Below are 72,089 nucleotides of genomic sequence, written 5' to 3' on the forward strand. Positions count from 1 at the left end.
TTCTTCGATTTGAAAGGTTTTTCTCATTATTTGTGTGAGTTGTGGTTTTGTATTTGAGTTTACTCATACAAGCTTTCAAAAGCTTACTGGGTTTGTTGTGTGGCAACCCGGTGCACCATTCGATGGTGTAGAAGTTAATCCTACAGGTCAGGGTAATCGCGGGTGAAGCAGAGTTCTAGTAGAAGTTGTACAAGTAGGAAGCTATTTTTGTGACTTTACTGTTGTTAAGACTTCCGTTGTGTAGTGAGCTCTGAGGATCATTTACTTATTATTTTTTTGTTGCAACTTAATTCGTAAACTTATGTAATGTGATATATGACTCTTCAGTACGAGTCTGTATTAACATTGTAATTGGGGCGTGACAGTTTCGTATCAGAGCATAAAGTACATATTTTGTGATAACCAATACTACTCGAGTGATGACCCATCTGCAGCGGATCCCCATCTGATGCTCTTAAATATTGATATAGTCATTGGGTATGTAGGAGTGTTAGATGTGGATTAGAGTGTTGAATCGTCAGAGCATTGGTCTACTCTATAAGTGAAGTGTGGGGAATGTTGGTGTAGCTCCCTTGAGTTATAGTCTGTTGTGGAATTGTATCCTCTTGAGAAATAGAATTTAAAATAAAGTCCGGAAGATGGATTACCGAACTTATTCCCCACACCCCATTGTCCCGTCACCAATGCACAGTACTTGCATCCACACTGTTGTAGGGGTGAGCTTTCGCCCTAGCTGTTCAATAAGAACTCTAACTCGACTAGATTTGAAACCAATAAATTCATTTTTGGAGCCCCAGTATGAAAACATGCTTAAACCAAATATTTCAAGGAACGATAAGCTTTTTCAAATCGCTTTCTGACTTGAAATCGATGCAAATTACTCAAATAAACACGCGTGCTGAATCTTACCCGATGGCCGTTCTGGTGGACCCACTACATGACTTTACCTCAATTTGTTTGTAAACCAGGTAAGCGTAGCGAGAGCGTCCGCTACCTAGTTACACACACAGAATCAGGTCGTCATTGTGATTGCTCACTGTCCGGCCAGTGTAGCTAACCCTTCGGAGGTTAAGGGGATCGAACCTAAGGAATTCAGTGCCACCCTTCGCTCTCAAGCCATCAACATCTCTCAGGGTTTGGATAGTATGCATCGCATTTAACATAACCAAGCCATAACATGCATTATTTTATAAACAACATATATAAGAAAATTCTACTTGAGCAGAGTTCTGAATCCCTACCTGGATTCTGATGCCGTTTCTCACGTATTCCAAGAGTTGCGAACATTCCGTTCCTCGGGTAACTGGAGTCCCAAGTTTCGACATTTCGACCGTTAATAATCTATTGAACAAATATCTGAAATCGTCCAACCAACTTTTTCTAGTCTGACCAGGAGTTGACTGACCTTTCCTGGTTTGACCAGGATATGACCGCTTTGACCAATGTTTGACCGATAGCGACAAGTTAGATAATTATCCCAATTATCGAACATTTTACTTGAAATTGAAATATCGACTACTTTTCACGCATTCTAAACATTTACTTCTAATCTTCTTCAAAATTATGTCGCATAATAATGGAATTACTATGGACACCCAATGCAATTCCTACTCAAATAGGGTGTGTCCGAAATACTAAGGACACCCAACATCACAACTTTACCACTTTTTCAAATTTTCACAATCATTTCAAACAACCTGCCTTAGCAAACCTTAGCAAAACCTTAACTTGCAAAACCAGAAACAATCTCAAATCACCATTTCCAACTACAATTTACGATCAAAATACGAACACAAGCTAGCAACTCCAATTGAAAATTGACTCCAACTTTCTAACTAGAACAACGTGCTAAGCTCAACTTGAATTCACTGTAAGCATATGAGCATGGCAACTCATTTCCAGAAGTTGACTAAACGAAGCAAACTCCAGAACATTCAAACAGAATCCAACTCACCTTGTAATCAAATTTGATCAAGATTAGAACCCAAAATTTTGCAGGTCTGCGTCCGTCGAAGAATAAGCAAGTCCGAACCAGTTCAACAAATTCCCAATTCTATATTCAACACAACTAAGCCTCAATACATACCCTAATACTAAAATCGAGTCGAAAAACAAACCAAAAAAGTCGCCGGAATAGAACCTCAGTGGAGGCCGAGTGCACCCAAACACAGCTTCTCCAAACTTGATCGAACTCAAAGATCATGCACACCAGCGTGTAGCGTATGAAGAAGAGACCATCTTTCATGTAGCGAGCAAGCCCAGAAGTGCCGAAAAAGTCGCCAGTGTCGAAGAACACGGCGGAGTCGAAACCAACTCAGAAACGAAAATCAGTTAAAGTTGATCGAATTGAAAAACTAATTAGACTAACGTGTAGAGCGTGATGAGAGGAGTGATTTTCATACCACATGCAGCTTAATCAGTGGCCGGAGCCGTCAGAATTTGCTGAAATTCGCCGAAGAAAATTCAGAGCTTCCAGTGGTCGATTCTTCTCCTTCGTTCAATGCATGGATGATCTAAGGCCACAGGGTTTATGGCGCTAAGGAGAGGAAGCTATCACCAGTGGTCCGACGCATAGAGGTGGCCAGAGGATCGATTTCGGATCAGACCTAGTCGCGGGTTGTCGGGTCTGCTATTCGGGTCAGAGAACTCTTATCCTTTCTCGATCCTTCTGGGTCATTGATTAGAGGTGGCCGTCACTTAATGTTCGACGGATATGATGAAATACTGCAAGTTTCGAAACTTCCGAAAATAATTATAAATAGCTCGGGATTCAGAAAAATCTCTCAAAAATTCCTACAAACTCTTCATGTCGTGTGCTTTATTATCCAATCCTTAAATCGAGGATTTCACCTTTTGAAAATTTCTGAAAATATTCTCGAGCACCTTTTATAAATACCGAGATCGATAAGTAATTATCAAACGATCTCAATTAAGCTCGATAAATTTTTCCGGGGCTCACACTTTTAGATTATGTTTGTACCAGTTCTCTATATTTTAGCTAGTTTTGAATTTATATTATTTGTTGAATGAACAAAAAATAGTTTAAATACATTTTTATTATATTAGATAACTGTTAGTGACGAAAAATTACGAAGAGGATTTTGATTCACCAATGAATGCGGATTGGAGCGGAAGATGACCAGGAATGACCGACAAGTTTCCTTTGAGCTTTGACTTGGAGTTTGACCGGCGGCTGGAAGAGAAGGGGGATATCTGCAGAAAACCCTCAGATGCCTAAGTCAGTATATTTGTTAGTAGAGTATAGTGGAATAAGTCAGAATGAGCTGCATTATCTGGATGTCGGGCCTCCTTTATATAAGTGATAACATACTTGAGTGATAAGTCGTCATTACTACTGCTTTTATGGCTGAATTTACTCATGCACTTATGATGGCAATCATTGTTGTACTTATGACGGTTAATCACTGCGCACTTATGACAGTTAATCATTGTGCTCTAATAATTGTAATCATTGTGCACACTTATTACCGTACATATGGCTATAATTATTGTCACTCTCATGACCGACATTTACCGCCGTATCAATGACCGAGTTAATTTTCCTATTTATGGGTCTAGAATAATTGGTCACCCCCACAATGCCCTCAAATTTTCTCTTTGGACGCTCGTCCTTAAAGAAAATTTCCAGATCCCTGGCTACTCGTATCTTGGTAGAATATTTCCTCGAGCCCTGGCCGCCTCGATTCTTTCCTTGAGGTGAAGAGTCATTTTCAGCATGAGACATGGAATTGCCCCTATTTCCCTTTGAATCCAGACTCTAGCCTTTTCGGGGCTTGTATTCTATCACTCACAGTCCTTAGTGACAAAAATGAGATTTCCAGAGGTGCAGCTCTCTCCATCACTTTTTAGCGAAAAGTGGTTCCCATAGACGACCCCCATTGTTGGTGACGAAAAATTTTGAAGAGGATTTTAACTCACCAAAAAATGCGAGCTGGAGCGGAAGCAAGCTGACTATGAATGATCGAGAAGCTTCCTTTAAGCGTTAACTTGGAGTTTGACCGTTGGCTGGAAAAGAAAGGGAATACTTATAAAAAACTCTCTGATGCTTAAGTCAATATATTTCTTAGTAGAGTATATTAGAATAATTTGGAATAAACTGCATTACCTGGATGTCGAGCTTCCTTTATATAGGCGATAACATACTTGGGCAACAAGTCGTCATTACCACTGCTTTTATGGCTGAATTTACTCATGCACTTATGATGGCAATTAATGCTGCACTTATGATGGTTAATACTGCGCACTTATGACAATTAATCATTGCGTGCTAATAATTGTAATCATTGTGCACACTTATTATGGTACTTATGACCGTAATCATTGTTGCTTTCATGACCGATATTTACTGCCGTATTAATGACTGAGTTAATCCTCCTAGTTATGGGTCTAAAATAATTCACCACCCCCATAACAGTTATAAGGAATCTCCTAATTATGGGTCTAGAATAATTCACCACCCTCATAAAAGTTATAAGGAATGTTTTAAATTTATAAAAATAATGGAGACCCTTATCTCACTCTTATTTAGGAGTGAGATACCCAAAAGTTAAAATAAAAAGACATTTAGAAGTCTGGTGCAACTGCTAAAATTAATAAAAAAACTAAACATATTCTCCAAAATAGTTAATGAGCCAAGATAGATAGTATGCTAAAGATGTTTTGAATTATTCTAAATATCTATTACCATAAAGACTACGAATTCAAATTCTAAGTCATAAAAGTAATCAATTTCTCAAAGTTAAGCCTTAGTATATAAAAGCCTTTGCATAAGAGTTACATTGAACTTCTATATTTAACGGGAAAATTTCAAGAACAGTACATGAAGTATTGGTCATTCTAACCTTTCGTGAATCAACTTTTGTTAAAATCAAAACGGTACATCAAATTCAAATTTCTACCCAATTTAAGTACATGCCGTTACAGATTCCGTTAGTGAGTGTACCTTCTGTCAAATTTTTAGGGGCAAATCAGTCACACCCTACTTTCCCTCTCTCCCTCAGTCTCTCCTTCAATCCAAAATCCAGCCTTTCTCTTATTGACCGCAGTCTACCATCGTACTTTGACCACCGCAGTCAACCACCACACTTTCCAAGTCTGTGGTTGCAGCATGGAGGAAGAGAAAGGGTTGGTTCTGTGGTAGCATCGAGCAAATTCCGATCAGTCAACTCTCCAACAACAATAGTCAAACTCAATTAACACTACAATTCGCTCCCCTGATCATCTACAATCCCTAATCAAACCCCAATTTCCACAAAATTAGCAACTAGAAGTTGAACCAAACCCCTAAAATCATGCTCATACAATCCAATTCAGTCCACCAAAACTCGTTGAACTCTAAAACCATAGAAATTTCAACCAAACTCACCCAATAGTGCCTGGACAAAGTTCCGCGGCGGCTGCCTCCACCTCATCCCTTGTCTAATCAACCCCATCGTTGCTGCCCAAGCTCAGCATCGTCGCCGCACGGACCTGATCCTTCTCCGACTCCAAACTCACCCCCACACCTACGTTCGCCAGTACCTGAAACTTTTTGACCCTATTAACGAATCCATCTTCGGCGGCCCTCTTTTTCCTCTCCACCGCTCGCTGGCCGGAGCACAGCCGATGACTCGCCGATACCCTCATCCCCACTTCCATTGTCAACTTTAAGATTTCATATAAAGGGAAAAAAAAAAAAAAACAAACCCTTTTCAGATCAGAACAAGGCCCCCAAAACCCAGATTGTGAGATGATCCAACTTTGACTTTGGGGTTGAAATTGTAAGAGAAGATGACATATAATGTCTCTTGGGAGCAAGCAAAGGGGAAAGAGAGGGTTGGGTACTTGGGTATATGGGAGAGAGAGAGAGAAAGCCAGAGTCAGAGAGTCGAGAGAGAGATAGAGAGAAGAAATTGTAAAAATACCATATTACCCTTCAACAAATGAATAATTACATAAGGTTAACGATATTATTGACGGCATACACCAAAATTGGGTCGAGATTTAAAAGTCATGTACCGTTTTGATTTTAACAAAAGTTGATTCACGAAAGGTTAGAACGGATCATACTTCATGTACTGTTCTTGAAATTTTCCCATATTTAAACTCTCTTTCTCTGGATTAAGTGTTGGTTTTTTTAATGAATTTTTCTTTGTCAAAAAAAAAAAAAAACTCTTTGTTTTACTTTTATAGAAAAACAATATTTTGAACCGACCCACTTTGATTTTGGTGATGATGACGATGGTAATAGGTTAATTGTTTAGATTAAAATCATTGCAATTTCTAGACATCTGTTTTTTGCTCTTTTTTTTAAGAAGTCGTCCACTTTCCTAGAACAAGTGATGTTTAAAATTGATATTTATAATGCTTAGTGGTTTGACATGCATTGTTCTTGTTGTTTTCTGTTTGCTTTGTTTGATAATTTGTCAGTATCCATAGTACAACTCACTGTCAGTCAATACGTTAAGATCCTCTACATGGTCTCCACCAGTACATGATTTGCACCACTCATCACTAGCTGTTGGTCTTCCATAGGAAAACAATTTTGACTTTTCATTTTTGATCTCCATGCCGCTGGGCTTCCATGTTGACTTGGCTTGAGCAAGGAAAAACCAAGTTAGGTTGTTGTGTACATAATATAATATTGTCCTAAACCAGAGACTTCCCCTGTTAATAAACACTGAACTTTTATCGGCCACTCTTGGAGAAATTCTCTACCTGTAATGCTCTTTTATTTGACAATTTAGAAATGGGTTGTACTAAAGGTCGTACCTTATAATTTGTTTTTTTATAAAATAAAATAAAACACGGAACTTTTTAATAATGGATTCATTCATCTCTCCTGAAGCTAAAAGCTTTTTTTAGGATTTTGTTCAAAAAACCCACCATGGCGATGAAATCTCATATTAGACTCCATGTACGCAACATTTTGAGGCTTGTGTTGATTCTTTTTCAACACAAGATCATCTTATTAAGCTTGTCATGCTTGGTTCTTGTCCAAAATTGTTCGCACATCTTAACTCTAAGTTTTCTCGATATAGGTTTGTGGGAATCTTATGGTGCGCATTCATTGTCAACATCGTGGTTTAGGCGGCGATGGAGGTCTCTTGTCTTACGATTGCTTGTAGGTGGTGACAGGGATCTCCTGTCTTACGTCATTGTCACATGTATCTATTCACTGCTCGTCGGCGAAATATTGGATACTTATTTCGCCATTTGTAGGCAAGACGTCGTTGACGACCTCTGCTCGAGGCTCCCTCATAAGTTTCTGTCGATCTAGGTCGAATGAGGTAGTGATGTTCTGCTGGAAATCCAAGCCGCCGGATCCTTCTGGTTGGTCATAGATGATTTGTGGCACCTCATAGAAGGGGGTCCCAAAGCACCGCGACCTGAGCTAACGAGAAACCAACATGTCACATGATATTCTGATAACCCGTCAACTCGAAATCAAAAGGCATTTAGGGTTTAAGTTGTTGGTTTGTAAAATGTTTTCTGGAACAAATCATTCAAGCAACCCAAAGAAATAAGCGGAAGTAAAAATAGACAACGGGCCTTGGGCTCACAATTGGAGCCCAATTTAAAATGAGGCATACTCAGTTTTAATAAACACGAGAAACACTTGCCAGAGCTATGGGTCTCTCGAATTAAAATACACAAGCGTTGAATAAATATGTTTAAAAACTTCAAAATTCTACAAACCTTGATTTAATAATGTTAAAGAAAATATGCCAAGCCGAACTGTGTGCCTCCTTTGTACACTCCACCACAAGCTCGAAAATCTGCACATTGTTGTTGGGATGAGCTTTCATCCTCGCTTGCCCAATAAGGGCCGACCCTACTATGTTAGGTTTGAAAATAATAATAATAAAAAATATTTACTAAATTGTGCACGTTTTTCAAAAACATTTTTAAATATGTAGCGACCACAAATATTTATTTCCTTTTGTAAAATATATGCAGTATACTTATTCAACCTGAGCTCAGAGATACGCACCTATGACCAAAACCCTGATTTTTGGTACTCAGTAAACCAGGCCAAATGTCGATCATAGCCAAAATCTACAAATATTTATCATTCACTTTCCTCACCGGTTATGGGCAGCGTGAGTGTCCATATTCTGGCCCATACCATAAGAACTCACTGTCGATTCCCTACATACAATACTAAGTTTACACAAGCTCGACACAAGATATGGTCATATCGCTCATCCAAAGGTTCATGGTTTCGACACCGTGGGAAGCATTATCACTCTCAGGTTACTAAATAAACATATCTCATCATAACACACAATGCCTAGCCTCAGTTTTCATTCGATTTGGATAATCAACATTTATGCATATAAATCTTTGAGGCATCGGCTATGGCATCCACAAACAACTTTGCAGGCAATATAATATATAAGCATATACATACACAAGGAAACCACTAACAAGATAGTGACGGCTCACTCTACCTGAATATTGAGTGCTCATCCACTATTAAGTTTAGTACTTTTATTGGAGGTAATTTTTTTTATTGGGGGGGGGGGGGGGTCAAAAAACCTACTAATTTTTTTTTGAAATAGGACGTCAATCCTTTCATATAACCAAATGCAAGTAATTACACAACATGACTTATCCTCGGGAGGGCCACATCAATATCAAGCCATGCATGCAGGCTACCCTAAAGCAACCTAATGAAATCACCTAAGTAAGAGCACTAGAAGTAACCAATCTAGATAATGTTAGTGATAGAAAGAAATAGAAAACCCTAACTTATTCAACAAACTCGGGACCACCCTAAGCAGAGGGGGCTTCCCCGGGTTCAAGTAAAAAATAATCTAGACTATTGAAAAAAAGGGCCCAAAGCTTAAGGACATGCCCAAGAGCCTAAAGTTAATTGGCATCCTCCACTTCATGGTTCGGTAAAGATTAATACTGATGGTGCTTGGCGTAGCTCTTCTAGACATACAGGTTATGGTGGCATCTTTAGAGATTTTAGAGGTGGTATTATGGGTGCCTTTTGCTCTAATCTTAATATTCCGAGCTCTGTGGCAGCGGAGGTTATGGTAGTCATCAAGGCTATTTAGTTTTTTTTTTTTTTTTTAAAAAACCCTTAGCTCACCCCACCCTTACATATATCAGTGAGAATCGAACCCATGACCTTTATAATATTGGAATTATAACTTACTAACAAGTCACAGCTCACTGACATATAGAAGTCATCAAGGCTATTCAGTTAGCTTAGGTCCGAGACTGGAAACATAAATGGTTAGAAGTGGACTCGGCTCTCTTGTTCTTTCATTTCTTCATTCCCCTAACTTGGTACCTTGGCAGCTACGAATTGAGTGACATAATTGTTTGCATCATATCTCTCAGATGCATTTCCGTTCTTCACACATCTGTTGCCTTCTCCAGAATGCTCTTGCTAACATGGGTCTCTCTATTAAGATGGTTTAACGTGGTGGGACATGCCTCCAGATCTTATTCGCTCTTATTGTTGGAAGGACTACTTAGGGTTGCCCAATTTTCGATTTCGTTAGTTTCACTTTCTTCTTGTATTTATCATTTGTTTTCTTTTCTGATTATTTTCTTTGGATGAGTTTTGGTTTTATGTCCCTTCCTCTCTCTTATACTTTTTTATTTTCTTTTCTTCAGAATAAAATTCAATAGGGGATGAGCCGTCTAGGCTACTCCTCTGTTTATTGAAAAAAAAAATGCCCAAGAGCCTGAGGAAAAGACCTCACGCCCAAAAACCAGAAACCCTAGCCCCTTTCCTTTGCCATGCTCGACTTCTAAAAGCCCCGCCAAACTCCGTCCACCATCCCGGCTAACCGACACAGCCCTCAGATGGCCAGAGCGGACCAACACCATTGGGCCACTACCACCGCAGTGTACCAACGCTGCAACAGTATTGCCGTGAAAGAGGAGGCCGTCTACAGTCAAGCCACCATAACCGGCAACAGTGCTGCTGTCGTAGCTGGAATATCGAACACACCAAGCAAAGTTTCAGCAACCAAAAGTCCAAGCAAAGCCTTGCAACCGAACTTGATAGCCCGACCGGTAGCTGGAATATCGAACACACCACTTCCATAGAAAGCGGTACAGAGAAGAAAAAGTAAGCTGAAGCCTACCCCTGCATTGGAGCGCCGAAGCAAGCGGCCACCCCCTCACTTGCAGAGACACTGCCTAGAAACCCTAGAGAGCACATGTCTTATTGGCAAACCTCCTAAAGCTTTGAAAATCAAGAATATATATCTTTATTTTCACTGATTATTGACCATAAAAAAACTTTTATTGAAGAGCAATAAAACTTAATAACAGTTTTATTGGGGGTCAATAAACCTCCTAAACTTGTATGAGATCTCCAATGACCTCTCCGTATACCTCCAGCGACATCTCTGATGACCTTCGACAACTAGCGAGTTCTTCGACGAGGTTCTGGAAAACTCTCCGGTGATCTCTCTCTCGCTTCCACTTTATCTCTATGTGACAAAGGGAAAGATGGTAAAATAGTCATAAAAGAAATAACAAATAAAAAAATTAATTGGTAATTGGGAAACAAAATCAATTATCGTATAGGTAATAGGGAAACTCATACATTTGGTGGAGTAAAGGGGATTAATTTCCTTAAAATTAGTGTTTGGACATTTCCCCTAAAAAAAAAAAAACAAACTTTATTCTGTGGAAAGCCTTGGGAAGATAACACACTAAGGCTTAGTTTGAGATTGATTTTGGAGGTGCTTTTGGACCTGCTTCTGCTTTTGGGCTTATGCTATGTTGTTTGGTAAATTGTCTAGAAGTGGCTTTTGGTCCAACATGCTTCTCCTAGAATCTGAAATTGAGAAGCAACCAAGTACCAGCTTTGGGAGGCTGCTTCTGTGGAAACACGGAGTGAACAGGGATTGATTAAATGAAATTTACTCTTGTTTCCTATTATGTCCTCATCTTTTCTAACACTTTACCTTGACCCAGAAAGCTGTTGCTGCTGCTCATTTTGCTTCTTCAATGTCAAATGGGCATTGAAGCTTTTGAAATGAGTCTTGTATTGGTGCTCTTGACGATCCTTACATTCTCAGCAACATCTTCAGCCACTGATCATATCTACAATGTAGGAGACAATGTCCCCCTGTTCGTCAACAAAATTGGTCCTTTGAACAACCCCAGGTAGGATATCATCTTCCTCCCACATTCCAATTTGTTTATTTCTATCTTCTCTGTAACTTTTTTATTCTATAAGAAAAGGATACCTCTTCTGGGTCCTTCTCGATATTGGTTCTCAAGTAAACAGATAGATTGTTCTTCCTACTTTCCTTCAAACTGGAATTATATAGATGGAGTGCAAACCCATTTTGAATCCTGCTAAAGAACTGCTTTTTAAACTTGTTCTGATAATGTTTCCAGGAAATTGTGTAGGTACAAGTTTTGATCAACTTGGTGTGTTGGCATTCCCATACAAAACGGGAAAATATCTTTGAGGTTTAACTTTCTATTGTGTAATTGATTCCCTAGGGTTTTTAGGATTTGTCTACTCCTAATTGATTTCCTTTAAGATTTATTGTATTTCTTATATGGAAAGTCTCTTTTTCAATTAAAGAGGAATTAGGTCAGAATCTTGGGATAGAGGTTTTGTCGTTGGTGCTTGATATATATTCAGAAAATATGCACGGCAAAAAGGGGGATTCAGAAACGCAAGAATTGGTGATAGGGTCTTGCATATTTGTTTGAGTTTGTGTCTTCACAAAGGGTCAAAACACTTGGTCCATGTATAAGTGTTTGTTATCATAGTTTCATATGCATAATACTCTCTCGAGATCAGTAGAGAGACTGTGAAGAAAGAAGAACAAGAATTGAAGATCATTCAAGCGAAGGAGTTCTAGAAGGAAGACAAACTTAGAGTTAGCTTTTGTCTAAATCTTATAGCCGAACAAGTGCTATACAAGTTTGTACAAGAACAAATCCTTTTGAATAAGATCATTATTATTTTGGGTTCTCAAGAGTAAGAGCCCCGCAGTGTTTTTAATCTCATATTTGAGATTTTCACTGCGTAACCAAAAATCTGGAGTTTGGTTCGTTATTTCTGATTTCTGCCCAGTAGGGATTGATCCATATACTGCAATCCCCATTCTCCAGAAAATCACATTCTGTCCTTGTATTTTCACTTGGCATCAGAGCGGGTTCTAAAGTTTTTTTAGTTGATCTGTGGTCAAGGATGGAACATGAATATAACAGAGCCTCTAGTTCTATAAATTGCCCGCCTTTGTTTGATGGTGAAGACTATTCACAATGGAAGATTATGATGAGGGCTTTTCTCTACTCTCAGGATGAAAACATGTGGAATGTTGTTGAGAATGGATGGGAACACCCAACAAAGGCAGAAGAATCAAAGAAAGTGGAAGGGTCATCTGCAAGAATTCTTAAACCTAGGAAGCAGTGGACTGAAGTGGAAGTTCGTGACCGAAATTGTGATTTTAAGGCTAAAAATTCATTATACACAGCTTTATCCAAGAAAGAAAGGGTGAGAATCAGCCATTGTGACACCACTAAACAAGCATGGGATCTTCTTCAGGTCACTTATGAAGGAAATAAAAAGGTTAGAGGTCAGAAGTTTCAGAGACTTATCTTGGAGTTTGAGAACATGCAAATGGAGGAGGATGAATCAATAGATGACTTTCATGCTCGTCTTATGAACGTGACAAGTCAGGAATTGTCGTGGTTTGTCCCCACTCTGTCTCATTTTGATCCCCGCACTTCACAATGTGAAAGTGAAGTGAAAAGAATAATCGATCTTCATAACGTAGCAGATTCGATGCCTAATGCGTTCACTGATATTGCAAAAGTGACGATCGAGATCACATATACCAGCTGCAAATGTGCCTGCAAGGTTAGAAGTCCCCAACAAAGGGCACGGTGCTGTAGATAGAGGCACTGCAACCACACTTAGTGGAGGTGTGGTTGAGGCCGTGGCTTCCCAAAGGAAGAGGGGGAGGCCACTTGGTTCGATTGACACTCACCCAAGGAAGAAGAGGGCGAGTAAGGCACAAACCAATCATCAATGTATAGAATCCCTCTCATGAGATTGTCTCTGATTATACAAATATCAAAATGAATCAATACTGGAGGACGCTCCGATGTTTAAAATGATTCCAGAGAACAAAGAAATCTTAAAGGATTATGAGAGTGCATATGAGTTGATAGAAAGATCTTCCATACACATTGATGATATATACTGTTGCTCAAGGAATCATAGAGCACGATGATATCGAACCACGCTCTGTTGCAAAATGTCAACAAAGAGCAGATTGGCCTAAATGGAAAGAAACAATCCAGGCAGAATTAGATTCTCTGACAAAGAGACAGGTATTTGGTCCGGTAGTGCTAACCCCACCAAGTGTAAAGCCTGTAGGACACAAATGGGTCTTTGTCAGAAAGCGTAATGAGAAGAATGAAGTCCTGAGGTACAAGGCTCGCCTTGTGGCGCAAGGTTTCTCACAACGCCCTAGAATTGACTACGAGGAGACATACTCTCCCGTAATGGACGTTATAACGTTCCGCTACTTAGTTAGCTTAGTAATTTCCGAAGGACTGGAAATGCAGCTCATGAATGTGGTTACTATATATCTCTATGGGGATCTAGATATAGAGATATATATGAAAGTGCCTGATGGCCTTACATTACCCAAGTCAAGTGACTCTAAACCACGGAGTGCGTTTGCAATTAAGTTGAAACACTCATTTTACGGAATGAAATAATCCGGGCGGATGTGGTATACCCGTCTAAGTGACTACTTGATTGGGAATGGATATAAGAACGATAAAGTATGCCCCTGCGTATTCATAAAGAAAACAAGTTCCGGATTTGCAATTGTAGCTGTATATGTCAATGATATGAACATAATAGGTACTCTTGATGAAATAAGAGAAACGGCGAGCTACTTGAAATCCGAATTTGAGATGAAGGATCTTGGGAAAACTCGATTCTATGTAGGCCTTGAACTAGAACACCGAGTTTGTGGAATATTAATCCACCAGTCTGCGTATGTCCAAAAGTCAGGCGATATAACATGGACAAAGCGCATCCTGCTAGCACTCCCATGATCGGTCGAAGCTTGGATGCAAGGAAAGATTCATTTCATCCAAAGGAAGATCACGAAGAGGTGTTGGGAGCTGAAATTCCCTATCTAAGTGCAATAGGCGCATTATTGTACCTAGCCTAATGTACTCGACCAGACATTGCATTCTCAGTGAACTTGTTAGCTAGATTTAGCTCAGCGCCAACGCAACGTCACTAGAATGGTATCAAGAACATTTTCCGATACCTAAAAGGAACCATTGACTTGGGACTGTTCTTTCCCTACAGAGAGACAAGAGGGACCGCAAATGGAATTGCAATCCCTAGAGGAAATGATGATGGCGAAAGCGCCACTCACTACACCAAAACGCCAAATGACGTTTTGGTTGGTTTTGCTAATGTTGGGTACCTCTCTGACCCACATAAAGGTCGTTCCCAAACTGGTTATGTATTTACCATTAGGAACACGACAATATCTTGGAGATCAACCAAGCAAACTCTTGTGGCTATCTCCTCGAACCACTCAGAGATCATTGCTCTACATGAGGCGGTTCGTGAGTGTGTATGGTTAAGAGCTATCATCACACATATTCGAGGGACTAGTGGTTTGAGTTCTACCACTGAAGAGCCTACTTGCATTTATGAAGATAATACAGCTTGCATCGAACAGATGAAGCTAGGATATATCAAGGGTGATAATACAAAACACATATCGCCAAAGTTTTTCTACAATCAGCAACAACAGGCCCTCCTCAAGATTCAAGTGAATCAAGTAAGGTCTGAGGAGAATGTGGCAGATTTGTTCACCAAATCATTGCCTAAGGCCACATTTGAGAAACATGTGAAAAGCATAGGAATGCAAAGACTTTCCAAGCTCCCTTGATTAATGTAAGGATCAGGGGGAGGTGTAGATGTCAGGGGGAGTCTAACACACACATGTCATCCTTAAATGTAAAAGGTGCGTTGTGCTCTTTTCCTTCGACCAAGGTGTATTTTTTGTCCCACAGAGTTTTTATTGTTACTTGGCAAGGTTTTTAGTGAGGCAACAACTCATGCACCATTTCATCTTTGACTTGGCACAAGGGGGAGTGTTAAAGGAAAAACACATTATGTGCCTTCGTCAAAGTGATTGACGGAGAGGGAATCAAGTAATTAGCAATCACCATCAATCAGCATGGATCAAGGACCAATCAGTAGTTAATGTCATCATTGTAATTGATATTTCCGTTGTAATTCTCTCCCTATATAAAGGGGCTATGAAATGAAATGAGTAGACCAATTCCAATTGTCATTTTACTTTAACAAAACCTAAATTTAACTTGAGATTTAGATATTCTGCTGGAGCATAACTCAGTAACTAACAGGGTGGCTTAAGGCAAATTTGGATGGAGCATTTGATAGCAGTACTAACACGGGAGGTATCGGTGTTGTAGTACGTGATTCTGAAGGGCTGATTGTGGGTGGCTCTTGTTGTAAAGTTTCATCAGTTAGTGCTCCTGTTGTTGTTGAGGCTCTTGCTGGGAGGGCTGCATGTGCTTGGGCTGTGGAGTTCAACCAAGCACCTATTATTTTTGAAAGTGATTGTCTTCAGTTGGTCAATTCTTTGAAGTCTGAAGAAGAAGATCATTCCATGATTGGGAGGGTGGTTGATGACATTTTGGTCCACTTAGCTTCTATTCCTAGTTCTTTCTTTCAACATGTTTACAAAGAGTCCAATTTGGAAGCACACAAGCTTGCAAAGCTTGCGTTGTATTCTAATGTGTTTGCTAATTGGAAGGGTTCTATACCTTCCACCATTCGAAGCCTTGTTGCTTCCTATTGTAATACTTCTTCTCATTGAGTAAAATCAAAGTTGGAGTAAGCGCGAAGCACAAACTAGAGACAGATAGTGAGGGCGGGAGATCGACCGGACAGTTCAATTGAAGCACTGTTGTACGACGCGGAGGAGGAAAAGCAAAGCGTCGTCGTTTTTGCCTTCAAGTCCGAGTCTTTTTCTATTTTCAATTTCTAATTTTCGAAATTTAGCAGCAGAAATACTCCAACAGATCAGATAATTGATTTGTAAAAATGAAGATGCCTAGTTGGAAATATAAAGCATGAAAAGGCACAAACTTTAGAAGAGAACTGACACAGAGAATAGAAACCGTAAACATTCTAATCATTTATAAGTCTATGATGCCATTAAGCTATCATTCATTTCAGCTGGACCGATGATATTAAAAATGAACACAAACAAATATCAAAATGGATAATCTGCAAACGAAATTAACATAGAAATGAACAGCTTCAAAAGTAAAGAGATACTAGAATACTTACATATGTATTAAGCTGCCTGACAAAACTCGAAAAGTTGTTGTGCTTGAAATACATGGGAAGCAAATCCTTGGCAAACTCTGTGGGATCCCAAACTACAAAACTACAACCAGTTTCACTCCAAGACACCACATGGTTGGTTGAAGGATCATCCACCAAGTCATATGTTTTCGAAAGAAAAGGAGCCCAAAATTTGTAGGCCCGCTTATAGGCCCAAAATTTGCCATTTGTGAAGCAAATTTTTTCAAGTAGGTAACTATATCTGCTACTGACCCTCTGAGTGGAATCCATGAGGCAGTGATCCTGGCTAAATGCCCTCTAATTGAGAAGAGCACGCGACATGATGACATGCAGAGTAAGTTACTTTGATATATTTTTGCATTTGTATGAGTGCGTGTGAGCAGAAGAGTTCACTACAGTAGTTGTATTGATTTGTCATCAAGTTTCTGAATGGGGCATTTTGCTCTAGATTCTACCTTTGACAGAAATACAAATTTACTTAAATGCAAAGTTTAGCTTTTGGTGGTGCAAGCAACCACAGACATCTACCATTGAGAAGGTGACCTTGTATCTAGGAATATAAGTGAATTTGTAAAACTTATTCGGCTTCATATTCTTGAGGATCCTCTCTCTAGAAATGTGTTGTATACCTGGTAAAGTTATCAAAATAATATGTTGGCCTGGCCACATTGGTATAACATTCTAGATTGAACTTAACTATCATTTAAAATAATTTTATTATTTTGTTCTTCGGGCGCATTAATTTTCATACTAATATATTTGAGTTTCTACTTTTGATTATTCAACAACCCAAATTTTTATTTTTCAGGATGGGAAATGGCTCCATACATCGAGGCAATTGATTCTCAGCTATCATCATATTTTATTGTAAGTATTGATTTCCTTGAATATATTTTAATGTATGTATAATATTTAAATTTCCCTATATTTTGTCAATTTTAGATTCTTTCCGATGACGGTAATAAATGTTGGTTCATATTGTGAAAGTTTGAATCTGGATAGGAAGGAACTTTTGTGGTGGGTAGGACAATGGAGCTGTTACAAAAATGTATCTATGTTCTTTTATGAACTGTTCATGCATTTAAGTTAGTTCCGATATGTTTTATCATTCTCAGATCAATAAGTGTAGCTAAGGTTTTAAACTTGAAATAACTAGTTATAGTAGGTATGAAAAGACTATTTGGAATGTCTGCTAAGCTGTATCTTGCTAAAACATAATGCATTGAGTGGTAGCATTGGTTGCCAAACAGAGTTTCTGACAAAGTGACTTTAAGTTCCACTCTGATTTGTTGGACATAGATTTAGTCGCTTACTCACGATGGAGTTTAGATCATGTAAGTTGTAGTGTTTTAGAAGTACACGCACAGAAACATGGATAATCGATCTGAAATGAGCATTTACCCTATGTATGCATATGTTTAATGACTCATGCTGAAATATGGTTGCTTCGTGATATCTTTAATCATGAACTGCAAGTTGTGTGCCTAGAACTTATCCTTAATTGGTTTATTGCTGTTGTTAAATTTTTATCAATTTTAATTCACATAATTTTTTTCTCTTCATCAGATACGACGATGCTGTGATGTCCTACGTATTCGGTGGGAGTCGACACGTAGTCACACAAAGGAACGTGCATTGATGATGATGGAAACATTGGTATGATCTGGCATCTTTATTGAAGATATGAAGCTGTATCATGGATATTTTCTGCTTTTCATTCAGTGCTTATCTTTCTTGTTTTCTAAATTCATCCAGCTTGGGTGAATTATTTAAGTCTAAGAATCCCATTTTAATTAGTAGCTTAGAAATGTTAGAAGGCAACAACACAGGGTTTGAGGCAAGCTCTCTTAAGTACTTAAGATGCTCTTTCTTATTGGCAAATGTCAGGCAAACTTGAATCTATATTTCCTGAATTATTCATACTCACCTACTTGATTTACATTATTTTTAGTATGGCTTATATATGCTAAATCATAATCACCAGCTGTGCAGTTAGCTAAGCACTGTATTCATATACATAAAACACACAGAAATTAAGTACTATTTAAAGAAATGTACTTTTAAGTTGTTTGATGGATCGAACACTCTTCTGATATCTGCTTCTCTTAATGCATATGACTTTGAACTATCAGTGCTTGGGGTGATATTGTTCCAGCTCTAGTGGTTCAAAATTCTCAGTTAGTTGTTGGAAGTTTATTTTATAGTAGAAACTCAGAATAAATCGTAATTTCAGGTTCAGGGTATCAAGGAGCCCTCTCCAGGAGTGGCAGACAGGATTCCTTTCTGCTATGGGATTTATATCCCTACAGTTTCAGCCTTGCGGAAGTACATCTTCATCTTTTGTTGACTTTTGATTTTTATAGTGGGTTTGTTTTGCTCTACAAGTGTTTTTTTTTTTTTTTTATTCTTTTGTTGTTTCTTATTATTGACAGTGTTTGTTGTTATTTTTTCTCGTTCCATTTTAGGGAATACGGTGAACTTTGTGTCCGCTGTGGTCTGATAGGAGAGGCAGTCAAAATTTTTGAGGACTTGGAATTATGGGATAATCTGATATTCTGCTATAGGTATGAAGCAACATATTGAAAACTCAATTTCTCTTTTATGTATTATTTTGTTATTTTCATGCTTCCCTTCTAGATTGAGTCATGTGAGATATCATATTAAAAACAGCCTATTGGAGAAAAAAGCAGCAGCTGTTGAACTGATCAAGACACGGCTTTCTGAAACACCTAATGACCCCAGGTTATGGTAGGTATTGGGCTTCCTTTCAACTTTTGTACGCAAAAGAATTATTTGTGCTTGAAAAAGTTTTGATTTTCTTTAATCTCTAATTTAGTATGGGTTGCTATTTTATTTACATCCACCATTCTTGTGTCTATTGACGCATCACTGCGTATAAATCTCTTTTCTAGGCTCATTCACATACAAATCTATAATATGTGCATGAAAGAATTTAGAGCAAACCATATTGCTTACTTGAAAAAGTTTTGTAGGTGTTCATTGGGTGACGTTACTAATGATGATGCCTGCTTTAAAAAAGCCCTAGAAGTTTCAAACGATAAGTCGGCTCGGGCTAAGGTGATCCCATCCTACTATTTCCTCCTGAATCTTTCTCACTTCACTTCTATATAGTTTTCTTAATATTGCTTGTTCTACGTGATAGCGGTCTCTTGCACGCAGTGCATACAACAGGGGGGAATATAGAACATCAAAACTTCTGTGGTATTTTATCTTTGAAGCCTTCCTCATCCTCCCTACTTCCTAGATAGGAATTTTCACAACTCTTGTTTTAATAGTCTTGTTCACGTTTTCTTTTTTCTTTTAAAAATGAAACTTTATAACTCATTAACGATATTGATGGACGATGATATTCTGTATGTCATATTCAGGCAGTCTGCAATGGCCTTGAATTCTCTGTATCCTGATGGCTGGTTTGCCCTAGGGGCTGCTGCATTAAAGGTAACTTATCTGATCCATCAAATGTTATATTATTAGGTTCAGTTATTTTATTTATTTATTATATATGTATATATGCTATCATGTATCGCAATGGTAGAGGGATATTGCATCATGCGCCTCTTTACATTTGTCTTATCTTGCAAGTTTTGAACTTTTTGCTGACTGGCTACGCAATATTACAGGATGGGGATATTGAGAAGGCACTAGATGGCTTCACTCGGGCTGTTCAGCTTGATCCTGAAAATGGGGAGGCATGGAATAATATTGCTTGTTTGTATGTGTTCTTCCCCTTGTGCTGTCTTGCTCGTCCATTTTACACATTATTTTTTATTTGGTCTGGTTATTGTTAATATTTTAACAATATTTATATGCTTTTACATACATTCTTTATGTGAAATTAGACGTTTGATACTTAATGGGGCCACCAGCTATGTCTAGAAATAGAAAGTATTGGTGGAACTTTTTGTTGTATTCTTTTAGCAGGGAGATTATCTCGCTTTATTTTTTATTTTTTCCTTTTCAGAATATATTTGATAAATTTGGATCTACCACTGTCCACTAGACTCACATTTTTACTTGTTCAAATTTTAAACTTTAAGGGATTTGGTGGGGTGGTAAGGCTTTGGTCTCATATATAAGAGGTCAAGAGTTCGAGCCCATCAAAAAAAAAAAAAAAAACTTTAAGGGATTTGAACCCAGAAAGACCTCTTTGTTAAGGAGTTAACCACCACTTTGTAATAAGCATGTTTACTTAAATAGTAATAAAAAGTAATAATAGAACTGGAGTTAGGTTATTCTGGTAGTCCATGCATTGTAATTTGTAAGTGATTAAGAAGAATGGGTTGCATGTCATTTTGATTCTGTTTATTATCTGATTATACAGGATGATACACTATAGTTATTTCCGGCCGCTCATTTCAATTTTTTTTTTTTTTTAACTCTTGCTGTACCAATTGTGCAGGCATATGATAAAAGGGAAGAGTAAAGAAGCTTTTATGGCATTTAGAGAAGCACTGAAGTTCAAGTTCGTTCCTTCTCCATTAGTGACTGTCACTCACTCACTCTCTCTCTCTCTCTCTCTCCCCATATGTGCATCCCCAATTGTGCAAGTTCGTTTCTTTCATTACTTACATTTTATTTATTGACATTTTGTATGCCAGGTGACAGACGAAACAACTACCAACTGTGGGAGAACTACAGCCATGTTGCTTTAGATGTTGGCAATGTTGCTCAGGCAAGTGCTTTCCTCCGAAGTAGTGGCATATATTTTTTCACATGAGATGTATGCTTGGTGGTGTGTGCAAGTCTTAGCTTTTCTGGATGATCGCATAGGACACTGTATGAACTGCAAAGGAAAAAAAAAATTAAAAAGATAAAAGAAATATGAAAAAGTGATAGTTAACTATTGTATGCCTGGTGGTGTCCACAAGTCTTAGCTTTTCTGGATCGCAGAGGACACTGTATATACTGCAAAAGTTTCAAATAAATATGAAAAAGTTGTAGTCAGAAAGTAATCAGGCAAATCTTCATGTATAAGGTCCATAATGTCTAGATGCTGTTCACTGCTGAAGATGCTCAAGATCATCCTAGGCAGTCCATGTTATTCTTTCATTATTTCTAAGCTTTTTTATTGTCGGTTATTTCTTATAGGCTCTAGAAGCTACGCGGAAGGTGTTGGATCTTACTAATAATAAGAGAATTGATGCTGAGTTGTTGGAAAGAATTATGACAGAGGTGGAAAGCATGGCTTCACCTACTACTAATTCAGCAATGACTGATGATGGAGATAACTTTCCCGTCAGTGGGACCACAAATGCAGAATCTGATGTGGGAAAATCTCGGGAAGCTGAGCACTTAGTAGAGTTTCTTGGAAAAGTTCTACAACAGGTGCATTTCACTTCTACTTGTGCTTCCCTAACTCAAATATGTGTATACTTTGTAGTAAATATGCACCTTTCACCCATAACCTTGTTTCTCTTTATAGACTTATGACTGCAAACAGTAATAGGATGATGATGCAAAATATCATAGCAAGAAAAAACCACAGCACACGAACGCAGAATTTTATAGAGGTTTGACAAAAAACTTTGCCTATGTCCTCTGTGTGATCTCTCTTGAGAATCACTAGCAATATGGAGATTAACAACTTGATTACAAGTACTTATTGAAATCCCTATGCTAATCCCCAACCCCTTTGCTAGATCTCTCTATCACCCTTGGCTCTCCCTGCCCCTGTGTTTATATGTAGCTGAGAACTCTATGAGATCTCTCTTTGATCTCTTCTCTGATCTGAGGACACATTATGTGACCTCCCTGCAGACCTATTTATAGATTATAGGTGTTGGTTACAAACATGTCACATTAGGATTCCTAAAACTATTAGAACAAGGAAAGAGAGCTAGCTTTCCTATTCCTAACTAGAATAGAACTTACTTTCCAGGTCTAAATCAATAGGAATAGCTCTTCCTATTCCAAAACCCATTAGGATACTAGAAGAATTCCTGTGCGCACTAATCTTCATTTACCCATCTGGTTTTGCCTTGAATCCTAATCAATTTAGGCATATCAACGAGCCAAATTCAAAACAATCTCCACCTTGGTGAGTTGATACCAAACTGATTGCTGCAACCTCCAGGATATCTTGTACTTCTTGAAGTAATCCTGAAACCTTCAAGAACCTTCACCTTGGCAAGACTCTTCTTGCCTCAACACACCTCAAGTGGGGAGGTGCTCCACCTCAATCTCAACATGTTGTAAGATCGAGCAGGTTCAAGTAACACTTGAACTCCTCCATGGCAATGGTCCTGGCCAAACAATCTGAGACATTCTCCCTTGAATGAACTTTCTCAATTGTTATCTTCCTTAAGTTGACCCAACCTTCGCTGCGATGACCACGAACATCATCATGTTTTGTCTTTGCTTGAAACACTTGATTCATTGTCAAATTGATGACCCCATTCTTCACCACAACAACTTGTTGAATTCCAAACTCACTCAATAACCCATTAAGCCATAATGCTTCTGCGGAAGCTTCTGTTAGTGCCATGCAATCTACTTCAGTGGTAGACAACGTCATAGCCGATTCCATAGTTGCTCTACAGCTCACTAAACCTTCACCACAAGTAAAAACATAACTTGTTGCAGGTCTTGTCTTGTCTATGTCTCCTGCCAAATCTGAACCCTTAGGACCCGCAATGCATGCTTGTTCTTGTTGTCTTTCAAACACAAATTCATGCTCCTTCGTGTCTCTCAAGTAATATAGAATCCACTTCACTGCTTGCCAGTGCCGTCTACCCGGATTCACCATATACTTTGACACAATGCTCAATGCTTGAGCTAAACCTGGTCTTGTGTAGATTCTAGCGTATATAAGACATCCCACTACTCTTGCATAAGGCACATTCATCATCTCATCTAACTCCTTCGTAGATGATCTCTGCACACTCAACTGGAAGTGTGCTACTGGTGGAGTAGACATGGGTTCATATAACAGCCATATTTTTCCCGCTTCTCTGTCCCTCCTTATCTTCACTCCTAGGATCTGTTGTGCAGCTTCTAGATCCTTTATGTCGAACTCCTTCCCTAGTTGTGCCTTTAACTTTGAAATTCTAGACATATCCCGACATGTAGTCAACACGTCACCTAAATAAAGTAGCAATAGTAAACCCATACTATCCTTGAACACATGATGATAAACGCAGCTATCCGCTGGTGAGATTTGGTCATAATCGACCTTTACTTTCTGCGAATACTCCTTGGCCAATACCCGAGCTTTGAATCTCATGGCTTCCTCATCATGCATTCCTTCCATTTTCCTATAAACCCACTTACAGCCAACTTGATTTCTTTCTTTGGGCTTAGGAACCGACTCCTGAACCAAGTTCTTCTGTATGGACTTCTTCATCTGTTCTAACATAGCTCCCATCCAACTTTCTTGTACATCATTTGCTATAGCTTCCTCATACGTGGTTGGATCTCCTGGACTGAAACTTAGAGCATACTTGTCCAATGCTATGCTTCTCTGAAACTCCTGCCCAAGTGACTGACGAACTGAGTCGTAGGTTCGTAGTGCTAATTGCTCCACCTGAGCTTGTATTAATAACTGTTGTTGTTGCTCTAAGACTTCATCCTCGATAACCCCTTTATCATGCTCCACATGCTCAATTTGCTCCACCTGAGCTGGAGTTTCTTCCATGATCCCTTTGGTTAGAGGAACTTCGGTTGCTTTCTCTACAACATCAGTCTTCTTCTTCACCTCACTTGTCTTGACTTCATCGAACGGCATTGTCTCCTCATCAAAAAGACATGTCTACTTAGAACCCTTTTCTTGCTGATAATATCCCATAACTTGTAGCCCTTTACTCCTTTCTCAACACCGAGAAATATGCACTTGTGTTTTATATTCAATTTCTGTGAAAATCTTTACAAGTCTTATGTGGGCTGGGTTTGTTCGATCCTAGTCGGTCGCAACGTAATTTAGCTCTGCGTGTTTCTCTCCATTCAGAAATGTATGAACAAATGCATTGCGAGATGTTTGTCACCAATAAAATCTGGTTGCTTCAGTCTTGAGGTGTAAAGTGAGTATTTTACCATCAAAATAAGGACATTTCCATAGCTCTTTTTTTTTTTGTTGCTTTTTTCTTTTTTTTTGGGTTTAGTAAAATAAGAAATTACAACAAAAAACATCTACTACAGCAAAGACCTAATTTATAAATTAAAAGCATTAGAGGTAGAAAGAGGAAGAGAATCGTTCCAAACTTGAGTATTTGAACTGTGTCTGCAATTGCTTCTGCCAAGAAGTTAGTCTCCCTATATGCTTAAAATCGACATTGTGGAGCTTATTTGCAAGAAATGTAATATCCTTGATGATTAGCTCGATTCAAGCTATCTGAAGCCATGAAGAATAGCAGCATGTAAACCCTGAGAGCTAGTGCCTCTGTTGTACGTAAGAGCATTTGACTGACTTGGATTTTTAGGAAGTAGCCAATATAAGATCTCCATTTCCATTTCGGAAAAATAAAAGCTCATGCACTCTGTTGATTCATTTTGACTAAGCCATCAAAGTTAAATTTAATATAACCTTGTCTAGGAGTATTTCATCTAATCTACTCAATGTATCGATATATTAATGTACATTTCACAATTCTGTCATTCAACTTGATATATAAACATTAGAGGTTTATTAAAAAAAAAAAAAAAACATTAGAGGTGTAATTAAAAAAAAAAAAAACTAAAAGTGATAGGTGAAATTGACAGTTAAAGGAAACGTTAGGGGGCAATATGCTATATTTCCCAAGGGGGGTATATAATAATTACCATGAACGATCCAGTAGAGTAGTACCCAAAAGCCGAATAGAAACGAAGAACCGACTCTCAAGATTACATAAATTTTACTCTCAGAAGTTACAGAGCTCTCTCTCTCAGAAACCCAAATTTTCCTAAACCCTAACCCCCGTCGCTCCCCAAAATCGTAGCTTCCCTACAAAACCCGCATTGCGAAACCCTAATTCGTCGTTCTCGTTGGCAATGACGAAGGTGTACGGAACAGGCGCGTACGATTTCAAGCGCCACCATGTTACCGAGTACCGGGTGGAGCTGAGCCACCAGCTCGGAGAGAAGCCTCCACCGAAGCCGGTGGAGGCTAAACCCGGTGCGGCGCTGCCGAGCTCGATAACGCTGTCGGAGATTGAGAGGGACCAGCTCACTATGATTGCCGCTGCCAATTGGTCCAAAGCCGGCGGGCAGGTGAAGAAGGCGTTCGACGCGGAGCTGGTGAAGAAGATTTACGAGACAATTACTGTGGAATAATGGAATATGTTGAGATTTATACCTATTGGAAGTCTTATGATTTTTCTTTGTTATAAAAGCTGGACCTTTCAGAATTTGTGTCATATTTCTTTTTTTCCTTTGTTTCTACATAAACATTGCTGTTGTTGCAGGTACTTGAGGCCACTTGTTGCTGATGTTGCTGTTGTTCCGAAATGCCACTTGAGTGCTTTGTATATACATGAAAAGGGGAAGCTCTTTACCCAACTCGTTGACTTGCTGCAGTTTTATGAAGGATTTGAGATTAATGATGATGTGGGGAAACAATTGACGGATGATGATGTGCTCCAATCTCATTATGATCGCGTACAATCTTTTCAGCTGCTTGCTTTTAAAAAGATTCCTAAGGTGTGTATATAAGCAGTCATAGAAAGAGACTCAATTTAAAAGAGTTCCTAAATTCGTAGAGGACATAGTTCCATGTTTTCTTTTATAGTATATTGTGCTTATGTCCTGAAGTTTCTTTCCCTTTGTTCTTGCAGTTGCAACAGCTTGCATTGGTTCAATTGACAACCGAAATGATCTCTGTGAAAGATTGTCTGTACTTTCCCCTGAAGAATTGAAGGATTTGGTTTGTTCCAAGGTATGTGGAAAATATTGATTCACCTTTTTAAGGTGCTGTTGTTTGAAACCTCTGTTTTTTTTTCCTTTCTTCTTTTTGTTTTTCTTTGTAGAACTGTATTCACTATCCAGCATTGGTACATATTTTGTGTTCTTAGCTTCTAATGAAAGTCAAGAAAGCAAACTTTAACTAATGAATTGAAGAAAACATTGAATAAAATACAGAGCATTGTATGAAAGTAAAACTGAGAACAGAGAGACGGGTGAGAGAAAAGGTGAAGCGGAAGTGATATGGTGGACCATGGACGTGGACGCGACTTAAGGGGTGGAGAAAAAGAGATAAAAACAAGGAGAGGAAGAGAGGGGTAGTTTGAGACACTGAGTTTGGTGAGATAGCTGAGTACCTAATACAATTAGCTGTCTTGCACGTCCATTCTAAGCATTATTTTTTTATTCGGTCTGCTTTTTGTTAATAATTAACAATATTTATATGCTTTAACATACATTCTTTATCTGAAATTAGATGTTTGATAATTAATGGGGCCATCAGCTATGTCTAGATATAGAAAGTATTGATTGAAAGTATTTGTTGGAGTATCTCGCTTTATTTTATTTTTTTTCAGAATATATTTGATAAATTTGGGTCTACACTATGTCGTCCACTCTCCACTAGACTCACATTTTTCCTTGTTAAAATTTCAGACTTAAGGTTTAAGGGATTTGAACCCAGAAATATCTCTTCTTTGTTAAGGAGTTAATCACCACTTTGTAATAAGCATGTTCAATTATATAAAAAGTAACAATAGAACTGGAGTTAGATTATTCTCTGTAGTCCATGCATTACAAGTGAGTAATTAATTCTATAAGAAAAGTAATAATAGAACTGGAGTTAGGTTGTTCTGTGTAGTCCATGCATTGTAAGTGATTAAGAAGAATGGTTCCATGTCATTTTGATTGTGTTTATTATCTGATTATACATGATGATACACTGTAGTTAATAGTTTATATTCTAGCAGCTCATTTCAACATTTTTTTTAACTCTTGCTGTACCAATTATGCAGGCATATGATAAAAGGGAAGAGTCAAGAAGCTTTCATTGCATTTAGAGAAGCATTGGAGTTCAAGTTTGTTCCTTCTCCATTAATAAAACTGTCAATCCTCTTTCTCCCCATATGCACGTCGCTCCGTCATTACTTCATTTTATTTATTGACATTTTCTATCCCTGGTGACAGATGAAACAGCTATCAACTGTGGGGAAACTACAGCCATGTTGCTTTAGATGTTGGCAATGTTGCTCAGGCAAGTGCTTTCTTCCAAAGAAGTGGCATATATATTTTCACATGTGATGCATGCTTGGTGGTCTGTGCAAGTCTTAGCTTTTCTGGGTGATCGCAATGGACACTGTATGAACTGCAAAAGAAAAAAGGCAAAAAAAAAAAACTTAAAAAAGATACAAGAAATATGAAAACGTGGTAGGTAGAAAGTAATCAAGCAAATCTTCATGTATAAGGTCCATAATGTCTAGATGCTGTTCACTGCTCAAGATCATCCTAAGCAGTCCATGCTATTCTTTCATCATTTCTAAGCTTTTTTTATTGTCGATTATTTCTTATAGGCTCTAGAAGCTCTAGGAAGGTGTTGGATCTTACTAATAATAAGAAATTGATGCTGAGTTATTGGAAAGAATTATGACAGAGGTGAAAAGCATGGCTTCACCTACTAATTCAGCAATGACTGATGATGAAGATAACTTCCTCGTTAGTGGGACGACTAATGCAGCATCTGAGGTGGGAAAATTTCGGGAAGCTGAGCACTTGGTAGAGTTCCTTGGAAAAGTTCTACAACAGGTGCATTTCACTTTTACTTATGCTTCTGTAACTCAAATATGTGTATACTTTTCTACTAAAAACAACGCAAACTATCTGGTATCAAGCAGTTGTAACAGTTGCACTAATTTATCATTTCCCAGCCTCTGTACACTGCTGCTTCTGTTCATTTATATTTTTTTAAATTTTATTTACAACTACTTTAGAAGCTTAGTTGTTAGGATTTCGGCAATTACTATTTTATATTCTGATTGATCCTGTTAGAGAAACTAAATCTTCTCCTAAGCTCTGTTGTGAATTTGGCTCGTTGATATGTCCAAGTTGATTAGGATTATCCTAATGGGTTTTGGAATAGGAACAGTTATTCCTATTGATTTAGACCTGGAAAGTAAGTTCTATTCTAGTTAGGAATAGAAAAGCTAGCTCTCTTTCCTTGTTCTAATAGTTTTAGGAATCCTAATGTGATATGTTTGTAACCAGCACCTATAATCTATAAATAGGGCTGCAGGGAGGTCACATAAGGTGTCCTCAGATCAGAGAAGAGATCAAAGAGAGATCTCAGAGAGTTCTCAGCTACATATAAACACAGGGGCAGGTAGAGCCAAGGGTGATAGAGAGATCTAGCAAAGGGGTTGGGGATTAGCATAGGGATTTCAATAAGTACTTGTAATCAAGTTGTTATTCTCCATAGTGCTAGTGATTCTCAAGAGAGATCACACAGAGAACGTAGGCAAAGTTTTTGTCGAACCTCTATAAAATTCTGTGTTCGTGTGTGCTGTGGTTTCCTTATGTTCTGACTGTGATATTTTGCATCATCATCCTATTATTGTTTGCACAGTCATAAGCCTATAAAGAGAAACAAGGTTCTGGGTAAAAGGTGCATATTTACTACAAAGTGGTATCAGAGCTTAGGCTCAAGGTGTTTTTGAGATGGCAGATGACAAGGCAGACACAGGCAGCAATGTGATGCCCATTATGTTGAATGGGAAGGATAACTTCACATTATGGCAGAGGAAGATGAAAAGTGTCCTGATTCTACAAGGTCTGTACGAGGCTATTCTCGGGATAGAGAATAAGGCAGCTGATATGGCAGACAAGGTTTGGCAGAAGATGGACAAGAAGGCAAAGAGCTTTATAGTGCTACATCTTGCTGATCATGTGTTGGTTCATGTATTGGCTAGTGCCGGTGAGAATATGAACAGCAAAGAGACCTGGGATTATCTCAAGAAGGTTTACGCGGGTAAGGTCCATATTGGTGAGAATATGGACAGCAGTAAGACATTGGACAATGTCAAAGAGGTTGACGCGGATAAACTCTTCTTGAAAGACGAACTCTATAGTCTTCGGATGGAAGAAGGCAGGGATCTGCAGGATCATCTGAATAAATTTCAGATTTGTGTTGCCAATTTATCAAAGGTGGATGTGAGGTATAAAGATGAGGAGAAAGCACTTATGCTGCTAAGATCTTTACCAGCTTCATTCGAGCACTTCATCACCAGACTCGTTTCCGGTAAGGATTCTCTCAAGTACGGTGAGATTACCGAAGCTATTCAATCTTATTTTAAGATGAGTAGGGAGACCGAAAGCTCTCAAGAAGGAGGCATTCATGTCAAGGGCAAGGAGACAGGTCAGTTGACGAGTAAGAAGGATAAATCTGGTAACAAGGGTACATCAAAATCCAAGGAAAAATACAAGAAAGGTTGCTTCAAATGTGGTGGTACCGACCACTTGAAAAGAAACTGCAGAGAAGGGAAGATGAGAGCAGAGGCGATGGCAGGGAGTTCAAACACAGCCAATGTAGTCATCAAACAAGATAAAGATGACGGTGAACTCCTTGTGGTAGCAGCCAGCTCCAATGCTTTCAGAAATTGGATTTTGGATACCGGTTGTACATTCCACATGTGTGCAATCCAAGAATGGTTTGACACATTTGAGGACAGTAGCAGTGGAGAGGTTTTTAGGGGAGATGACTCATCGTGTAGGATCCTAGGTATTGGATCAGTGAAAATCAGAATGCATGATGGAGTTGTTAGAACGCTGGAGAATGTCAGATATATTCCTAAGTTAAGGAAGAACTTGATATCTTTGGGTACTTTGGACAAGGCCGGATATAGGTATCGCTCTGAAGAGGGAAGACTCAAAGTTCTCAAGGGATCACTTGTTGTGATGAAGGGCGACATTCAACCTAACAACTTATACAAGCTTCAAGGGACTATAATAATAGGTGGAGTTGCAATGTCTACTGAGGTAAAAGACAAGACTGAGCTATGGCATCATCGCCTTGGGCACATGAGTCAAAGAGGAATGCAGGAACTCCACAAGAAAGGTGTGCTAGAAGGTATCAGTGTTTGCAAACTGAACTTTTGCAAGGATTGTATTCTTGGGAAGCAGAAGGTGGCATTCAAGTTAGCAAATTGTGAGAACAAAAGCAAAGGATTGCTGGATTATATTCACTTAGATGTATGGGGCCCGGCACTAGTAAGGTCTATGGGAGGCTTCAAGTACTTTGTCACTTTTCTAGATGATTTTTCGAGGAAGATTTGGGTCTACTTTATGAGGGAGAAATCCGAGGTTTTCACCAAGTTTAAGGAGTGGAAAACAGAAGTAGAAAATCTAACAGGCAGAAAAATCAAGTATTTGAGAAGTAACGGTGGCAGTGAATATAGAATGAAAAGGTTCTTACAATTTTGCAAGGATGAAGGAATCACGAGACACTTCACGGTGAAAGAGAATCTCCAACAAAACGGAGCTGCTAGAAGGATGAATAAAACTCTCTTGGAGAGAGAAAGAAGCATGCGGTTGCATGCAGGATTACCGGACACGTTTTGGACAGATGCAGTTAACCATGCGTGTTACTTGGTTAATCGGTCACCATCAAAAGTCTTGGACTTCAAGTGTGCAGAGGAGGTATGGTCTGGAGAACCAGTTGACTATTCTAACTTAAGGGTGTTTGGTAGCAGTGCATATGCTCATATTTCCAACAATGAGCAAACCAAACTCAGGCCAAAGTCACGCAAGTGCATATTTCTCGGTATCGAGAAAGGAGTAGAGGGCTACAAGTTATGGGATATTGTCAGCAAGAAAAGGGTTCTAAGTAGACATGTCATTTTTGATGAGGAGACAATGCCGTTCAATGAAGTCAAGACAAGTGAGGTGAAAAAGAAGACTGATGTTGTAGAGAAAGCAACCGAAGTTTAGACCGAAGTTCCTCTAACCAAAGGGATCATGGAAGAAACTCCAGCTCAGGTGGAGCAAATTGAGCAAGTGGAGTATGATAAAGGGGTTATCGAGGATGAAGTCTTAGAGCAACAACAACAGTCATTAATACAAGCTTAGGTGGAGCAATTAGCACTGCGAACCAACGACTCAGTTCGTCAGTCACTTGGGCAGGAGTTCCAAAGAAGCATAGCATTGGACGAGTATGCTCTAAGTTTGAGTCCAGGAGATCCAACCACGTATCAGGAAGCTATAGCAAATAATGTACGGGAAAGTTGGATAGAGCTATGTTAGAACAGATGAAGAAGTCCATACAAAAAGACTTGGTTCAGGAGTCGGTTCCTAAGCCCAAAGAAAGAAATCAGGTTGGCTGTAAGTGGGTTTATAGGAAAAAGGAAGGAATGCATGATAAGGAAGCCATGAGATTCAAAGCTCGGGTATTGGCCAAGGAGTACTCGCAGAAAGTAAAGGTCGGTTATGACCAAATCTCACCAGCGGATAGCTGCGTTTATTATCATGTGTTCAAGGATAGTATGGTTTTACTATTGCTATTTTATTTAGGTGACGTGTTGACTACATGTCAGGATATGTCTAGAATTTCGAAGTTAAAGGCACAACTAGGGAAGGAATTCGACATAGAGGATCTAAAAGCTGCACAACAGATCCTAGGAGTGAAGATACGGAGGGACAGAGAAGCGGGAAAAATATGGCTGTTATATGAACCCGTGTCTACTCCACCGGTAGCACACTTTGAGTTCAGTGTGCAAAGATCATCTACGAAGGAGTTAGATGAGATGATGAATGTATCTAATGCAAGAGTAGTGGGATGTCTTATATACGCTAGAATCTGCACAAGACCAGGTTTAGCTCAAGCATTGAGCATTGTGTCAAAGTATATGGTGAATCCGGGTAGACGGCACTGGCAAGCAGTGAAGTGGATTCTGTATTACTTGAGAGACACGAAGGAGCATGAATCGGTGTTTGAAAAACAACAAGAACAAACATGCATTGCTGGTCCTAAGGGTTCAGATTTGGCAGGAGACTTAGACAAGAGAAGACCTGCAACAAGTTATGTCTTTACTTGTGGTGAAGGTTTAGTGAGTTGTAGAGCAACTAAAGAATCAGCTACGACGTTGTCTACCACTGAAGTAGATTGCATGGCACTAACAGAAGCTTCCGCAGAAGCATTATGGCTTAATGGGTTATTGAGTGAGTTTGGAATTCAACAAGTTGTTGTGGTGAAGAATGGGGTCATCAATTTGACAAGGAATCAAGTGTTTCAAGCAGAGACGAAACACGTTGATGTTCGTAGTCATCGCAGCGAAGGTTGGGTCAACTCAAGGAAGATAACAATTGAGAAAGTTCATTCAAGGGAGAATGTCTCAGATTGTTTGACCAGGACCATTGCCATGGAGGAGTTCAAGTGTTACTTGAACCTGCTCATTCTTACAGCATGTTGAGATTGAGGTGGAGCACCTCCTCACTAGAGGTGTGTTGAGGCAAGAAGAGTCTTGCCAAGGTGAAGGTTCTTGAAGGTTTCAGGATTACTTCGAGAAGTACAAGATATCCTGGAGGTTGCAGCAATCAGTTTGGTATCAACTCACCAAGGTGGAGATTGTTGTGAATTTGGCTCGTTGATATGTCCAAGTTGATTAGGATTATCCTAATGGGTTTTGGAATAGGAACAGTTATTCCTATTGATTTAGACCTGGAAAGTAAGTTCTATTCTAGTTAGAAATAGAAAAGCTAGCTCTCTTTCCTTGTTCTAATAGTTTTAGGAATCCTAATGTGATATGTTTGTAACCAGCACCTATAATCTATAAATAGGGCTGCAGGGAGGTCACATAAGGTGTCCTCAGATCAGAGAAGAGATCAAAGAGAGATCTCAGAGAGTTCTCAGCTACATATAAACACAGGGGCAGGTAGAGCCAAGGGTGATAGAGAGATCTAGCAAAGGGGTTGGGGATTAGCATAGGGATTTCAATAAGTACTTGTAATCAAGTTGTTATTCTCCATAGTGCTAGTGATTCTCAAGAGAGATCACACAGAGGACGTAGGCAAAGTTTTTGTCGAACCTCTATAAAATTCTGTGTTCGTGTGTGCTGTGGTTTCCTTATGTTCTGACTGTGATATTTTGCATCATCATCCTATTATTGTTTGCACAGTCATAAGCCTATAAAGAGAAACAAGGTTCTGGGTAAAAGGTGCATATTTACTACAAGCTCCAGCCATATGGTTCTCCTCCATTGAATACATGGGCTGTTTGATACTGCTATAATTGCATATCAGTTTTGATTATAGCTGTAAATAGAGTTTAATGGTTGCATTGTAACTGCAGTACCTTACTGCTATACATGTGTGTTTGTAAACATCAATACATGAAAATATTACTTTCTACATGGTATCAGTAGTTTAGGTTCTCACCTTATTGATCCTCTTTCATCTGTTATCTGTCCTTGTCTGCCCCCCTCCTCTTCCATGGCTTCCATGGCTGCCACCAACTCTTCCTCCAATCCTTCACCAAACACCTCCAATTTTATCAAACTTACAGAATCCAACTACTTGGTTTCCCCTGATATATGGGTTCTCTGCATAACTAAAGGGTCGAACGTGAAGATTCAACTAGGAGGTTTCAATTAATGAGATTTCATCTCAAGATCTGCTCGGATTTCAAGACAATCTTGTTCATTTACTACTATTAAGTTCAACTTTTTTTCTTTTGTTAAAATGAAAAGCGACTATGGTATTATTTCTTGTATATGAATCCTAAATATCTGGTGTGTGTGTGTGTGTGTATCACCATTTCTTATCACACAGTGTCTATTGTGTTTTTTTTTTTTTTTTTCTCTTCCTTTGTTGAATGAGATGGGGCAATCAAATAGTTTTGAACATTTGTGCAAGATCTATTTTCACAGCTTTTTCAATGAGCTTTTGTACAATAGAAAAAAGTAGTGGTTGGCTAGTTGCATGTTGTCAAAATAAACTTAAAAGGGAAGAATACGTATTTTGATTTCGAAGCAAACGGGTGCAAATATTAAAGCACTACCACAAGTTTTCCAACTTTTCCCTCAAATATGTCCTAACACACGGGGCCCTAAATTTAAGCTAATCTGGAGTTATAAATGATGGTCTCGTAGTTTTAGCTATTTCGAAATCTGGAGTTATAAATGATGTCCTAACACACCGGGCCCTATGTTTAAGCTAATCTGATATTTATCTAATGTGACTTTTATTGTCATTGCTAGGGAGTCGCTTGAACAAAATGTTGAAGTTCAAACTTTGGTGTACAAGCAACTATATGACGCTTAGCCATATGATGGCAGGAAAGCTGAAGCCAACTGTTATGCAACAATCAGTATTTGGGGGCCTTCTTCTGGATATATCACAAGTTCTGAAGTTCATAGTGGTATGGACAATATAAGCTTCTTCTTCCCAAATGTGAAAAAACTATTTCACTCACTGCAGCGAACCAGTACCAATTTAATTTCTTTATATCTCGCATGTAGAGCTAATGAACTTTAATATTTCCATATTATGCTGGACATAAATGATCTTTCTGTTAGTTACTAATAAAAAATCACAGTTTTTTCACTGAAGAAGTTCTGTTAAATCACCAGATCAAATTGGATAATTCATTTCTGACTTATTATAATATGTTGCTATGGTTGATTTCCTGTCATACAATGATCTTTACAAAATTCTATGAAATTTAAAAGACATGTATGGAATATGACAAATGAAGGGGATTTTAGTAGATCAAAATGGCTGGTGTTCATGTTCTGAGCTGTCTCTTCTCCGAGAACTGATATGTGAACGCTTCCATATTTCATATTTAATTACTTTTCACTAAGAAGAAACATGGTCTGACTCTGCTTGATAGCTTGTTCAGGAGGATCTAGTTAAGGTCAATGCGAAAGATTCTATTCCATTTCCCCATTTCAAGTCGATGCAAAGTTTTTTCTTTACAGAAAAAAAAAGTAATAATTTCAGTTTCATTAGTCTTTTCACTATTGTCGATGATAGCCCATCCTTCCTTTTACCTGCTTCCAGCATTCGCTGACTATAGATTTGACACTATATGTAGTCATAAGTTTGAAAATTGATCATAGAGAACCTACAATATTTATTTAGTTATTAATTTTCTTTTTACATGTTCTGTTGCATAATAGACTACGACACTGCATCTTTCCAGGTTACTTTGCTGTAAAGCAGGTTGACCAGTTATAGGCTGATATAATGCAGTTATAATAGATTTACTGATTTCATGATGATTTAGTAATTTCAATAGGATTGAATATGAATATGAGTTATATAAGCTTTCGGAACACGTACATGTATGGAATAAGAGGGAGGAGGATAGATGGTATTCCTGGTAAAAAAGAAAAAGAAAAAAAGAAGGGCTAATGCATTTGCATAGACCTAACATTTGATGTCCTGAATTACATTTTCAATAGTTGGTATGCATACTTGTTCCCATTTCTATCTATCCAAATCTTGAAAGAAACCTGAAAGGTATTTTTCCTTTGCATGAAGTGTATGCAGTCTACAATATGCTGCCCGTACGTATGTAATTCATTACACAAAGCTGGCACTTTCTTGTCTGAACCTTTTGAAGCAAGCAATCGTTCCTAATTTTTTTTGCACTTAGTCACATCTGGCACCTCCTATGGAGTGCATTTCTCATGTCTTTTACCTTTACTTGATGGCCGGGCAGTCAATTTTTTTTGTTGGTCAGGATTTGCATGCATTCTCCATTAGCTGTTTTTTTTATTTTTTTATTTTCTTGACAGATAATAGGGGCAACAACTACTAGTACACGTTTTGGAAAGCTGTTAGGAATGGAAAGCTCAAGAATATTTGTCTTCCCTTCTCGTTCTGGTTTGATTTCAAGGTACTGTTCACTTATTCTAATTCTGCTGTACTCAGTGTACTTGAAATGGATTCCCTTATTAATCATAACAGATGAATGTGATTCAATATTGTGATTTATTCTTTTCTACTTTTTTGATCCTTTTGCAGTTGATTAGAGTAGTGCCTGAACAGAAGATTGTCACTATTTTCAGAATATGGTGGCGTTTTGCTTGATCTTGATACAAAGTTCATCTTCATGTATCATTTAATCTTTTTATTTCTGTTGTAAAGAAATATTACTTGGTTCATGTAGAAACATATATCCGGTATTGAGACTTGATCTGGACTCCAACCGGTCTCTGTCCCCTTGGGGCTTGGGCTACAGATAAGATAGAATTAATCTGCACGCCCTTATTAATAAAAAAGAAAAACCTGATTTCAGAATTCCCTTATCTTCAAACTCATCGAATTTAGGTGGATGGGTTTTGTGTCGGGTGTCATTTTCCATTCCATTGAATTGTGCATATATTGGCCAAAAAGAAAAGAGTGGAAAGGTCGCAAGGGACATGCTGAAGCTGAAGCTTCACCGAAGAAACTTGGACGTTGCCTTGCGCTGTCGAACATATGTGGCCCACATGCTTCTTATCCCCAGCTAATCACTTTCACTTTGTCCTTCAACTTCATAATAATTCTGCAAAGATTTCTCTTTGCTTCATTGGCTTTGCTGCTTTCTTCTCTATTCTCTTTCCTCCTCTTTACAACTAAAGTTGTACTTCCTTTCAACAAAAGCATGGCAGTGGGAGAGATCTTTCTTGCGGCATTCCTTCAGTTGCTGCTGGAGAGGTTAACGCCTCAGGAGATCCTGGGCTACTTTGGAAGCTTGGGAGGAGCTGGCAAAAAGCTGCAGAAATGGAGAGAGACACTTTCCGCAGTTGCAGCCGTGCTTTACGATGCGGAGGAGAAGCAGCTGACGAACAAGGCAGTGGATTTGTGGCTGAATGACCTCAAACACTTGGCCTCTGATATGGACGATCTACTCGACACCTTTTCCACTGAGATGTTAGCACGCAAGCAGCTCAAGCTTCACCAAACTGGCACAAGCAAGGTACGAGGCTTCTTTACCAAAGTTCCTCACAAAGTTAAATTCAACTTCAATATGAACTCTGAAATAGACGACATTGCTAAACGCTTGCAAGACATATTTGACCGGAAAGAGAAACTCGGTTTGAAATATATTGAGCATACCCCTACTTCAACATCATCATCGCACAGGACACCAAGTTCATATGTGTTGGATGGATCTGTGGTTGGGAGAGATGAAGACGCAGGAAAGATTGTGGAATTGTTGTCCAGAAATGCTGATCCTTCTTCTCCCACAAATTATCAAGTTGTTGCCATTGTTGGTATGGGTGGACTCGGCAAAACAACGCTTGCGGGACGAGTCTTCAATGATGTAGTTGCAATGAAACAGTTTGATCCCAAGGTCTGGGTTTCAGTATCCGATAACTTTGATCTTCAAACGGTGACGAGAGCTATTTTTAAGGAAGTTACATCTCGGTCTTGTGATATGGATGAGTTCAGTCGACTTCAAGATAATCTGAGCAAGGCGATCGATGGTAAAAGGTTTTTGATTGTTTTAGATGATGTCTGGAGCACATGTGATTATGATTCATGGACAAAACTGCAAGCTCCCCTCCGTGGCGGAGCCAAGGGAAGTAAGGTAATGGTCACAACACGTGACGAAAAAGTTGCAATATTGATGGGAGCCCCAGCCGGTGATGTTTATCATTTAAAGACTCTATCAGATGAAAGTTGTTTGCCAAGTATTTGAGCAGCATGTTGGCAATGACAGGCCACCGAATTTTGAGTTGCTTAAGGAGAAAATTGTTACGAATTGCAATGGATTGCCATTGGCTGCAAAAACTCTTGGTGGTGTTTTACGTTGTGAAGAAACTGGCAAGTGGGAGGAAATACTGAATGACAAATTATGGAGTATGTCAGATAGGAGTAAGATACTCCCAGTACTGAGATTGAGTTATCATTATCTCCCTTCACCTTTGAAGAGGTGCTTTGCCTATTGCTCAATACTTCCCAATGACTATGAATTTGGGAAAACCCAATTAATCCTTCTGTGGATGGCAGAGGGTTTTCTTGAGCAACCAAAAGGGACTAAAGCAATGGAAGATATCGGTGACGAATATTTTGGGGAGCTATTGTCTCGGTCATTATTTCAAAACTCGGGCAAAAACAGTTTGTGCTTTGTAATGCATGACCTTGTTGGTGATTTGGCACGATGGGCTGCTGGAGACACATTTTGCAGATTGGAGGATAAACCGCATGGTAGATGTTCTCCAAACACTCGTCATCTGAGTTACATTTCTGCTAAGTTTGATGGGGAAAAAAGATTTGAGACATTTTCTGAAGCAAAAGGCTTGCGGACTTTCCTACCACTTCCCGTTTCCGGTGGTTATGAAAATTATCTGACTCGTTATGCTACTTCTGATTTATTGCCACAATTGAAATACTTGCGGGTGCTCTCCTTCAATGGCTATAAACTGACCGAGGTGCCAAATTCCGTAGGTAAGTTGAGACATCTACGGTACCTTGATCTTTCTCACACATTAATAACGTGTTTGCCTGAGTCAACATGCATGCTTTACAACTTACAGACGTTAATATTAGAGAATTGTTCAAAATTGAAGACACTACCTTCAAACATGAGCAATTTATCTAATTTACGTCATCTCAACAATTCAAACATGCCTTCATTGGAAGAAATGCCTCCCAAAGTAAGTCGGTTGACTCATCTGCGAACTTTGCCTAATTTTGTGGTGGGGAAAGGTAGTGCATCAGGGATTGGAGAGATACAGTCATTGCATCTTCGTGGGACCTTGAGTGTTGGAAGATTGGAAAATGTGATTGATGTTGGGGATGCGAAGACGGCTCAAATAATGAACAAGGAAGGGCTGGAAATCTTGCAATTGGAATGGAGCGGCACAAGCGAGAAGGAGTTGGAGGTGCTGTGCAGTTTAGAACCTCATAAAAAGCTTAAGGAGCTGACCATCAAGGGCTACAATGGTTTCGAATTTTCAAAATGGATTGGACATCCTTCATTCTCTGATATGACGTCTGTGAAATTGGAGAATTGTAAAAACTGTCGATTCTTACCTCCTCTTGGCCAATTACCTTTTCTGAAAAATCTTCAGATACAAGGACTGGTCAATGTTGAAAGTGTGGGTGCTGAGTTTTATGGAGAGTGCAGCTTGCCTTTTCCAGTGTTGGAATGCATGACGTTCATGGATATGCAAAATTGGAAGGAGTGGCTTCCTTGCAAAAGAGATGAAGAAATTCGAGTTTTCCCATGCATGGAAAAGCTTTCCATCCTTGGTTGCCCCAAATTGAAAGATTTGTTGCCCAAGAGCATGGATTCATTATCAGAGCTGTATATTGCTGCATGTGAAGAGTTAGTGGTTTCAATTGCCAATTATAAACATCTTCGTGGGCTGTACATCTGCGGTTGTAAAAGGGTGGTGCACAGAAGTGGAGTTAAGTTTGAGTCACTGGAGGATATGAGGCTTTATAATATTTCAGAGTTCAGACTCGAAATAGACGGGTTCATCAGAGGATTGCCAAAGCTTCAAAAATTGTGGATTACTGATTGTGAAGAGTTGACATGTTTATGGGAGAATGAGGATAGATGGCTGCAACGTGGGATTTCTAATATTATTGGAGGCAACATGTCTGACCCCCCCTCTCACTTTATTCAAGAGCTAAGAGCACTCAAGGAACTTGTGCTAACTGGATGCTCAAATCTAATTTCTTTTCCAGAAGCTAGTTGGCCACCTTGTCTTGAAAATGTAAAGATGGAGTCGTGTAATTCTTTGACATATTTCGTAAGGTATCAAGTACCGCCAAGCATAAGAAGAATAGAGATAGAAAAATGTCAAAATTTGAAACTACTAGTGAAGGATATTGCTGGGGAGCTAGAGGGTTGTAATATGGAGTGGTTGGAGATAAAAGAGTGTGCATCTTTGACATCCTTATCAGGCAAAGGAGGCCGACTACCCAGAACCCTCAAATTTCTTAGAATAAGTGACTGTGAACGATTGGAGTCAATAATCAAAACATTCCACGAGGACACTTGTCTTGAAGCTCTTACGATAGAGAGGTGTGCAAATCTCAAATCCTTACCAGAGGGGCTATGCCATCTCTCCGCTCTTCGCATGTTATGGATAGAGGAATGTGGAAGTCTCGTTTCCTTCCCAACAGGAGGCTTGCCATCCAACCTGGCATGCTTGTCTATCTCCATTTGTGTTCAATTGGAAGCCCTCCCCAGAGGCATGGACAACCTCAGCTCTCTTCAGATTTTGATATTGCGATGCTGTGGAGGTTTGGCATCCATTCTAGAAGAGGGTTTCCCGCCCAACCTAATTAATCTGGAAATTGGCCCTCTCTCAGAGTGGGGGCTTCACCACTTGGACAGACTCACCTCTCTTGAAACCTTTTCTATCTACTGTGTAGATCCAGATCTGGTGTCCTTTCCGCTGCTCCCTAAATCTCTAGTTAAACTCACCATTGCAGGCTTCCCAAATCTGCAGCGCCTGTCATCATCTCTTCAATCACTCACCTCTCTTGAATCCCTTGACATTCTTGGATGCCCAAAGCTAGCATCTATTATTCCAGAAAAAGAGGATCATCTGCCTCCTTCACTTACACAGCTTCGCATCCAGGACGGCTGTCCGCTGCTCACAAAGAAATACCAACCAGGTAAAGCACGACACTGGCCCAAACAAATTGCCCACATCCCTTACGTTTATGTTGGAGGCTGCGATGACGAAGCCGAAGCCGACCGCCGGGCATAGATATCAAGTACGTCAACTTTTACCTATTTTCCGATTTCATTGTATCTCATTGTACTTGCACTGATTGCCAATTGAAGACCTTGAACCCTAACACTATGACGCGGCTAAGTTCTCTGCTCATGCTTCATCTGTTAAGTTTCTGTTTGTGAATGTTTTGCAGACTATAGAGCCGCAAGAAGTACAAGAGTTGAGCAATGGACCAGCTCAAGAGTCTTGATCCACGCACCCTTCTAATTCTGGTTTTAAGGTACTGGCTCATACCACTTCAAAAATCTCTTCCCTTACACCGAGCTGGCACTTTCTTGCCTTGGAGCTTCGAGGCCTCTGGTGGCCTGGCTGGATGTCAACCCTTACTGGCTAAGCGATCCGATCAATCTTATCTATGAATTGCTCATGAATCTTGTTTTGCATTTTCCAGGGCAGCAGCAAGTAAAAGGTGGAGAAAGTTGTTTGCAATGAGAGCACCTCAAGAATCTTGATCTGCCCTTCTAGTTCTGGTTCAAGGTATTGTCCACTTAAGTAATTCCAATTACGGTGCGTTGATATGCATTCTGTTTGATATATGCTTCAGTTACGAGTAATGTGAACAATAAATTTGTTGTATGTGGGACTGAATTAATCTAGTATGACGGATAACCTTTCTCCATTAACTTTTGTCTTTCAAGTCTCTGTAGTGTTATAGTCACATTCCTTACTAGATTTTTCTGTTTTAGGTAAATCAAACAAATCTGACAAATATTAAAAAGTATATAAAGCACTACACTAATTTTTCTGTTGACGTATCTTTTATATTGGAAAATTGTTTCTGAAAATTTTGTTTGATAGGGCAACCTTTCCCAACAAATACTGTTGAAATTTCACATGCTTGCTGCAGAAGAGCATGCATGATTGGTCCTCTCCATATGAAATTCATATACATATTTTGATCTGGCTTTAGAGCAATTGTACACGAGGAGCATAAATTCATCGAACGTTTTTAACTAGTTAGATAGACAACACTGTACATATACTGTATACAAATAGTAATTACTTCTTTTATCAGGTTAGAAGCTCAGGCATTTCTTTTCTATATGCTGCAGATTGCCAGTCAAGATTATGATAGCCAATGAGGTATTTAAGCATGCCGCTACCATTTCAGGGTGTTGAACTTCTGGTAAGAATAAAGTGACTCCGCATAAAACTGGAGTTTTGAAGCTTGTTGTGGGATTTTGCATGCGTGTTGAAGGTCAGCTTCTTCGAGCGCGGTTGTGGGAACAGAGCAGGCTTCAGAACTAAAGGAGCAAATTTTTTGGTAAAATCAATCTTCTATTATTTCTTTTCTTTTCAGTGACAAATAGAGTGAAATTGAGATTGAGTGTACTTTTTGTGTATTTGGTGTTCTCTGCTGGAGAACAAGAAGATAAAGAGATATCGTTGTAATATTCATATGCAGTTTGTTTTTTTTTTCCTTTCCAACTTGAATTTGTGTAGGCGTGTGTGTGTGTGTGTTTTTTTTTTTCTTTAATTGTTTTGCATTTGATGGATTGTGATGTATATTCTAGATGTATGTCTCTAAGTTACTCAAATATGGGCAGAGGAATGCACACCAAACAAACTACAACCTTTGGACTTTTAAAAATAGTGTATTAGCATCTAAATTCTATACTCTAGATCCCTATCTCCTTCTGAACAGTAGAATCCTTAGGAACAGTGTTCTTACTGTTTATATTTTATTTTAGTTTTTGAAAAGGAAAAGAAAATAATTGAACTCTTACTTATGAACTGGCTAGTCAAACTTAGGCATACCGCACCTTCTGTTTATTGCCAGGATCGATCCACTGTCTATTTTCAACTTATTGGATGTTTTTAAGATGTCTAGGAAACAGCTGCCTGTATAAGGATGAGAAAGCCATTAGGCAATGGACCACCTCGAGATGTGGTTTCTCTATTTTAAGGCTACAGTGCACTGTGTTATTCCGGTAGCCAATCTCTCTTCTTGTACTCATCCAACAAAAATTATACGCACTAATTAACACTGTTTTAGTCATCATTATCATCAATACAAACTTATATAGACTTCACATGCAAATCCAAAGCTAACTTTTCCTTTCTTATTATTCTTAAGATGGTCTGTTGCATACGAAAACCGGGTGCTGGAGCTGTCAGGGCCACTGGAACTCTTAAAGGGCGTTAGAGCAGAAGAATTTATGTGCAGTTGTTCAGGTTCCTTACTAGTTTCCTTTTTCTGTTGTATCATATAAATAACATATGTTTCTGAAATTTTGGACGGCTTACGTCAAATAAGTGATGTGGAAAATATCACTTCATTACCGCAGGAAAGCATGATACTATCAGCTTCTTAGCCGTATTTATAATTACTCGGTCAAAAAATGCTATTCAATACAGAAAAGCCAAAGAATGTATGTGCAACTGTTCAAGAGCCGAGGCACAAGAGGGTCATGCTAGCATAAAATCATCGACTGCCGGTAAGTCACATATTCTGTCATTTTTGTTTACAGTAGCAATAGTACCATTGTCACAGTAGAATATCAAGACCTCAGTCATCTGTACATCTGTTTTTACCTATTGGTGTGTCTATCCGAGTCTTAAAACAACCCTGAAAGGTCCTTTGTCCTTATGTAACATGGAGTCGAGAGAAATGTACATATTGCAGTCCACAAAATGCTTTGCAAAACTCCTTTTCTACACTGAGCTGATTCTTTGTTGTAAGAAAAAGTTTAAAGCCAATCAATTTATTGAGATGTTCTGTTTTTCTTTATTAATCAGAAGTTCAGAACTGAGTACTTCTGCATTTCTTTTTGTGCTTTGTGTGTGGTTTATGACGTGCCTAGTGAGGTACTTTACTGAAGATACGACAGATGTTTTATTTAATCACAAATTGTTTATCTTTTCATAGACAAAAGCTGCTTAACCATAGTTCATGTCTATGTATAGTAGTTAGTGTGAGAGATTGCTTCCGTTGTCAAGATTACTTTACCTAAACATATGCAGGATTTTTCTTTAAAAATAAAAATATTACTAAGAACAGTAATATCGCTCATATACTAACCTGGCACTCATATCAGGAGAAAATAAAAAAAATAAAAAAAAATAAAAACTAACTTGGCCACTCTGTTTGAGTCAAAGTATCATTGACCAATCATCAGAGAATTCACATGCGAACCTAAGTTTGGCCTTTACTTTCCCCACTTCCAGTGAATAATGTGAAATTCTTACTGCAGGAGAGCAACGCCTGAATACATCTTTGGCTGTGTTTTATAGTATCAGGCACTAACGGGGGAGCATAACATCACAGACTCTGATATGTCACCCAGCATGTTTGGTGTTTATAAAGATACTGATATAATTTCTCAGTGTGTTCTTGCAAGTCTTCGTGCTCCTTATCAGTTGTATGTTTAATTGAGAGTAAAAATAGAATAGAAAGGAGTTGACGACTTTGGCGCTACGGTGACGTTCTGACTGAATTGTGCAAGGTTGTCATTGTACCATCAATAATGGATTCAATTTTGTGTTCTCTCCGTCTCTGTGGGTCTGATCCAGTTTTATTTTGGCGGGTTTCTCTCTTTATGATGCAAAACAAGTCGGCTAGCATTAGGCTAGACCGGTTGTTCAATTCTCCATCAATGTAACCAAAATAGAATAATATATTGATCAAGCTTTGCTTTTAGTATTTTAATTCTCTGTCATCGTTATGTTTGCTTCTTTGTTTTATATCCAATTTCTATGCAAATCTTTACGAGTCTTACGTCAGCTCGGTTGGTTTGCTCATCAGTTTGATCCTAGTCGGTCACAACATAATTTAACTCTGCGTATTTCTCTCCATTCAGAAATGTATGAACAACTGCATTGTGAGATGTTTGTCACCAATAAAATCTGGTTGCTCTATCATTCTTGAGGTGTAAAGTGAGTGTTTTACCATCAAAATAAGGACCTTTCCATAGCTTTTTTCTTTTTTCTTTTTTCCCGGCTTAATAAAAGATGAAATTACAACAAAACACTTCTACTACAGCTAAGACTTGATTTATCAAAATTAAAAGCATTTAGCAATTCTGGTAACAATGGTGCTGGGGGTGTGCTTAGAGATCAGAATGGAACTTGGATAAAAGGTTTTTCTTCATACACGGGATATGGCAAAGTCATTGAGGCTGAGGCTTGGGGGATGCTTCTTGGTTTGCAGATGGCATATCAATTGAATATTCTTAAAATTATAGTTGAATGCGATGCAAAATTACTTGTTCAGTTGATGAACAATGGTGTAGATAATCTTTATCCTCGTAAGAGTGTTATCAGTAGCTACCTACAAATGAAAGTTGGATTTGAAGAATGTATTGTGGCTTATGTGTATCGAGAAGTTAACATGGTTGCAGATGTGCTATCTAAGTGTAGTTTGGACACTAACACAGGCACTATCTACATGGAGCAACCTCCTCCTCAAGTTATCAATGCTTTAACTTTGAGTTAGTGTTCTTGTTTTTGGGTATTTTTAGGCCCCATCTTACCAAAAAAAAAAAAATGAAAAGCATTTAGGGGTGCGGCTATTGTCACCCTACAATTTTCTCAGTTCACCCTACAGACATTTGAATTATTGAAAGACTATATTACCCAACTGCAAAATGACTAATAAGTACACTAATTTTCTAAAATACAAATCAGTAGGGGAAATGAAATACATAACTAACTAATTACATACAAAAACTACTTAATTTCTCATTGGATAACATCAATCTTCATCTTCTCCACCCAAATTGAAATTTATTACTATTTTTTTGTCTTTTTGTTGCCTCATCAACATTAATTCGTTATTTAGTTCACAAAACTATTAGTGTTAATTTCATCAAAATCTTTGCAATACCCTTTGTGAACACTGGAAATATAAATTTAAAACACGAAAACAAAAAAAAATCAATCTCTTCTTCATTGCTCATAGTTGTTAACTTACTAATTTTTGACATGGATTGAAATAGACAAACTTTGAAACTGAAAGAAAAAATAAAAAAAATGGAAGTAAATCAGATTATGATTTCATTAGGAAACTCTAATATATTTTAGTTTTTTTATTGGTATAAATTAAATGAGAGATTTTCATTAATTTATTTATTTAGATATTTCATATAAGGATATTTCTGGAAATAGAAATGGGTTAGATAAGTAAATTTAATAATCCAAATTAATTTGTAGGGTGTAATGAGCATGTAGGGTGAACAAAGAAAATGATAGGGTGGCAATAGCCGCACCCAGCATTTAGAGGTAGAATGAGGAAGAGAATTGTTTCGAACTTGAGTATTTGAACTGGTGTTAGCTCTGTGGTTAGAGCACCCACTACCTATGTACGAAGTCATGGGTTTGAGTCACCATGAGGGCAGGAGTGAAACCCTTTGATCCTCTTTTCTTATAAATTAAAATAAAATAAAAAAACTGTGTCAGCAATTGCATCTAATAAGACGTTGGTCTCCCTCTTGATATGCTTAAAATTGACATTGTGGAGCTGATTTGCAAGAAATGTAATATCCTTGCTAATTAGCTCGATTCGTCAAGTAGGAGTAATGAAACCCGGTATAGTATATAATAACATCTTCGAATCGCCTTCCACTTCAAGCTATTTGAAACCATGAAGAACAGTAGCCAATATAGGATCTCCATTTTCATTTCGGAAAAATACAACCTTTTGCACTCTGTTGATTCATTTTGACTAAGCCATCAAAGTTAAATTTAATACTTTGAAAGATTCTTATATTGGGCAAACGTACCATATGACGGTGGAGCAGCCCAATCAAAATTCAGAAAAATTTAAATGTGTTTCGAAACTATCCTTACTTACTAAAATAAAATACCAAAAACACCAATTGCATGTTTAATGATTGTGCAGCCCTACAAACCACGTGGTACGTTTGCTCTATGTAAAAATTTCTCTAATGTAAATGAATCCTTCCCCTTCTACCCTTTGGTCTACTTGATGTATAGTATAATTAAAAAACCTAAAAGTGAGAGGTCAAATTGACGGTTAAAGGAAAGTGCTCTGCTATATTTCCCAGGGGATATATAATTCGTCATTCTCGTCGGCAATGACGAAGGTTTACATTTAAATGAAAATGTCTACTGTGATTGAATTTGTGTACTTTATTTCCTACTTGCAGTTCCATTTTTCTGCTTTAACATATTCCTTAATGCATGATATATGTGCTACGGATTTTTTTATTTTATGTCAAGGGTTTTAACATTTGGAACAATGAACTATTAACACAATAGTCAATTACTGTTGAATATGGTACTGGTATTCACATACAGTTGGAACATTTTATTCCTTCTCCCTCGTTATGTCAACCTTGTGTAGCGAACTTGTATGATATTGCTCCTGTGGTTTACGTATGGCCGTCTTTTATGCCTCTACTCTTATGGGTAATTTTCTCATGGAAAATTGGTATGCCAGAGGTGCTGATAAGGCCCAAACAATTATGAAGAGTTTACATCCTTGGTTGTGTTATAACTTCTGAACCTGTGACCCTGTCTAGACGGGAACAACTCAAAACCCAGATAAATGTATTCTTGACATTACCAATTTTGAAGGATAAACCTGTCAGATTTGTCCTAAAATTGTTCTTCCTAGCTTTGAAACCTCTAACTAATAATACTTCTTAGGATTATTTTGTGCTATTATCTTCCCATGCCCAACCAATGTGGGCTAGTAAGAATGGTCAATTCAAGGCTTTCTCCCATGTAGTTTGGGGTTCCAACCCCCTCAAGAACCTACCTGGCTATTTGCTAGACTCTCCTGTCTCCTAAATATTGTAGGGTTCAGCAGGAGGCCTAGTTTATGATCGCGTGCTATCTTTCCAGCTCCTTGCTTTTAAAAAGAGTCCTAAGGTGTATATAAGCAGTCATAGAAAGAGACTCAATTTAAAAGAGTTTCTAAATTCGTAGGGGACATAGTTCCATGTTTTATTTTATAGTATATTGTGCTTATGTCCTGAAGTTTCTTTCCCTTTGTTCTTGCATTGGCTAACATTGGTCCAATTTACAACCTGTTTGGCTCCAAAATCAGTTGGCTTGCAAACTGTCTCTTTTGAGCGAGTGATTGCGCAGGCGTGCCAGCACCGCGGGGTGCAGTCGTTGGGGTAGTCCCTTGACCTGACTTCTTCTTCAAGCGCTGTGGACGAGGAGAGCACCAACCTCGTCACAGGGTTCTTCTCTAGCCTTTCGGAAAAGGACTTTTGCCTTACGGATAAGGACTTTGGTTGTGGTCTCTTGCGTTCACCGAATCGATACTTAGTGTTGTAGACTAAGCAGAGCAATCACTGGGAAGTTGGGAGAAGCACGGGTTTTTGCTAAAGCGTGACTTTAGCTTCGCTGGGTTGCGAGGGCGTTACCCTTGCTTCGCTGGTAGTAACGGTGGCGGTTGCGCTCACAGTCGGCTCGCTGGGAGACTGGGACTGGAAGTACGGTCGCCGGGTTGGTCTGGTGATGTTGACAGTCGGCTCTTGGAGAGACTAGGACTGGCGCACGGTCACCGGGTTTCAACAAGGTTGAAGGTTTGCTCCGGGGAGGCTTTGTAATCGCTAGGATTGATTGATATGAGAGAGGTCTTTAATTCGTCCTTGAAACCCGGTATATATACCTAGGGTTTCTGACTGCTCCTTGTTGTAGAAGGATTATTGATTGAAGTTTCCTAATCGATCTCTGCTACTTACCTCCAATAAGGTTTCGTTTTTCCTCATGGATTCCGGAATGGGCGAAGCTGTAACCCAAACCATAGTAGGCTTATTTTTAGGCCGCAGGTATCGGCCCGCTGTGCTAGATCCACTAAAGGATATTGCCAAAATTACTTTTGGGCTCAAACATTGCCCCCCAGGCCTCGAAATCTGGCCCACGAAAATATAACTGATTGAAGGGGACTAAAACGACGCGTTCGATGCTCGAAACGATGTCATTAATGAGGGTTGCGTCTTTTCACTCGCGAAACGCCTTTCTGTCGCATCGTTTCCCTCACAAAATCTCTTATTTAAATCCGCAGCCACTTCAGACCTGTCACATCAGAAACTCTTTTAGTCTCCTAAACCCAGAAACCCTCTTTTGCACACATCTTCCTCTTCGAAACCCAGAAATGGCTCCCCCGAAAAAGATAGTTATCGATCAAGAAGAAGAACTGAATGAACAAGCCGCCCATTCTTGGGGAGCCAACATCGGTGCCAGCCTGATCCTCCAGACCATTATCCAGAGACCCCTGCTCCTCCGACTCTCGAACAACCATGCCGGACTGGGTCCAACGCCGCGAGATTCTTTCCCGGCCGACGCCATCGCCTTCTATGGCTTACCTGTTCGCCGCCCCATCCCAGTCCTCCGAAGGACTCCTGGGGACTTTACCAGTTGGAGTGCCCCTAATCATCGATCAAAAATAGGGCATTGGCCATCTTTTATCAGTGCGGCGGAGCTTTCCTGGTATCGTGAAGCGCGAGCTCGAGATCTGGCTCGCTGGAACGCAGTAGGTATCACTCATACTATCGATCTTTGTTTTCGTCTTCCACGCGGTGGCAATCGTTCGCCACTCGCCGCCTTTCTCTGTTTTTGGAACACCGCCACCAACACCTTCGATTTTCGATTTGGCCAAATGAGTATTACTTTGTTGGACATTCTCACCATCACTGGCCTACCCATCGACAGCGAGCCCTATCTGCATGGCCAATTTGACTCTGATACCTTTACTTCCACCATGGCCCAAAATGGTCGCAGCGCTCATAGCGGCTCCTATCCGCGGTGGTTGGCTTATTACCGCCAGGAGCACAATGCGACTGGCGGGATTGCTTTCTTGGAGTACTGGCTTTGTAAGTTTATCTTCTGTACTTCCTCCTGTAAGCCCACTGGTGCCTGGACCTTGTTGGCAACGGCCCTCTACAACGGCCGCCGCGTGGGATTAGGACAACCAGTGCTGGGTGCCCTCTATCGTACTTTGTACCAAGCCACAATGCATCCCTTCGAGACTGGCATTTCTGGTCCTTTTTGGATTCTTGACTTCTGGATTCAAATTTACTTCCCATATTTTCGTCGCGACGACATCCCATTGCTTCCACCTATTGATCAACTCCTGGGACGATGGCTCTGTCGCGATGAAAGGTACACATCCCCTCCTTATTCTGAGTGCTTCACATACTTGTACCTTCTGCACGAGATGCCATACTGCGACTTAGTGCTGAGTCGAAGATTCCCGGCTCCGCTTGAACACGGATTTCTTCCTGGCGCCTCTCGCTACAGCGATCGCGCGCGCTTGGCCTTTCGCCGAGCAATCTCCTGTTCCGACATCAGGATTGCCGCTGACGAACTCAGTTACGAACTCTATGCTCCCAACCACTTCGCTCGCCAACTCGGCCTTGTTCAATTAGTGCCATTCCCTCTGTATGATGCTTGGAATTACAATACCTCTTGGCGTAGACTTGGGCCCCTTTCTGGACCTCCGCCAGCACAAAGCACACTCGTACTGGTTGACCTCCCCGACTGGGCTAGAGAGATTGACTCTGTGGATGGGGCTGAGGAAGGATACGAGGCATGGTGGGCAGAAGTTTCTGTTAACTGCTGGAGGCAACAGCATGATGAGTTATTCGCTGCCATTTTCGGGGAACTCCGATACCCCTACCCTGCCGACGTTGATCTACTTGCCCGCGTCCCTGAAGATGCTGCACAAGTTCCTCCTCCTGCTGCCGAGCCGGCTCAGCGACCCGCGCGAGCCCCACGTCAGGCCCAGGCTGGTATCGTGATCCGCGAACCCCCTCAAGAGGTAAATATCCTGACTCATGTTTTGTCCTTTGCTCATTTGCTCTTCCCTTTTAATTCAAAATTTTGCTATTCCAGGGAAACGCGCCATCCTCTGGCAGTCGCGCGGCCAACACTTCCCAAGCCACTGGCCAGGCTGGGAAACAAAAGGCAGTAATGACAGAGCCTGAAGACAACGAATCCTCTTCTGATGATGATGACTCGCAGACGGTAAGAAATTTTTTATTGTTTGAGTAAATCATACGTCTTCCACGAATCAAACCTAATCTTCTGATCCCAATAGATCGCCGCCCTCTCGGCTCGGAAACGCAGTCGCTCGGATCCTCGAGCTGACCTGTGGGCAGAAGATGAACCAATCGTTGACCGACCGGTAAGACACAAACCTACTCAGTACTTGTTAGCCATTTCTTTCTATTCTATGCGACCATGTAACAATCCTCATTCGCAGGTTCGCCATAGGTCCTCGAGACACACTGAAGAAGGATCTTCAGCTGCTGGTGAAGGCACATCTGCTTCCCAAGCCCAAGCGCCAACTATTGTGAACAACTCTCCATCTCCTGCGGGCGCTGCCAGTAATGCACAGTTGGCCTCGGTCCCAGTGCAGATTATAGATGATAGCTCGCCTGAGGCCGAAGATAGAGTACCGCCACCGGATGCACCTCACGAGGAACCAAGCGATATACCTGTCCTGGAGCAGATAGCGCCTGACTCAATTCCTGTTCCCAGCGAAGCTAACCCAGAGGCAATGCCAGCGGTCGTCGAGCATGAGCCCCCAGCCGAGGAGGTATTTCCTTTAACCAACTAATTCATTATTATTATTTCCTGGCTTAAATATTCTATTCTGACAATAACTTCTTCCAGAATCCAAATGCTTTCAACACTGAGGACGCTGAAGCTGAAGCTGTAGAGGCAGAAGCTGCTGAGCCCGCTCTTAGTATGGTTGGTCAGGAACCTCTTCCCCCTACCCCCCAAGTTACTGAAGCCGGAGGATTGGGAAACCTTCCTGAACCCATGCCAGAGGCAGCACCTGTCGCTGAACCTCCTGAGGTCCCTGTCGCTGAGCAACCAACTCCTTCCACTCTGGAAAGGTTAGCTCGTGTACTTGAAGTGACCCCTCCTGGGGTCGTAGATGAAGCTAAAGAAGGCCTTCGTCGCTTCCTGGGCCCTGATATCCTGATTCCCGGTGCGCCCGTGAGAGTCTTAGAATATTTGAGGGTGCTTCTCCGCGAGGGAGCCATCACTGAAGATCAGTTCCAAGAGGTCGATCAACTGCTGCAAAATCTCCCTCAAGGGCTCAATGAGCGGGCAGTTGCGAGCGCGCAGGCTAGGCAGACCGAGGCGCACTATCAGAACCTCACTCAACAAACAGAGACCGCGCGCGATTTCTTGGGTGACCAAGCTAACCTCATCAGGGACCTGACGCTCGAAAGGAACCACTTGAGGTCCCAGATTCAGGCTCTTCAAGCCCGGTTAACTGACGTTACCACCAGGCTTACTCATGCGGAGCCTCAGTTGGAACAACCCCTCGCTGCCTTTGAGACGCTATCCCAGGAACTGGCTCAAGCTCGCGTGGCAGCCCAACAAGCCGCACAAGCTGCTGCGGATGCTAGTTTTCGTTTAGATGAACTTTTCCTTCGCCTGACCCATGCAGGCCGCAGACTTTTGGGCCTCTAGAATTAAGCCCATGTTTTGTATGAACAATGATATTATTCTTAACTTAATATTTAGCCCACATTGCTTGGCCCAAATACATACCAACTTAATTTCTCGAACTGTTCAGCGCTTTAATCGCTTTTAAAATTGTTTGAAAAGATTGAAAAGATAATCTCGAAATGGAGCGGTTACCTCCTTGGAGACTGCCCCGCCTTCCACGCGCTTTCAATTATCTTCATTTCCGAGATCTTAGCATTTAACACCAATTGATACGCTCATTGATGGCAATGAGAATATCACAACCAACCATCGTACGGTCAAGGCCACTGAGACTGGCACTATAAATACCTGCACTCTGGGGAGATGATAGACACAACTGAATATGGGTCTCCCAGAGCTAGTATCGCAATCTCTACTTCTCTTTCTCCAGTTTCTACAATCTTCTCCTCACGATATTAGCCTTAGCCTCAAATTCCTAGGCCTTATGGCTTAACCTCAATACCTGGGTAGGTCTTATGGCCTAACCTCAGGTCCAACCACATGTCTTTGGTCCCTGGAGGTCGCGGTGAAATCCACCGGTTTCATTTAGACCGAAGAACATGTGGTGCTCCCTCCGCGGCGGAACCTGATTCTGAGGGGTCTCCTCTCTCAGATTGCCCGCGTGGAGCAGGAGGAAGAAGGGCGGAAGACCAATATGGGTCGCCTGTTCTTGCTCCGTAGCCTGCTTCCAGGGTCTGACTGCGTGACTTATTTTTTTCCCCTGGAGGTAGATGTGGTTGTGAGTTGCAATCTCCGTGAAGACCATCTCCATCCCGGAGGGTAATCCAACCAAAAGGGTTGCGATGGATTATTTCCTTCCTTTTTGGTCCGGTACAGACGGTAGCGGCTGCAACTCAGAGCAGAGGAGGCATGTGGGTGAAGAGAGGGAGAGTACGAATGCCCGAGCACAGCCCCTTTGCCGCCACAAGATCCAGAAACTCTTAGTAGATCTGTAACTTTATGGTTTTTACTCTAAGCCACTTCTGGCCTTGTAAACAGCGTATGTAATTATTTTGATTTGCACTTTGTACTGCTCTTTGGCCGCAAAGCCATTTTATGAATGGAAGTTTTTTAACACTTTTTGCAAATCAAAGTATAAAATAAGGCCTCAGGTATAGGCCATTACATGCATTCTTAACACCATAATGTCAAAGAAAAGAAAAATTGAAATTTGAAATTTGCAAATCAAAGTATAAAATAAGGCCTCAGGTATAGGCCATTGCATGCATTCTTAACACCATAATGTCAAAGAAAAGAAAAATTGAAATTTGAAATCGTTGATCGAAAAGCCTCAAATAAGGCCTGAATGTACAGAGTGTTGCCCCCCTAGTATGCGTAGGTGAAGCAAGTACAGGATACTAAGGCCACAGAAAAGGCCTGAATATGGATGAAGCGAACCTGGGGAGACTAAGGTTGCTCCCCTGTCTGAGAAGAAGGTTGATCCGGTGGATCTTCAAACTCCCAAACACTAGGGTAGTATTTCTTCAGGAAACGCCCGTTAATGGGATTGCGGTGGAGGTCGCCATCCAAATCTCTGAGGTGAAAGGCCCCGCGCTCCTGAATGCGATGAACAACGAAGGGTCCTTCCCATCGCGGAGTCCATTTACCGTGACCGGTCAACTTCTCGCCAAAAGGCAAAACAGCCTTCCAAACCAAGTCACCCTCTTTGTAACTATGGCCACGTGTCCTCTTATCATAGGCGCGAGCAATCCTCTGCTTTTCCAGAACCAAGTTGTCCAAAGCTGTCAAGCGTTGCTCGCTGAGATCTTCGTGTTCTTGCCACATCGCCTGAACATAATCTTCCCCGATCAAGTGGTGCTGATCTTGGACGCGCAGAGACTGGACGTTGATCTCCAACGGTAAGATGGCATCATGACCGAACATTAGTGCATAGGGGGTCGTAGCAGTGGGATTTCTCTTGGAGGTACGATAAGCCCATAAGGTCTCATACAACGTATCGTGCCACTGTCTAGGGTTTTCAACAAGCATCTTCTTGAGCAAGGTGATAATAATCTTGTTACTGGCCTCTGCTTGACCATTGGATTGGGCATAATATGGTGTGCTGTGGACGAACTGGATGCCCAAGTCCGTGACAAGTTTCTCTACCTCGCCGCCCATAAATGCTGCCCCCCTGTCTGAGACCAACACTTCTGGAATGCCAAACCTGCAAATAATATTCTGAAAGATAAACTGGCGAATAGTAGCGCCGGAAGCTTCCTTCAAAGGTTCAGCCTCAACCCATTTCGTGAAGAAATCAGTGGCTACAATGATGAACTTATGCTGGAGCGAGGAATGAGGATGAATCATCCCAATCAAGTCCAAAGCCCAGCCACGGGCAGGCCAAGGTTTAATAATAGGTTGCATGGGAATATTAGGAATGTGCTGCACTGGACCATGCGCCTGACAGTCTTGGCAACCTTTCGCGAACGCGATACAGTCCTTCAAAATGCTGGGCCAATAATACCCATGTCTTCTGATAAGCCAACGCATCTTGGGGCCTGCTTGATGGGCTCCACATACTCCCGTGTGTGCTTCGCGCATCAACCTCTTGGCTTCGCGGCCATAGACACAGCGAAAGTCTACGCCATCTTCCCCACGACGTCGCAGCTCGTCACCTCTGAGGAAATAATTCAAGGAAAGAAAACGAGTCTTCCTGTCTGCTGTAGGGTCTGGTTGCTTGAGGTAGTCAATCAGCGGAATGCGCCAATCGACGTCAATAGGCTCGAGAACCGCGACAACTGGATCATCTGGTGGGTCAGGCCGCGCGAGCCACGAAGGCAGTGTGCGGCGCTCGACCTTCAGGATGCGCTCGCGAACGCCATACTTCAATGTAATGCCTGTAGCCAATTGAGCGAGTTCATTGGCCGCAAAGTTGCGCTCACGGGGTATGTGCTCCAAATCCGCCTCATCGAATTGATCCAGAAGCTCAATGGCGCGATGCAAATAGGGTATAAGCAAAAGGCTTTCACACTTGTACTTTCCTTGGAGCTGATTGATTATAAGCAAAGAGTCGCCGTGTACCTGAACGTCCCTGACTCCTAACTCTAGCAGAACCTCCAGGCCAATGATCAGGGCCTCATACTCTGCTTGATTGTTTGTACATTTGAACTCCAACTGGAAAGAATAAGAAAAACGATCGCCCGCTGGATTCTCCAGAACAATCCCTGCCCCTGCTAACGTTTCCGTTCTTGAACCATCAAAGTACAGTATCCAGGGCTGCAAGGAGAATGTGGCTTGATACCGAATAGCGTATTCTGGGATGCGCGCTAAATCTAGCCGAGTTATGGTTACAGCTGCTATCTCTAACTCCTTCACTACGGTGATGTCCAAGGTAGGGTGATGTGCCAGGAAATCTGCGATAGCCTGTCCCTTTACTGCCTTTTGTGGCACGTACTGTAGCGAGAATTCAGATAAAGCCAATACCCATTTGCCAATGCGGCCTCTCAGAATAGGCCGCGACAACATGTACTTGACCAAGTCAGTCTGAGCGATGATGCAAGTGGTAAAGGTTAACATGTAGTGGCGCAGCTTGCATGCGGAGAAGTACAATGTGAGACACAACTTTTCCATCAGAGTGTACCTTGTCTCGCAGTCTGTGAGTGTCCTACTAAGATAGAATATAGCATGTTCGACACCATCCTCATCGTCTTGGGCGAGCAGGCTGCCAATGGAGGCCTCAGCCGCTGAAATATATAGTTTTAATGGGAATCCAGCCCTAGGAGGAACGAGCACTGGTGGGCTCGCCAGGTAGGCCTTGATTTTATCAAAAGCCTCTTGGTGTTTATGCTCCCAGACGAACTCGCTCTGGCCCTGTAGCTTCAACAGAGGAGAGAAAGGCTGGATCTTACCTGCAGAGTTAGAGATAAAGCGTCTCAAAAAGTTGATTTTACCGAGCAAACGCTGCAACTCTTTCTTCGTGCGTGGCGGAGACGCGTTGATGACTGCGCTCGCTTTGTCTTCAGGGACCTCAATTCCCCTCTGATGGACAATGAACCCAAGAAAGTCTCCTGCCTGAACCCCAAAAACGCACTTAGCGGGATTCATTTTAAGCTTGTGCTGTCGCATGCGCTCGAACACTTTCCTGAGATCTGTGATGTGATCCCCCCTTTTCTGGGATTTGACAACCACGTCATCAATGTAAACCTCCAAAATCTTTCCAAGGATGTCATGGAAGATTAGGTTCATGGCTCTTTGATAAGTCGCACCGGCGTTCTTTAGTCCAAAAGGCATAACCACATATTCAAAAACGCCCGCGAACCCAGGGCAGCGGAACGCGGTTTTGTGTCTGTCTTCTTCTGCGACCGGAATTTGGTGATATCCTGCAGTGCCGTCCATGAAGGACAATAATTCATGTCGCGCAACGGCGTCGACCAACATATCCGCGACCGGCATGAGGTAGACATCCTTAGGCGTAGCAGTATTAAGGTCTCTATAGTCTACGCAGACCCTCATCTTGCCATTCTTCTTGCGGACAGGCACTATGTTAGATAGCCACTGATTGTATTTGGCCACCCTGATAATGCCTGATTTATGCATTTTTTCAACCTCCTCTTTGACGAGGATTTGCGTTTCTGAATTCATTCTTCGCGGCTCTTGTTTCACAGGCCTCTTGTCAGGGAGTGTTGGTAGCTGGTGGCAAACCAAGTCTGGTGACAGGCCGGGCATATCCTAGTATTTTTCCGCAAAGCAGTCTTTGAATTCTAGCAATAAGTCGATAAGCCTCTGTTTCTCTCTAGGCTCTAGGTAAGCGCTGATAGCCACTTCCATGGGCTCATCTGCTATCCCGAGATTGACTTTCTCGGTAGGGTCTCTGACTTTAGGAGGCGTGTCGTCCAACGCTGCCGGAGCGAGCTGAATCTCCACCTCATCCTCTTGTTCCTGATCAGAGAGTTCCTCTTCAACGATTTCCAAAGTCGCGATTCGCTCATAGGCCTCTTTTTCCACCAGATATGATGATAATCTTTCGTACAGCGAGTGGAGGGCCTCTATCCCTTCCGCTGGAAGGTCGTAATCCATTAATCGTTTAAGGGTTTAGGCACAGCGTGGCCAGGCCTTTCCAAGCCTTCTTTTGCGAGCGTAAGCCCCCACTGTGCCAGTTCAGAGGCCGTCACCCCTATGGGGCGGCCTTTGTTATCGAGGCCACTGACTTGCAATGGAGCGATAGGCTCCAAATAGTACCTGGCATCTACATAGTTTGCGGAAACTGGGAATGGACGAGGATCCGCTTTGATTACCTCAGCTTTATCTGTCTCCCTGTTCCACATAATAAGTTCCTGATGGAGGGTTGACGGAACACAGTAGCTCCGGTGAATCCAGTCCCTTCCCAAGATAGCGCTGTAGGCCGCATAGCAATCTGTCACAAAGAAAGCATAAACTCCCTCTGCTGGACCTACCTTGATACGCAAGAAAAGTAATCCCAAGGTCTTTGTCACAGTCCCTGCGAAGTTCTTGAGAGTGAGGGACGTTGACTGGATCTTCTCCTTCTTGATTCCAAGCAAGTGCATGGTTCTAGTAGTAATGACATTAACCGCAGCTCCAGTATCAACCATGATCTTGCTAACTTTGGTACCGCCAACGTCCGCCGTGATGTATAGAGGTCTCATGTGCTGGACCATATCAGGCGTTGGCCTAGTGAAGCTCATGAATAATTCTTTACCGTTGGCGTCCTCTGTTTCCAGACAGACAATCTCTTCTACCGGTGTTGGGACCGCTGATGTGATCTGCAGGGGCTGTGTATTACTTTCCTCAGCTTCTACGCATTCCTGAGCCGCGACCGGTATTGCATACCGCGCTGGGAGCACATAAACCATATTGCAGGACGTGTCTAATTCACCTATGTCGTCCTCCAGGTTGAGCTTGGGTTCATTGACAGGGATAACCGTGTTGAACTGTTTAGCCAACCTGTCTACTAAGGACTCCTCAGTGAGGCCTTTTATCTCACACTGCTCATGTTCCTGAACCACGGGAGCGTGTTCAGGAGAAACTGATTTTGGTTCCCTAGCAGAATCTGAGGGAGCAACTACTACACTCTGGACTTTTTTAGGTCTCCACTGTAAAGTGTCGGTAGTCCTATCCTTGCCCCCCAGTCTCTCGAAAACTGAGGATTTGGCTTCCGGTTCATCGCGAAACACACGGCGCTTGACGTGCGGTCGCTTGGACGGCGAGCTCTCCTTTCTGGTTGGTGGAAGTGTTCTTTCCTTGGTAATTCTGCAAAAAACACTGGGCTCAGAAACCCCTATCGCTGAGCTCGCTTGCTTTCGCAAACTGCGAGGGGCCACTAATGGCTTGGCAACAAGTGCTTCCATTTCCTTCTGATATTGCTCAGGCGATTTGACCAATTGCGAAGGTTTGATCAGGCCCTGGTCTAGAGCCTCGAGCGCGCGCTTGGCTTCCCCAAACCTGCGCTGCAGTTTTCGCTTTCTGGAAGGGCTTATCTCCACTGCCTTCCCCTTCTCCCTGGTGTACCACTTCCCTTCCTTGATAGTAGCGGTTGAAGCAGGTGGTATGTAGGGTTTTGTCAGAATGTCTTTGTGCTTGTTTGCAGCCTTCTCCGCTGTCTGCTGATCAACCGTAGCTGCCCTCAGCTTCTTAAACAGATTGGAGTCCTTTGTAGGTGACCCCAAGTCTTCTTTTCCTCTCGGGCTGGAAGATTGATAGTTTCCCGATGGCGAGGCCCACTTGATGGGCGGGAGAGAGCCAAAACGAAATGTCTGCTCGACCTCTTCGTGCGACACTTGGATGCCACACTCTTCCTTGCACCGCGAGCATAACACGACGGGCGAGGCCTGACCAAATGGTTTAGCCTTCTTCTGGGCAGGGGCCTCGTTAAGCTCTCCTTCTCGCCCCTTTGTGTTCAAATCCAGGGTTGGTTTCCTCTGGTTCTGCTTGGTCCAGTTCACATCAACCATGTTGATCCCAGTATCAGGAAAAGGGTTTAGGTCAACAAGCGCTGCTGCAGTTACTGGAGCCTCCACTTGAAGACTACCGTTATTGAGCCATACCTGGATCTGGTCCTTGAGCTTCACACAGTCAGCTGTATTATGGTTCCACAAGTTATGGAATTTACAATATTTCTTTCCTTTCAGCTGATCTGGTCGAGGGAAAGGTCCAAAGTCGGTCTTCACCATCTTAGCGGCGATCATCTCATCTAGAATCTCGTGTGCCTTGTTGGCATCATATGTATACGCCGTGAACTCAGGTTTAGTGAAGGCCATCGATTTGAGCTTGACAGGTTCCTTGGAGATTTTCAGTTGCTTCAAGGCTGGGTTCTTTCTCCCTGTCAGCTCATAAGCAGCGATGTCGCTCTCATCTTCCTCATTGTCCTCCTGAACCAAATCCTCACTATGATAGTTATAGTAAGGATCATACGTAGCCGGCTGATAGCTCAGGGCCGCTACGGTGCGATTTTTCCCTGGTACATATGTCCCTCTAGACGCATTCTTCCTGGCATCAGTTTCTCTGAGGAGATGTTCGAAGCTTCCCACCTCTGTGATGAGCTCTCCCATTGACTGAATCATGCTTCCATGCTGCTTCTTTCGCTGGCGCGGCTCTAAGCCTTTGATCGCCAACTTGATCAACTCTTTCTCCGGCAGGATCACATTCAGTTTGGCCTTCTGAATCTGGAAGCGCTGAAGGTAGGCCACAGCGGACTCCGTGGGTTGTTGGGCCATCTGGGTGAGAGAAGCCAAGTCTACCTCAGGCTCTGTGGCCCCAAAAGTCTCTCGGAAGAGCTTTTCCATTGCAGGCCAATCTGCCACAGTTCCTGGTCGCAGTTTGGAGAACCATCTAAAGGCAGCCCCTGATAGAGAAGTGCCAAAGATCCTGCACTTGAGGATGTCATCATTCTGGTACTGGCCGCATTGTACCCTGAACCTGGCCAGATGAGTTGCCGCATTCTCGGTATCCTCCCCTGAAAAGGTAGCAAATATGATGTTTTTATAACCCCTGGGGAAAGGCGCGAGCATTATGTGCGGTGGGAAAGGTCCCTCATAGACCCCATCCATCTGGGCCCTAGGGTTAGCCTGTCTAATCATCTCCTCTACCTCATCTCGTCTCACATATTCTGGACCCGGAGGAGGAGGAGGTGGTATGGCCGCTGCATGGCGAGCAGGCTGCACAGGTATTGCTTGGTTTACAGTCGTTGTCCCTTCTCCTATCTGCACAACGCGGGTTGTAGCGGGTTGTTGAAGAGTCACTGCTGGCATAGACATCTCTTTCGCCAAAGCTGTTATCTTGATCGGGTTACCAGCCTGGTCAATCCCATAATAGCTTCCTGGCAGCTCTTGGTATACATTCTCTGCTCCATCGCTGTCGTACTGAATGAACACAGCGGGGTCGGACGAAGTGTCAGCATTTTTCGATGCCTGCTGCTTCTGTCTGGCGGTCTGTCCACCTGACGGTGTGGTTTTTTCCTTGCTGCCGCCAATAACCAGAGCTCGCTCCTTATCTCTCACTTGCGTGGTAGCAGCGGTTGCGGCAGGTGTAGCGGCAGGCGTAGTTGTACTGCTGCTACCCTTTTCCCGCTGATTTGGCGGCACATATTTACCTGAACCAGATGGTTGGCCCAGGGAACCAAGGATAGCGTTAGGATCTCCTAACGTCTTATTCAACACTTCTTTGGCTTGGTTCAACTCAGCTCTTTGCATGGCCACCTCGGTTGCGAGAGTTGCTCCATCTTTGCGAAGACCTGCCATATCTGATGCTGTTTGCTTGGTATGATTCGCAAGAGCATCAATGATCTTTTTCTGCTGCTGACTCTGGGCATCTGCGATGCTTATAGCTTGAGCTTTTAATGTACTCTCAGTTTGCGACATCAGTTGCTTAGTTTCCATAGCTTGTTGGGAAATACGCTGGTTTATTTCGCGTAATATTCTATCTGTTTTCGCGTTCTCCCTTTTCAGATCAGCAGCCATCTTCTTGCGATGGTTTTCAATGTTTTCTGAGATGATCGCGCATGCAACCTCGACAGTCGCTCCCTCTGGAATAGGCTTCTCAACGAAATCCTCTGATTCCTCACTCTCCACCGTATTGGAGACAGGGGTAGCGACAGGCTCATTGGCCTGATTAGTGATGACAGTTTGACCCTCAGTAGCGGTCGAGTGACTCTCTCCCTGTTCAGTTGACATATCGGAGAATTGAGGATGAAGGGAGAATCTTTGAATCACTTGTTCTTCTGACAGACCACGACAATCCGCGCGAGGATGCGGTTTGTAACTGGAGGTCTTGTGTTTTGAGCAGTTAGCGTAGCCCTTTTTGTAAGGGTTTTCGCTTGACTTCCCAATGGCTAACGTTCACGAAGAGACACTTAGTAGGTCCCACTGGGCGTGCCAAAATGTTTGGCTCCAAAACCAGTTGGCTTGCAAACTGTCTCTTTTGAGCGAGTGATTGCACAGGCGTGCCAGCACCGCGGGGTGCAGTCGTTGGGGTAGTCCCTTGACCTGACTTCTTCTTCAAGCGCTGTGGACGAGGAGAGCACCAACCTTGTCACAGGGTTCTTCTCTAGCCTTTCGGAAAAGGACTTTTGCCTTACGGATAAGGACTTTGGTTGTGGTCTCTTGCGTTCACCGAATCGATACTTAGTGTTGTAGACTAAGCAGAGCAATCACTGGGAAGTTGGGAGAAGCACGGGTTTTTGCTAAAGCGTGACTTTAGCTTCGCTGGGTTGCGAGGGCGTTACCCTTGCTTCGCTTGTAGTAACGGTGGCGGTTGGGCTCACAGTCGGCTCGCTGGGAGACTGGGACTGGAAGTACGGTCGCCGGGTTGGTCTGGTGATGCTGACAGTCGGCGCTTGGAGAGACTAGGACTGGCGCACGGTCACCGGGTTTCAACAAGGTTGAAGGTTTGCTCCGGGGAGGCTTTGTAATCGCTAGGATTGATTGATATGAGAGAGGTCTTTAATTCGTCCTTGAAACCCGGTATATATACCTAGGGTTTCTGACTGCTCCTTGTTGTAGAAGGATTATTGATTGAAGTTTCCTAATCGATCTCTGCTACTTACCTCCAATAAGGTTTCGTTTTTCCTCATGGATTCCGGAATGGGCGAAGCTGTAACCCAAACCATAGTAGGCTTATTTTTAGGCCGCAGGTATCGGCCCGCTGTGCTAGATCCACTAAAGGATATTGCCAAAATTACTTTTGGGCTCAAACACAACCGAAATGATCTCTCTAAAAGATTGTCTGTACTTTCTCCTGAAGAGTTGAAGGATTTGGTTTGGTTTGGTCAAAGGTATGTGGAAAGTATTGATTCACCTTTTTTAGGTGCTATTGTTTGAAACCTCTGTTTTTTTTTTTTTTTTTCTTTGTAGAACTGTATTCACTATCCAGCGTTGGTACATAGTTTGTGTTCTTTACTTCTAATGAAAGTCAAGAAAGCAAACTTCAACTAATGAATCGAAGAAAACATTGAAAAAAATACAGAGCATTGTATAAAAGTATAAAACAAAACTGAAAACAGAGAGACGGGTGAGAGAAAAGGTGAAGCGGAAGTGATATGGTGGATGCGACTTAAGGAGGGCAGAGATCTTCACTATGTCGTCCACTCTCCACTAGACTCACATTTTTCCTTGCACGACTAGACTTAGTTTGAGACACTGTGTTTGGTGAGATAGCTGAGTACCTAATAAAATTAGCTGTCTTGCACGTCCATGTAAGATCAAATATGGACATAACACATATCATCATAAAGTAATTGATGATTAGCTTAATATCAATCCTAGTTTAACATGGATACAAACAGTGAATCAATACTAGTGACTTAATGAAGTAGTGTATCAATTCATTAAGGATAGTAATCCATTGCTTAGTCTACAAGAAAGGCTATAAGTTGTGATACATTAGGAATCTAACCGTGAAACCTAAACTGACAAGGAATGCTTTAATGAGAAGCTTCTTGAGGTTTAAGTCTCATATATATATATATATACAGATGAATTGGTCCCTGATTACTACCACGACTATTGCATAAGTTCTGTCCATTGAGAAGCAAGTTGGTAAGTAACAGAAGACCACATTCAGTGATCGAGTTAAGCAGTTGCATAAGATGGAATCCATGCCCGTTATTGCTGAAGGAAAGCCTTCATCCTTTTATGATTGTTGTGCATATGTTGTGAGCATGTATCTATGGTTTTACAATTGGTATCAGAGCCAGGTTCACAAATATGAAAATCGTTTTAGGGTTTTGCAAAACAAACAAATTTTTTTTTAAGGGTTTTTGCTTTATGGGTCAAGTAACTGATCAGGTTATTGACCAAGTCACTAGTCAGGTAACTAATCAGGTACCAGACATAAGTAAGTAACTGACCAGGTAACTGACCAAGTAACTGGTCAGGTACCTGATCAAGGTAAGTTACTTAAATCGATTGCTGCATCTGGTTAAATATCAAATTCATGCTTCCGCTGTGATTTTTAGCAGCAAATTGGGGAAAAAGCAAAAACAGGTTTTTCTGTGAAATTGATTTCGATTCATAGCATAATAATTGAGTTTTTGATTGTGCTCAAGAACCCTAGTTGCATTCCCGGCGTGCGTTAGGCTAGAGTAGATGGTGACCGGATGAAATTTACAATTTCTTGATTGTTCTGTGGTTTCTTGGAATCGAATCAATTTTGGTTATGCTTGAATATGCATGTTGAATTGATTGATGATATGGTATTGTATCTGTGATTGTGTGAACTTGTATGAAGAACAAAAATCTCCCAGATTTTGTTTACACGTTGTTAAAATTGACAGATACAAGAGCTTAACTTTCTTATAAGGATGAATCTGGATAGAATGTAAAGTAAAAGAGCTCATATGTTTTGTGGTTTTCTGTTGGCATAAGTGATTATGATGCACAAAGCATCCTTCATTGATGTTGGCAGAAAACACCGATCAGGTACGTGTAACTGGTCAAGTAACTGACCAAGTAACTGTACCTGATCGAGTAACAAAACTGAAATTGTGTTTTGTGTTTTAAAACTATGCTTCAATTTTATCTTCCAAAGAAGTGGTCAAGTGTGGTTTTAGAATACAAAACAGCAGTATGCATGCTTGATGAAAATAAATTCGGATACTTAGAAATTTTTCTTCTGTCTAAAGATGTGGATAAATTTCTTTGGATAACTTGTTTTCATTGAACATGGCATATTGATAAAGAACTCCAGGATATTAAGCTTCTGCTCAAAAGTGATGCTTAATATTGTTTTTGTTATGGACTGACATGAATGCAAGTATGGTTGTTTAGGTTTTCTGTATGTTCTTGTTTTGGTTACTTAAAGCTAAATAAAACACAGAAAACTTAAACATATTTTCTTTACAAACTGAGAACTCACTCGAATTTTTGTTTTGCTCCTTAGGTAACTCTTACATGAACTTGAACAGTGTCTTGATGTTAACTGGAACCAACTATAGAGCTTGGCTAGACTCTGTGGAAAATTATATGGGAATGCATGAGAACATAGACTACTGCTTTACTGAGGATAAGCCTGAAGAGTTAAATGAAAAGAGCACCAAGAAAGATACTGACCTTTACAAGAAGTGGCATAGATCCAATAGAATGGCTAAGAACCTCATCAGAACATCTATGTCTAAGACTGTCAGGGGAAGTATAGAAGAGCCTGAGCTAGCATCAGATTTTCTGGAACTCATAGGTGCTAAGTTTAAAGAAAGTGAAAAAGCAGAAGCAACTAGGCTAACCAAGGAGTTTCATGATTTGAAGTACATGGGTTCAGGGGGAGTTAGAGAGCATATTATGAAGATGATCAATATAAATGGCAGACTCAGAGAGCTCTTGATGGGGGTTAGGGATGAGCAGGTAGTGCATTATGCACTACATTCCTTGCCTAACAGTTTTAGTCATCTTAGGACCAGTTACAACTCTCAAAAGGGAAACTGGACTCTAGATGAACTTATATCCATCTTTGTGGATGAGGAATCTAGGATCAAGGAAGAAAAGGAACCTGCTACAACCATTAACCTCATTGAGAAGCCTAAAAGGAAAAAGCCCCAGAATAAGCTCAAGCCTACCAAAACCATAACTAAGAGTTCAACAGCTGCAGTGGCCAAGGAAAACAGGCCATTCAGGTTCAAGTGCTACTTTTGCAAAAGAGTAGGACACATGAAAAAGGACTGCACTGGCTATAAGAACTGGTTAGCCAAAAAGGGTAAGATTTTTTCTAATACAGTTTTTTCCTTAGAAATTAATCTTATAAATGTTGAACCACAGTCTTGGTGGATAGATTCAGGCTCACCTATTCATATTACTAATTCTTTGCAGGGATTCATAAGGAGGAGAATCCCAAAAAGTGATGAAGTGAACCTGTGTGTAGGCAATGGCATGAGAGTAGCAGTCAAGGCTATTGGAACCTTAAAGCTCGATTTAGGATTAGGAAAATTGTTAGTTCTGGACAATGTTTTTTATGTACCTTCCATGAGAAGGAATTTGGTTTCAGTTTCTCTTTTAGTAAAATCTGGTTGTAGACTTGTTATGGATAGTAATGGAATTCTTATTTCTAAAAATTCTGTTCAAATTGGTTCTGGTGTTATTATGAATGATTATTTACAGTTAAATTGTTCAATGGCTCAACAAGAAATTTTACTTGTTGAAAATAACACAAACAGTACTAGCACTTTAACAGGTGTTAAAAGAACCAAACTAAATGAAAAGTCTGCATTTTTATGGCATAGAAGACTCGGCCATGTTTCAAAAGAGAGACTGAAAATTTTGGTGAAAAACAACATCCTAAATGAACTTGATTTTTCTGATCTAACAGACTGTGTTGAATGCTTTAAGGGAAAAATAACTAATACTAGAAAGAAGACTGCATATAGAAGCCAAAATTTATTAGAACTCATACACACTGATATATGTGGACCATTTAGGCATCAAACTATCTGTGGGAATGTGTATTTTATCACATTCATTGATGACTTTTCTAGATACAGTTATATTTATCTACTTTCAGAAAAGGCACAAGCATTGAAAGCCTTTAAAATCTTTAAGTCTGAGGTAGAAAATCAACTAGAAAAGAAAATCAAAACAGTGAGATCAGATAGAGGGGGTGAGTTCTATGGCAAGTACACTGAATCCGGCCAACAAAAGGGTCCATTTGCCTTGTTTTTACAAGACAATGGAATTAAAGCTCAATATACAACACCCTATAACCCACAACAGAATGGTGTTGCAGAGAGAAAGAATAGGACCCTTTTGAACATGGTTAGATGCATGATGTGTACAACTGGTTTGCCAAAAATTTTGTGGGGTGAGGCTTTAAAAACTGCAAATTATATTTGCAACAGGACTCCTAGTAAGGCTATAGAAAAGACTGCTTTTGAGCTTTGGTGTGGCAGAAAACCTAGTCTTCATCACTGCCATGTTTGGGGATGTCATGCAGAAGCTAGGATTTATAATCCAAGCTTGAATAAACTTGATCCTAAGACAGTTAGTTGCTATTTTATAGGTTATCCAGATAAATCTAAAGGCTATAAATTATATTCTGCTCATCATTCACCTAGAATTTTTGAAACACATCAAGTAAAGTTTCTAAGTGAAAAAGTTCACAATACAAACCTTGAGGATTTAACCTCAGATTTTGAGGAAATTGTGTCGGATGAGAATATAAGTGTTGTATTGCCTTTAGAACAAGATGTAACTGATCGAGTCACTGACCACGTAACTGTCCCTGATCAAGTAACCGGTCATGTAACTGGTCATGTCACTGACCATGTAACTGACCAAGTAATTGTACCTGGTCATGTAACTGACCATGTAACTGGTCAAGTACCTGTCATTGGTCAAGTCACTGACCAAGTAACTGTCGCTGGACAAGTAACTGACCATGTCACGGGTCAAGTAACTAACCAAGTAACTGTCACTGGTCAAGTAACTGACCCAGTAACTGATCAAGTCCCTGTCAACCCTCAGCCTAGAAGATCACAGAGAGCAAGAAAACCAACTTATGGGGGGGGAAGATAGTGACTACATTGTTTATCTGCAAGAAGCAGAAATTGAAATGGACTGTGCAGAGGACAATGATCCAACTACATTTAACCAGGCTATTGAAAGTAATGAATCTCACCAATGGCAGCTAGCAATGGAAGCAGAAATTGATTCCATGAGGCAAAATGCAGTTTGGGAATTAGTTGAACCTGACCCTAATCAGAAACCTATAGGTTGTAAATGGGTTTTCAAAACCAAAAGAGATGCAAATGGCAATGTAGAGAGACATAAAGCAAGATTAGTTGCCAAGGGTTTTACACAGAAGGAGGGCATTGATTTTACTGAGACTTTTTCTCCAGTTTCTACAAAAGACTCGTTTAGGATAATCATGGCTTTAGTGGCTCATTTTGATATGGAGCTACACCAAATGGATGTTAAGACAACTTTTTTGAATGGTGAACTAGATGAAGTGATTTATATGAAGCAGCCAGAAGGTTTTGTGCAAGCTGGAAGTGAAAACTTAGTATGCAGGTTAAGAAAATCAATTTATGGCCTTAAACAAGCTTCTAGACAGTGGTACAAGAAATTTGATTCTGTGATTTCTACTTTTGGATTTACAGAGAATCTTGTTGATGAGTGTGTTTACTTGAAGACAGTTGGGAACAATTTTATTTTCCTAGTACTCTATGTCGATAATATACTTTTGGCTAGCAGTAACATTAAACTGCTTAAAGACACCAAGAGTTTTCTGTCAAAGAATTTTGACATGAAAGACTTAGGAGAAGCATCCTATGTACTAGGCATTGAGATTAAAAGAGATAGAGCACAGAGACTACTTGGTTTGTCTCAACAGAATTATATTACCAAAGTTTTGAAGAGATTTGGTATGGAGAAGTGTGCAGCTGGAGAAGTTCCCATGTCCAAAGGTGATAAGTTAACCAAGAAGCAGAGTCCTAATAGTGATGTTGAGAAAGAAATTATGGAATCAAAGCCTTATGCTAGACTTGTAGGAAGTCTCATGTATGCACAAGTCTGCACTAGGCCAGACTTGTCTTTTGCAGTAGGGATTTTATCGAGATTCCAGTCTAATCCAGGCCATGAACATTGGGTAGCTGGGAAGAAAGTGTTGAGATACCTGCAGAAAACTAAAAGTCATATGCTAGTTTATAGGCAAGTGCAGGATCTGAAACTTGTTGGATTTTCAGATTCTGATTTCGCAGGGAATTATCCAGACTCCAAGAAGTCAACTTGTGGATACGTGTACATGCTAGCAGGAGGTGCAGTTGCTTGGAAAACCATGAAGCAAACTCTAGTTTCAACCTCCACCATGCAAGCTGAATTTATTGCAGTATATGAAACTGTGTGTGAAGGACTTTGGATCAGGAATTTCTTGATGCAGACCAAAGTGTTAAGTCACATTGTGGCAGACACACTTGTGATTTATTGCGATAATGAAGCAGCAGTTTTCTTTAGCAAGAACAGTTTAAGATCAAATAATTCTAAGCATATTGATTTAAAGTATTACAGTGTTAGAGAAAGGGTAAAGCATGGTGAAATAGCTGTTTTGGCATTGACACGAATTCACAGCTAGCAGACCCCTTCACCAAGGCATTGTCAGTAGCAGCATTCCAGAAGCATATAGCAAGCATTGGAGTTTTAGCTAATCTAGATGCTTAGGTTCAGTAGAGAGTTAATCCAGTTGGAGCAATTTAAATTTCTAAGGTTTTTGAGTTCTTGTATTTTTAGTTGTGATCTTTTGACTTTATTTATCACAACTTATTTGTAATGACAGATTTTATTATTAATAAATTTTGAGGTATTTTCAGATTTTGGTTATTGCTGCAGTTTTTTGTTGAATGTTCTGAAAATTATCGATTTTGTGTTTAAAGTTATACTTGCTATCAGATAGCTTAAATCATGTGAAGCATGATGTTAAGGTTCAAGCAATATTTTTAAGCCATCAGTGTTCAGTGAGTTTGCTTGAGTTTCTAGTTTTAGAAACATAAAGTAGGACCTAATATATGTTTACTTGTTGATACACATTAACATATATTGTATCACTTCTGGTTGAACATATGTGGATTGCAGAAGCTTGTGTTAGTGGTTTTGAAACTCTGCATTTTTGTTAAAATGTATACTGTTTCTTGCTCTGCATAAGTAACTGTGATCTGACCATGTTGGAATGGATTTTCGATTTGAGTTTGTTATCTGGCGCGCACTTCAGTAAGTTAAGTAGGTTTTGATGTTTTCTGGTGCAAATCATCGAGCATGATATGTGTGAGTCCAAGGGGGAGATTGTAAGATCAAATATGGACATAACACATATCATCATAAAGTAATTGATGATTAGCTTAATATCAATCCTAGTTTAACATGGATACAAACAGTGAATCAATACTAGTGACTTAATGAAGTAGTGTATCAATTCATTAAGGATAGTAATCCATTGCTTAGTCTACAAGAAAGGCTACAAGTTGTGATACATTAGGAATCTAACCGTGAAACCTAAACCGACAAGGAATGCTTTAATGGGAAGCTTCTTGAGGTTTAAGTCTCATTTATATATATACAGATGAATTGGTCCCTGATTACTACCACGACTATTGCATAAGTGCTGTCCATTGAGAAGCAAGTTGGTAAGTAACAGAAGACCACATTCAGTGATCGAGCTAAGCAGTTGCATAAGATGGAATCCATGCCTGTTATTGCTGAAGGTAAGCCTTAATCCTTTTATGATTGTTGTGCATATGTTGTGAGCATGTATCTATGGTTTTACAGTCCATTCTAGGCATTATTTTTTTTATTCGGTCTGCTCATTGTTAATATTTTAACAATTTTTATATGCTTTAACATACATTCTTTATCTGAAATTAGATGTTTGATAATTAATGACGCAATCAGCTATGTCTAGAAATAGATAGTATTGATTGAAAGAACAAAAACTTTTAGCAGGCAGAGTATCTCGCTTTATTTTATTTATTTATTTTTTTTTCAGAATATATTTGATAAATTTGGGTCTACACTATGTCGTCCACTGTCTACTAGACTCACAAATTTCCTTGTAAAAATTTCAGACTTAAGGTATAAGGGATTTGAACCCAGAAAGATCTCTTCTTTGTTAAGGAGTTAATCACCACTTTGTAATTAGCATGTTCAATTATATAAAAAGTAACAATCGAACTGGAGTTAGGTTATTCTGTGTAGTCCATGCATTAAGTGAGTAATTAATTCTATATTTAATTATATAAGAAGTAATAATGGAACTGAAGTTAGGTTGTTCTGTGTAGTCCATGCATTATAAGTGATTAAGAAGAATGGGTTCCATGTCATTTGATTGTGTTTATTATCTGATTATACATGATGGTACACTGTTAATAGTTTATATTCTAGTAGCAGCTCATTTCAACAATTTTTTGACTCTTGCTGTACCAATTATGCAGGCATATGATAAAAGAGAAGAGTAAAGAAGCTTTCATTGCATATTGCATTTAGAGAAGCACTGAAGTTCAAGTTCGTTCCTTCTCCATTAATAAAACTGTCAATCACTCTCTCTCCCCATACTTGCGTTTGCGCCCCCCCAAAAAAAAAAAAAAAACACCCGGCGTCACTACTCCATTTTATTTATTGACATTTGACACTTTCTATGCCTGGTGACAGACGAAAGAGCTATCAACTGTGGGAGAACTACAGCCATGTTGCTTTAGATGTTGGCCATGTTGCTCAGGCAAGTGCTTTCCTCCAAAGAAGTGGCATATATATTTTCACATGAGATGTATGCTTGGTGGTGTGTGCAAGTCTTAGCTTTTCTGGATGATCGCATAGGACACTCTATGAACTGCAAAGGAAAAAAAAAAATTAAAAAGAGAAAAGAAATATGAAAAAGTGGTAGTCAGAAAGTAATCAAGCAAATCTTCATGTATAAGGTCCATGATGTCTAGATGCTGTTCACTGCTCAAGATCATCCTAGGCAGTCCATGCTATTCTTTCATCATTTCTAAGCTTTTTTATTGTCGATTATTTCTTATAGACTGTAGAAGCTGCACGGAAGGCGTTGGATCTTACTAATAATAAGAAAATTGATGGTGAGTTATTGGAAAGAATTATGACAGAGGTGGAAAGCCCATGGCTTCACCTACTAATTCAGCAATGACTGATGATGAAGATAACTTTCTCGTTAGTGGGACCACAATGCAGCATCTGAGGTGGGAAAATCTCGGGAAGCTGAGCACTTAGTAGAGTTCCTTGGAAAAGTTCTACAACAGGTGCATTTCACTTTTACTACTGCTTCCGTAACTCAAATATGTGTGTACTTCTTAACTAAAAACAACGCAAACAATCTGGTATCAAGCAGTTGTGACGGTTGCACATATTTATCATTTCAGCCCTAGTACACTGCTGCTTCTGTTCATTTATAATTTATTTATTTATTTATTTACAACTACTTTAAAAGCTTAGTTGTTCGGATGTCGGCAATCACTATTTTATATTCTGATTGATCCCCTGATATGTGTTCTCTGCATAACTAAAGGGTCCAACAACACGATTCAACTAGGAGAGTAGGAGGTTTCAATTAATGAGATTTCATCTCAAGATCTGCTCGGATTCCAAGACAATCTTGTTCATTTACTACTATTAAGTTCAACTTTTTTTCTTTTGATAAAAAGCGACTATGGTTTTAAAATTTCTTGTATATATATATATATACAGGCCCGATATATATATACAGGCCCGATCAAGGGC

General features: G+C 40.5%; 1 protein-coding gene, 1 long non-coding RNA gene and 1 pseudogene across 2 annotated transcripts; all 3 read left to right on the plus strand.

The window, feature by feature from the left end:
* Positions 1–10,993: 10,993 nt before the first annotated feature.
* LOC133716188 (uncharacterized) lies at positions 10,994–21,835 on the plus strand. Its single transcript, XM_062142909.1, has 16 exons — positions 10,994–11,145; positions 12,406–12,677; positions 15,415–15,857; positions 16,616–16,718; positions 17,193–17,251; positions 17,951–18,040; positions 18,618–18,709; positions 18,850–18,948; positions 19,022–19,132; positions 19,378–19,462; positions 19,548–19,606; positions 19,774–19,843; positions 20,026–20,117; positions 20,805–20,867; positions 21,011–21,077; positions 21,494–21,835. The coding sequence occupies exons 1-16, from the start codon at positions 10,994–10,996 to the stop codon at positions 21,833–21,835; spliced, it is 2,199 nt and encodes a 732-aa protein (XP_061998893.1).
* Positions 21,836–25,179: 3,344 nt separating this feature from the next.
* On the plus strand, positions 25,180–27,534 carry LOC133714207 (uncharacterized). The gene is made up of 4 exons (XR_009848491.1): positions 25,180–26,017; positions 26,152–26,252; positions 27,292–27,354; positions 27,464–27,534. It is a non-coding gene; the product is annotated as an uncharacterized LOC133714207 (long non-coding RNA).
* A 314-nt stretch (positions 27,535–27,848) lies between these two features.
* Positions 27,849–44,684, plus strand: LOC133714206 (putative disease resistance protein At3g14460; annotated as a pseudogene).
* Positions 44,685–72,089: the final 27,405 nt, after the last annotated feature.

The sequence above is a fragment of the Rosa rugosa genome, chromosome 6 (genome assembly GCF_958449725.1).
Source record: "Rosa rugosa chromosome 6, drRosRugo1.1, whole genome shotgun sequence".
Classification (NCBI taxonomy): domain Eukaryota; kingdom Viridiplantae; phylum Streptophyta; class Magnoliopsida; order Rosales; family Rosaceae; genus Rosa; species Rosa rugosa.

What these genes read in the sequence shown, in the direction of transcription:
- LOC133716188 (XM_062142909.1), top strand. Translation starts at nt 10,994, where the DNA reads ATGGGCATTGAAGCTTTTGAAATGAGTCTTGTATTGGTGCTCTTGACG. An exon ending in AGCTATCATCATATTTTATT is followed by an intron (nt 17,252 to 17,950) that starts GTAAGTATTGAT and finishes TCTCTTCATCAG; the next exon opens with ATACGACGATGCTGTGATGT. An exon ending in AGAGAAGCACTGAAGTTCAA is followed by an intron (nt 20,868 to 21,010) that starts GTTCGTTCCTTC and finishes GCCAGGTGACAG; the next exon opens with ACGAAACAACTACCAACTGT.